Genomic DNA, 72,089 nt, shown 5'->3' with positions numbered 1-72,089 from the left:
GTACCAGTTCTTGAAACCCTGCGGCAACGGATAACCACAGTCGTTGGATCGATCCCTCCAGTGATGTTGGCTAATGTGTGGGCGGAAATTGAATATCGCCTAGATGCGCTACGTGCTACCAAGGGTGCTGATGTGGAAGTTTACTGATGTGTGAAAAAAACTTTGATAGTTTGTAAACAATTAGACACCAGTTTCATATTTGTATCTTACTTCTAGCCTGAGTTATCAATTTATGTAATCAGGGAAAGACTTTTCGGACACCCTGTATATATATACAGGGTGTTTTTTTCCACCGTGTCCACTCGTCCAAACTCTAGGGATTGAGAGGATACGGAACAAAAAAAGGTCAAATGAACTTACGTCTAGAAATGCATGGTTTCCGTATTAGAGACCATTATGGCTACAGGGACTGCGATCTAATACGCGCTGTACCACGCAGCTACAGTTACAGTCGGTGTTGAAACTGGTTTCCACGTGCCTCAACGCATGCGTTTACGCACCGTAGCATGTTCTGTCTTACACGTTCACATCGGCCAGGCCGCATCCGAACCATGTCAAAGGCAGCATGAATACGCTGCTACAGTGTCTCTGCATACACGATACTTCTGAGACGGCCCCATAACCAGAAACCGCCTTGGTAGAGATCCGGTGAACGAGCAGGCCATGCAAGTTGACCCCCTCATCCGATCCATTGACCAGGGAAGACACGATTGAGATGGGCCCGGACGTTAACGCCTAAGCTGGAGCACCATCGTGTAGCAGCCTAGTAACCCTTCGTTTCATTAATGGCACTTTTTCCGCCAGGGAAGGCAAAGTCATTCGCAAGAAACGTCGATAGTTCCGGCCTGTTAGGGACGTGGAAGGAAGATTGGTCCCAAAATACGTTCGGCAGTTATCCTGGCCCACACATTCCGGCTGCACAGATGCTGATGATGCGCTAGGGCTTGACATATCAGGAACAGTATTACCCCCTAGGAGGAAGCCATGCATACTGTAACTGTGGCTGCATTGTACAGCGCGTATTAGACCGCAGTCTCGGTACCAAAGTATGACTGAATAAATGGTCTCTAGCATGAAAACTATGCCTTTCAGGACATCATTTCGTTCGACCTTTTTATTCCATATCCTCTCATTCCGCAACTCCTAGAGATTGCACACGGTGGAAAAAAATCACCCTATATATTTAGAGTGTGTCTCACCTAATTCTGCCACACCCAATATCTCTGGAACAACAATAGATATTCAAAAACGGTTTTCTCCAGCATGAACGTATGGCGGGGACTTAGGAAACCAAATACTATGCGAAATTTTAAAACGTAAACAAATGCTATTTTCAACACACACTCGTGTATTTTTAAATGGACACCCCCTATTTTTCGTATGCAATCAATAGCATGAAAAATCACAAAAATAATGGCGTTGGTTACATCGCAATGCGTCAATTACATCCCGAGAAATTGCGAAGCGAATCTGACATTTGAAATAAATGAAGCGGATAGCTAGCGCACTCAAGCGTGCATCTCGCGCTGCCGGTAATCGTGATGTGATTGGCGTAGTACGTCTGTGAAGTATTAATGTATGATGTGGTATTGTATGGCAATACATCGTTGGCCCATATTTCATTGATGGCACTCCTAAAGGGGGATAGTTTAGCCCCTTCTTGAGCTGTACCTTACTTGAACCGGCCCACCTCTTATAATGTGTCAAATAATGCGGTATCAGAATGATGGATGTCCTGCGCATAGTGTTTACTGTTGCGAAATGACAACTAGAGGTACAATTGGTGGTAACACACTTGGTTTCACGTTTCTAAATCTCGTAAGTTCTGAAATATGTGGCTTGTAAAGGATAGCAACGGCGTATCAGTTTCTGACGTAATGCATCGCATGTAGTACTGTGCTCAGAGCATGGGTTGCCTGCACTGGCGCCTGTATCCTCCCGTAAACTTACCGATATCACCACGGCACGCTCTACCTTCAGTGTACAAGTGTCTCCTAATCTGGCCTGCTGAATTGCTCTCATACTGTAACGTAATTCACGTACGTTGCCACATTAAAACCTGTTTTCTTGTGGCTTGTTACAGTTGCCGTCATCTAGTCGATATGATTCACTGATGAAGAAAAACTAGATATTATTTTAATTTATGGCGAATGCCACAGAAATGCAACCGCAGCTGTGACGCTGTATGTTGGACGCTACCCAGATCAGCGGTGTCCGTCACGTCGAACCACGGGCAATATCTGCAAGACACTCACGGAAACAGAAAGCTGGGCTCCCACAACACCAGCGACTGGCAATGGAAACGAAATTTCTGTTCTGGCTGCTGTAGCGCACAATCCTCAGGTGGGTGCGCAAGAAATTGCACGATGTGTAGGAATAAGCCACAGTAGCGTGTGCAGAGTCTTGCATCGGCATCGGTTTCATCCGTTCCATATCTCACTGCACCGAGAATTGTACGAAAATGAATTTGAATCCCGCATTGCATTGTGTCGTCTTGCACTTCAGCAGTTGCAAGGTAATCCAGTATTCTTCAGCAATACGTTGTTTACGAACGAGGCTTCATTTACAAGTCATGGTAAAGTGCACCTGCGGGACGTGTACCACTCGTCCGTGCATAATCCCCCCTGGATTCGCCAAGTTGCTCATCAACGACAGTGAAGTGCCAGTGTTTGGTGCGGTTCATTGCTAACTGTATTTTGCGTCCCTATTTTTACCGTGGAACATTAAATGGACAGCGATATGCATCATTTCTTCAACACATACTAGCGCTCCTCATGGAGGATCTAAGATTGGAAACTCGTCTATCAATGTGGTTCCAACATGATGGATGTCCTGCACACAATGCAGAAGTTGCCAGAGACGTTCTAGATGCGACATTTCCAAATAGGTGGATGGAGCGGGGAGGTACTGTGTGATGACCAGCACGGTCATCCGACTTGACGTCATTAGACTTCCTTCTCTGGGGCGCAGTGAGAGACAGAGTGTATCAAGAACCCAGAACGACAGTAGAAGATATGCAACATCCTATTACTGCGACAATATCTGTAGAAACTCTACAATTTGTGCAACACTCTCTGGTTACCCGTCTGCATTGTATTGATGCAAACGGAGGGCACTTCGAACATATGTTGACGTGACACAGTTTCATTGGTCAAGATGTGGGTGTATTTTCTATGCTGGATGTAATGCACAACAATACAGTTTCCGTGGGCGACAGGGCACTAGTAAATGTGTTTAGCAAAGTGAATTCAAGTGTGTTATCTCTAATTGTAGCTCTAGTTGACATTTCGCTAGAATAAACATACATTTACAATTTGAAAAACGTAACTTTGCGTTGGACGTGTTACTTTTTTATTTTTGTGGATTGTGCATATCTTCCCATTGTGGGAGCCCCTGACATAGGCAGCGTGAGGTGCACGCTTGAGTCTCAGGACGTGCGCTTGTTCAAAATGGTTCAAATGGCTCTGAGCACTATGGGACGTAACAGCAGTCCCCTAGAACTTAGAACTGCTTAAACCTAACTAACCTAAGGACATCAACACATCCATGCCCGAGGAAGCATTCGAACCTGCGACCGTAGCAGTCTCACGGTTCCGGACTGGAGCGCCTAGAACCGCTCGGCTACCGCTTGCGCTAGCTGTGCCCTTCATTTAATTACAACGTCGCTTCACAATGTCTCGGGAAGTAATTGAAGTATTGCGATGCAACCACGGCCATTATTTTTGTGATTTTTCATGCTATTGATTTCATACGAAATAATAAGGTGAGTCCATTTAAAACTACACAAGTTTGTATTGAAAATAGCATTTGTTTGTTGTTGTCCAGAGACTGGTCTGATGCAGCTCTCCGTGCTACTCTATCCTGTGCAAGCTTGTTCATTTCTCAGTATCTATTGCAACCTACATCCTTCTGAATCTGCTTAGTGCATTCCTCTCTTGGTCTCCTTCTATGATTTTTACCCTTCACGCTGCCCTCCAATACTAAATTGGTGATCCCTTGATGCCTCAGAACATGTCCTACCAACCGATCCCTTCTTCTAGTCAAGTTGTGCCACAAATGTCTCTTCTCCCTAATTCTATTCAATACATCCTCATTAGGTATGTGATCTACCTATCTAATGTCCAGTATTCTTCTGTAGCACCACATTTCGAGCCGGCCGGAGTGGCCGAGCGGTTCTAGACGCTACAGTCCGGAACCGCGCGACCGCTACGGTCGCAGGTTCGAATCCTGCCTCGGGCATGGATGTGTGTGATGTCCTTAGGTTAGTTAGGTTTAAGTAGTTCTAAGTTCTAGGGGACTGATGACCTCAGAAGTTAAGTCCCATAGTGCTCAGAGCCATTTGAACCACTTGAACCACATTTCGAAAGCTTCGATTCGCTACTTGTCCAATCTATTTATCGTCCACGTTTCTCTTCCACACAGGGCCACACTCCATACAAATACTTTCTGAAACGACTTCCTAACACTTAAATCTATACTCGATGTTGACAAATTTCTCTTCTTCAGAAACGCTTTCCTTGCCATTGGCAGTCTACATTTTATATCCTTTCTACTTCAACCATCATCAGTTATTTTGCTCCCCAAAAAGCAAAACTCATTAACTACTTTAAGCGTCGCATTTCCTAATCTAATACCCTCTGCATCACCCGATTTAATTCGACTACATTCCGTTATCCCCGTTTTGCTTTTGTTGATGAGTTTCTCACCTAACTCTGCCACCTCAAATATCTCTGGAACAACAATAGATATTCAAAAACGGTTTTCACCAGCATGAACGTACGGCAGGGGCTTAGGAAACCAAATACTATGCGAAATTTTAAAACGCAAAAAAGGTTTTGTTTACGTTTTAAAATTTCGCGTAGTATTTGGTTTCCTAAGCCCCTACCGTACGTTCATGCTGGTGAAAACCGTTTTTGAATATCTATTGTTGTTCCAGAGATATTTGAAGTGGCAGAGTTAGGTGAGAAACCATCTATATACGATGTTACAAAAATACTTTTCACAAACTTCGGGAACAGGTGCCTTACACCAAAACAAAGAAAAAATTTCATATAAACGTATGTCCGGAGATCCGTCGTTTTTTAGAGTTATTAATGAAAGCTGACGTTCACCGGCTTTCCAGGTAAAATCCAAGCACCTCTCTCATCTATGCACCCATTTGACCCATTGTATCCTAGAGGGCGTTCTGCTGCCAGGGAGAGTGGTTTACATTCATCGTCTGTCTTCAACGTGTCCATCGTGTAAATGTAAAACAGGCAGTGAGTTAATCGAAAGCGCTCCGTTCAAAGAAGGCTTGAGCAGGCAGACATGATTTTTATGTACGGCCTCGGGAATGGTAACGGTCAGGAGGCTGCAGGGATGTATCATATGGTGTTTCCAGACCTAAGACATGCGAGTCATCCAATATTCGGTGCTGTGTATCGTCACTTTACCTAGGCAGCATCCGTAGCACGACAGAATATTGACTGACGAGACGATGAGTTGCTCTACGCCTGACCAAGAAGAGCACGTTCTACGGGCTGTCGAAGAAGTACAAGGTAAGTAGTCCTGGCATGTGGTACATCTCTAAGCTTAGGATGGAGGATACTTCACGAGAAATTCATGTGTCTGTATCACCTTAAACGTGCGCAGGGCCTTACGCCCGCCGATTGCCCACCACGCGAGAAGTTTTGTCGATGGTTTGTTACACAGCTTCCTATCCGTTGTTTCTCTCTTCAGTGTTGTACAACGTTTGGAGGAGATGGAATAATAAATTTCCGCAACCAACACATATGGACCGATCACAATCCTCCTGTACAGGCTAGACATCAGCATCAGTTTAAGATTAAAGTGTGGGCTGGAATTGTAGGTGACTGTCTGATAGAGCCATACGTTCTGCCAGCGCGTCTTACAGGTGCTGTTTACAGGGCCCTTATTCAGAACGTCTTCCAAGACCGCCGGCCGCGGTAGTCTAGCGGTTCTAGGCACGCAGTCCGGAACCGCGCAACTGCTACGGTCGCAGGTTCGAATCCTGCCTCGGGCATGGATGTGTGTGATGTCCTTAGGTTAGTTAGGTTTAAGTAGTTCTAAGTTCTAGGGGACTGATGACCACAGATGTTAAGTCCCATAGTGCTCAGAGCCACTTGAACCATTCTTTTTCTTCCATGACCTACTAGACGATATGACCCTGCAAATATTAAGAGACATGTCGTTTATGTATGATGGAGCGGTAACACAATTCAGTCTCAATGTTCGGAATGGCTGTTATCTATCATAATAGATGGACAAGTAGAACAAGAAGGCATGCACGTTCCCCTGTCCTCAGTCCTTTCGATTATTATCTCTGGGAGCAGCTTAGTCAACCGGTCTGTGCAGTAGACTGCCCACTGCCCAGAGGCAGAAACTCTCCATCAATATGTCATGGAAGCCTGCAAAACCATTCGATACAGTCCGTGATTCGACGAGTGCATGGGTGTTTAGAAGCAAGAGGAGGACAGTTCGATCATTTGTTATGACGTTATGCGTTGATGATCTCCAATCAACTAAACGGTAAACTTTCATAAATAGCTCGAAAACTAAGGATTTTCGGACATATGAACTTTTTTTCTTGTTTTGCTATAAGACATCTAGTCCCAAATGTATTTTTGAAACATACTGCATATGACGGGTATACAGTCTAATGGTCGTTAAGCGCATTTTCTATGGTATTTCGATACATAACTGTATTTTTGTTTTTGCAATATGTACCTGTAGTCAGTCCAGACAAATACTGCTAATCACGTTCTCCATGCGACATACAGTGTCGACGGAAAGCATCGATTTGTTTATCGTTATAAACAAAATGATTTTTAAAAGATTTTACGCAAGTCTTCGATAGAGCGGTTTCAGGTAAGTCTAGGGCGATATTCGTTTTATCGACATGTGTTAAAAGGGATATATATATATATATATATATATATATATATATATATATATACAGGGTTATTACAAATGATTGAAGCGATTTCACAGCTCTACAATAACTTTATTATTTGAGATACTTTCACAATGCTTTGCACACACATACAAAAACTCAAAAAGTTTTTTTAGGCATTCACAAATGTTCGATATGTGCCCCTTTAGTGATTCGGCAGATATCAAGCCGATAATCAAGTTCCTTCCACACTCGGCGCAGCATGTCCCCATCAATGAGTTCGAAAGCATCGTTGATGCGAGCTCGCAGTTCTGGCACGTTTCTTGGTAGAGGAGGTTTAAACACTGAATCTTTCATATAACCCCACAGAAAGAAATCGCATGGGGTTAAGTTGGGAGAGCGTGGAGGCCATGACATGAATTGCTGATCGTGATCTCCACCACGACCGATCCATCGGTTTTCCAATCTCCTGTTTAAGAAATGCCGAACATCGTGATGGAAGTGCGGTGGAGCACATTCCCGTTGAAAGATGAAGTCGGCGCTGTCGGTCTCCAGTTGTGGCATGAGCCAATTTTCCAGCATGTCCAGATACACGTGTCCTGTAACGTTTTTTTCGCAGAAGAAAAAGGGGCCGTAAATTTTAAACCGTGAGTTTGCACAAAACACGTTAACTTTTGGTGAGCTGCGAATTTGCTGCACGAATGCGTGAGGATTCTCTACCGCCCAGATCCGCACATTGTGTCTGTTCGCTTCACCATTAAGAAAAAATGTTGCTTCATAACTGAAAACAAGTTTCGCACTGAACGCATCCTCTTCCATGAGCTGTTGCAACCGCGCCGAAAATTCAAAGCGTTTGACTTTGTCATCGGGTGTCAGGGCTTTTAGCTATTGTAAGCGGTAAAGCTTCTGCTTTAATCTTTTCCGTAAGATTTTCCAAACCGTCCGCTGTGGTACGTTTAGCTCCCTGCTTGCTTTATTCGTCGACTTCCGCGGGCTACGCGTGAAACTTGCCCGCACGCGTTCAACCGTTTCTTCGCTCACTGCAGGCCGACCCGTTGATTTCCCCTTACAGAGGCATCCAGAAGCTTTAAACTGCGCATACCATCGCCGAATGGAGTTAGCAGTTGGTGGATCTTTGTTGAACTTCGTCCTGAAGTGTCGTTGCACTGTTATGACTGACTGATGTGAGTGCATTTCAAGCACGACATACGCTTTCTCGGCTCCTGTCGCCATTTTGTCTCACTGCGCTCTCGAGCGCTCTGGCGGCAGAAACCTGAAGTGCGGCTTCAGCCGAACAAAACTTTATGAATTTTTCTACGTATCTGTAGTGTGTCGTGACCATATGTCAATGAATGGAGCTACAGTGAATTTATGAAATCGCTTCAATCATTTGTCATTTGTAATAGCCCTATATATATATATATATATATATATATATATATATATATATATATATATATATATATGGGCCAGAGAGAAATGAATACATCTAATGAGACTATTCTCTGTTGTTTGTCTATAGGAAAGTCGCAGCTGCAGAGTATTGTAGCGAAATGCAAGGAGACTTGTAGAGGGTCAACGTTTGGTGAAGGGACTGGCAGCGAAGGTTGAACATTAAAACCGTTTAATGGTTTGCGAGTGAATTGGCTAAGAGGTCACGATTTTCTGCGGTTTGCTGACGTGTAGAGAACAGTATCCTTGTGAAATGAGAAAAGTGGCACACTCTTAGTTCAAATGGTTCAAATGGCTCTAAGCACTATGGGACTTAATATCTGAGGTCATCAGTCCCCTAGACTTAGAACTAATTAAACCTAACCTAAGGACATCACACACATCCGTGCCCGAGGCAGGATTCGAACCTGCGACCGTAGCAGTCGCGCTATTCGGACTGACATGCGAAAACCGAATTTTGGCTACCGTTTTCCCTGTCGTGTTTACATGTGAACTCCTCAAGCGTATTTACGAGTGCTGTCAAATACGACATCAAAAAATCAGCTGTTCTAGTTTCTGAGTTAGTCAGCACGATAACTAATTCTCTTCAATTATGTACGAGGGTTGTCCAGAAAGTAAGTTCCGATCTGTCGCGAAATGGAAACCACTGGGAAAATCCGGTAAAGCTTTGCCCAGATGTGCTAGACACTGTCTCTAGTATACCCGTCGATCGTGTCGCGTCACTCTTTTCCGTTTTGAGTGATCAGTGAGCGCGTAAAGATGCGTAGGGAATAGCGTCTCCCGCCAGTTGAGTGCCAGGTTAGAGATTTCGCCTGTGTCATGCAGCCCACATAACACAACTGTCGAGCAGTTCCTTCTCCATGCCAGTTCTCGGCCGCACACTGCAGGGGCAATGAAGACTCTCCTGCAGCGTTTCCGATGAGAAGTGTTTGATCACCCACAATACAGTCCGTAATTGGCTCCCTCTAAGTCTCATCTCTGCTCACAAGAACCGCTGGCTATGAAGACAAAATTTTTCTACAGACAACGAGCTGCAGACCGGTGCAGAAGGGCCGAAAGCACAGGCGGCTGCTTTCTATGACGAAGATATTGGAAAGTTGATACAACACTACGACAAAACTCGAAGCTGGAGCGGCGACTATGTAGAGAAGTAGGTGGAAGGTGTACCTAACTGTTGCAAATAAAACGTTTCTGGTTTTCACTGTGGATTCCATTTCGTGACCGATCGGAACTTACTTCCTGGACAACCCTCGTATTAGAGGTAGAAAGCTTTATGCTCAGTCTAATATATCTTCTTCTTCTTTTTCAGTGCTAAAGAAGTCACTCCGCCCTCATTATCCGATTTTTTTTTTGTTTCGGTATTGGTTGTGCGTTTATATAGAGGCGAAAATCGATTGTGGATGTAGAAAACCGGCAGCCAGAACCGGATTTCCAGAATCGATTTTGGAGCCTTACACAGCCAACTAGAAGCTGTATTGGAAAACGATTTACGAAACCCGGTTTTGGGATCCCTGTGTAAACAAAGTGACTGAGATCCTACGCGTCCGGCAGGCGACTGTGGAGCTAGTGCTGGAGTAATCGTGACCCTCAACTTTGCTGGATAACTACTATCAGGGGCTCCGCCGTCCATTGCATGCCAGCTCATTCTCGAGCGAAAGCGTCTCTTTGTAATGATTGTGAGCTACTTCAGTCAAAAAAAGTGCGAAATATCAAGTTATATACCGAGATCATTAGATGTAAGGCACAATCTCTGGTTATGAAGGAAAGCAAAGAGGCCAACCACACGCCTCAGTACGTCTCCACTGTCTCTTCACACTATTAATTCAGTTACAGGAATCTGTATTTCTCCCAAACAGTTTCATTCTATTATATGTCGATCCACTGGATAATATATAACAGAATAAATTGCAAACAGTAACAGCCCTGTTACACACCCAGGAGTACTCCCAAAATTAATTTCACTCACGTCGATTTAGTCGCGTTAAGAGCGACGTGCTGAGTTCTGTCTGCAAGGAAGTCCTGAACACAATCACAAAACCCATCCTATACTCGATATGCCCGTCCTGGCATTCGTCCTAATCGATTTATTAATACCTTAGAAAACATAAATCTGGTTATCCGGACGTCACTATTTACTTAATTAAAACACTTAATAAAATCTGTACTTCTCCCGCCCAGTTTCACTTTATTTGCAAATGCAAGAAGCAAGTACGTATAAAACGAACGCCTGTAATCGTTAAAGAGGTCACAAGAGATCCGCACATCTTGCTACACAGAACTGTAGCTGCTTTTTTTATCTTTAGACATTTCCTACTGATGTACTTGTGAAAAATTTACCCCGTTCGACTTTACTTAAATTTAGCTGCTAGGCACTCGTGATACGCTGCAAGTGTTATTGCTTTCCGTGTATACGTCTGGCGAAGGAAGGGGTCGGAACCGTAAAGACTTCGGGCGTCTGAAGGTAACACGTCTTCCGAAAAACTAGCCGGACGGAATCGGTATGCTTGCTTCGTTGGACCGTATGTTCAAACCAGGGGAAAGTAACTAACAATCGGTTATGTACAGTGTGTTTATTAGATTTTTCTGCACATTAATAATCGTACGCTCTTGAAGCGCACCAGTCCGTGTAGCCACGGACAAAATAATGAAAATTAGTGTAGTAGATGAATGAAACTGTAGATCAGTGAACATTAATATTCGCTGTTGTCGTCTCATCAGCGCAATGACTAAAAACAGAAATACAGATGTCTTAAGATCTATAGGTATGGTTCACGCAGTACTTGACTATTTTCTGTTGCTCACAATGCCAATTTTGTATGTTAATGATTACTAAGAAAGTTTTACGTGGGTAATAAACGACGTGATGAATATCTGAAGTATTTGTTTACATATAAGAGATAAACAACTAAAAGTAATGCTTTCGTTTCATGTGGTACACGATTCACAATTCTTGTACAGCCGTTGTTTAAGATTCAGGTATCTACAGTATTTTCGAGTAGCTTTATGCACTATTGCGAGGCTAAGCTCCACGTTTGTAAGTTTATGTGGCGTTCCACTTTTTTCAGCAACAAGTAACAGTTTCTCAGCGCGTTGCAGTGTTAATTCAGGAGGTTGCCGCCACAGCCAGGATTTATCGTATACATGACTTCCACACCAAATTAGTGTCCTTTACCATATCAACGTACGGGAGTGGGATTAAAATTCAAGGTGAAAGGATATCAATGATAGTGATGACATGGCTATCCTGAGTAAAAGTGAAGCAGAATTACGTGATCTGCCGAATGGAATGAACAGTCTAATGAGTACAGAATATGGATTGAGAGTAAATCGAGGAAATACGAAAGTAATAACAAGCAAAAGAAATGAAAAGAGCGAGATGGTTACGAAATAGGTGAAGTTAAGGAATTCTTCTACGTGGGCACCAAAATAACCAATGACGAACGGAGCAAGAACGGCATCAAAAGCAGGCAATCACCGGCAAAAAGGACACTTATGGCCAAGAGAAGTGTCCTAGTATCAAATATAGGCCCTAACTTGACGAAGAAATTTTTGAGAATGTAAATTTGGAGCACAGTATTGTATGGTAGTGAAATATGGACTGTGGGAAAACTGGAACAGAAGAGAATCGAAGCATTTGAGATGTGGTGCGTTGAAAATTAGGTGGACTTATAACGTAAGGAATGAGGATGTTCTGTGCGGAATCGGGGAGGAAAGGAATATGCGGAAAACACTGATAAGAAAGACGGACAGCATGCTAACACATCTGTTAAGACATCAGGAAATGACTTCCATGTTACTAGATGGAGCTGCAGAGGGCAAAAAGTGTAGAGGAAGACATAGATTGGAATACATGCAGCAAATAATTGAGGACATAGGTCGCAAGTGCTACTCTGAGATGAAGAGGTTGCCACAGGAGAGGAATTCGTGGCGGGCCGCATCAATCCAGTCAGAAGACTGACGACTGAAAAATAAATGGTATTAGAATCCAGAGACTGTCAGAAAAGACAGAAGTTTTAGGTTCACAGCAATCGGCCATGTACTCTCTAAGACGAAGGTCACCAAACACCCATTCATAGTTCCGAACTCCACGCAACTACTGACGTGTATTCTGTCCTTTTACTACTCTTGCGGCGATATGTCTTCGGAGAAGGCTTTCAACTAAATTCCTATACACTAATTCATGAAATTACTTCCGTTCTCTCAAACGTGGTGAATAAGGTTTTTGAACGAAGTAATCTGTCACGCCGTTGATGTCTGGGCGCATGTCAAAGACATTGTATGAAGCAGTGACCTCTATACTACCTGAATGTGGAACTCTGTTCTGAGAGCATGGAAGTTCGACGAGTCCGTAGATTCTTGTTGTCTGCTTAGTCCGCCATGTTGTAATTAGGAAAAAATTTCAATCGTCCTGTACATAATAAAGCATTCTTTAGTTATTTCTAGCTTTGAACTTTATATCGACTGGCGATGTAACAGGCTGAGGTGGGAGTAATATCGAAAAAAAATTTCATGTTATGTTCTCGTGACATTTCGTGGTAGCCATGTTGTATTTAAGGAGCAAATGAAATACGAGCATCTTTGGCCGGCACACTGACACAGTTTGGAGTTCGATATCCAGAGAGTATAGAGATCATTGCTTCGAAGTGACAAGGTAAACTAAGTAATTTTCTTTGAAATGTGATTCACTGGTGCTTGCTTCGTGGAAAGGGACATTGTCATCCAAATCTGTAAGGTCCTATACCATACTGTTGCTACAATGTGGCGACTATTTTCATAAATATCTGTGGATTTTTTCCGCAGACTACAACTAATATCCGAGACTAAACTAAGACAGTCAGCCCAAGACAAAGGCACCATGTTTGTCATATTTCACTGCAGTTATAATACACTTTCCAGCTCTCTCCACAACATTACGTGCAGCAGTTCTGGTAAAGTTTTCATGTCCTGTTCATAGCATTAAAGGCCTAAAGTACTACAACACATTTTATGTATGGTGCAATGTTTCGCGTGGTGTTTCTTCAAGACTACATAATGCACAAAGCCATCACAATGGAAAACGAATACTAGATACACGTAAGTAGTTATTGTGAACCAACAAAGTCGTGAACCAATGTGTTTATCGCCTTTATTGTGCAGGTGAAAGTACTGTACGATTGCTAACAAAAACGTTACTCATCTGCCGTTAACAAGTGAACTGTCCCAGTGGTTGGGGTACTGAATTCTTTCAGGGGGGCAACAGTATTCAAGTACCAATCCAGCCATCCCGATTTCGTTTTCCCGTAGCTTCCTTAAGTCCCTTAAGGTGAATGGCAGGTAGCTGAATGGTCAGCGTGACAGAATGTCAATCCTCAGGACCCGGGTTCGATTCCCCGCTGGGTCGGAGATTTTTTCCGCTCAGGGACTCGGTGTTGCGTTGTCCTAATCATCATTATTTAATCCCCATCGACGCGCAAGTCGACGAAGTGGCGTCAAATCGAAAGACTTGCACCCGGTGAACGGTTTTGACTGAGACTCATTGGAAGAATCCTAAGGAAATGCAATCCGAAAACTAAGGAAGTGGGTTACAGTACGCTTGTTCGCCCACTGCTTGAATACTGCTCAGCAGTGTGGGATCCGTGCCAGATAGGGTTGCAGTAGCTCTGTACGGGCTTTTGTTGAAGTTTTGAGAACATACCATCACCGAAGAGTCAAGCAGTATATTGCTCCCTCCTACGTACATCTCGCGAAGAGACCATGAGTATAATATCAGAGAGATTAGAGCCCAGACAGAAACATAATGACAATCCTTCTTTCCACGAACGAGACTGGAATAGAAGGGAGAACCGATAGAGGTTCTCAAGGTACCCTCCGCCACACACCGTCAGGTGGCTTGCGGACTATGGATGTAGATGTAGATGTAGATGGTACCTTCAAGTAGTCCATGGCGAATTTTCTCCCCCGTCCTCGTCCATCTGAGCTATTGTGCTGTATCCAGTGACGTCATTGTCGTCGGGACAATGAATTACAACTCCTTTTCGCTATATTAGTATTTTCATGGTCGAAGAACGCGCATTGTCTCAAGACTTGTAACTAAGGAGCAATTTACAATAACGACATCCACACTTTTCGCAGGAAATCACCATACGTGAGCCTTATTCGGCAAGACAACAGGCAAAACCAACGATAGTCGATCACAGTTCGAAACACTTCGAAAATAGTTCTACACCATTCACAGTTTGTTCAACTACACGATCTAAAAATATATAATCTCTCTGTGTGTGTAACTCATTAGAAATACCAATAAGCAGTCTTGAATCGGGTACGCCGCGTTTGAAAACTGTGTGTAATATTCTCCAAAAAGAGAAAACAAACACAACGTTGCGAAATTCAGCAGTTGTAGAGACGTGCGGTATTGTTTTGAGCTGTAAGTCTGAGCTGCAGTTTCCTTCGATCTGGTCACCTGACTCGCGTTTCAAAGTTATGAAACCGTGTCGAAACTTTAAACTAACTTGAACCAACCGTTAAAATCAACCTCCTGAATTTTAGAATTGGTTGCAGTCATCAGAATAAGTTGAAAAGTGTAAAATTTAGATGCAGAGCTTACCAGCATAACACATGGCGTAAAAGTAGATCACACTGCAGAAATGCATTCCTGAGACCTGTACTGACGAGATAAAATCCAGTTTGGCAGCTAAAGTTGGTGTTAAAGCGCCACAAAATATGAGTGAAAAATGTTTTAGTGACCAGTCATAGAATGTTTTCTAGTGATAACAGCCCAGCACGTGTACGTTGACATCTGACTGAAAATCAGATACTTGTTTGTATCCAGTTTTTGACGAGAAGCTGTCCACAGAACCTCCTCCTGAAGTTCAGTGAATTTCGACATCGTCAAATTGGAGCAAGGGATCTATTCGAAATACACTCTTTTATTCATAAAAGTCATGATCGGATTCGGCAGATATTTTACAGTTAACCAGTTTCAATTCTAATGAGTCATCATCAGGAATAAGGAATCTAGAAGAGAAAAAATGCAAAATTACTGTTAAATAGGAGTACATGCGTCGCCTGCCCATGCATCGTACTTTAAAAGAAATATCAAGGAAACAAGAGCCAGCCTGCAAATCGAGAATCCTGGCTCCTAGAATGAATATTTTCCACTTAATTCTACTTTTTCATTCTATGGTCGGTTGTTGGCAAAATTCTATCCTTAACAATTATGTATTTACCGGTACTTGGTTCATTTCCTTTTTTAATGACTGTAGTTTAATAAAATTTTATTTTACGTGTGGTCTTCCTTTCTCCGAGTTCCTTTCAGTACTGTAAATTGTGGCTTATTATATTTTCAAAAACAATAGTGATTATGTTATAGTTGTTTTTAACATATCTTTTCACATTGTATTCTCGCACATGTAAGCCAAGCATTTGCAACGTCCTCTACGAAAGTAACTGTTCCAATCTCAAAGTCTACGCTGGAGCAGGGACCGTAGTTGATTTTAAGTGCTTGAAGACGACTTGATGTGTAATTCCGCAACAAGACACCGGGTTTATTGTCATTTTTCTCTTCAGCTTGCATTTTGCAATATTTTTTACCTGTTTACATTTAACAAAAATTTCGCCTGTGCGGTGGCGCTCGACTCGTAAATTTGAGGGCTGTAATCGTAATGGCGGAAAATAAAATTCACCTGCAGTCCGCATTGTCCCATGAAATGAAGGCATGCGACACTGTAGATGGTGATCTGTCCGTCAGGTGGGAGCGTTAAGCTCTGTAGCCCCTTGGTGTTGTTCGAGACGAATAGCTGTGTGCCGGGACCGGGTTTCACCCTCTCCCTTCTCTCATCATCTCCACCACAATACACACACACACACACACACACACACTTAACGGATGCACTTAACACAGCTCTCACGCTTCGTGAAAGAAAGGTGCCAATGTGCGCGAAGGAGAACGAAAACCCATTTCAATTAGGCGGCTTTTCGAGCCAACCATGCCATAAGGCTTTACTTTTTTCTTTAGTCCGGACGATGTCTCATTCGGTTGGGGGTTTGTATAGACATGATATGCAACCTGTCGCTTTTCGAATTTGATACGATATATTCTGCTATTAAATAGTTTCCGAGCCACTGATGACCATAATCGGGTGGAGATATTATTTAAGCATGTGGTGCTTGATGGTAGGATCGTGGTGCTGTCGAAAATAACAAAAATTTAGGCGGAAATTAACGAAATATGTACGAAATGAAGAGATCGTTATGTTAAGGATGCTACATCCTAGTATCCACAATAAATTTATGTCGGCAATGTGCATTTTAACCACACATACACACAACGTATTTAGATGCATTTTTACAGTAAACAGACACTGAAAATAAACCCACAGCGTATGAGAATGTACGTACTACACTTTGCCACTTAGAGATCTTTGATATGCGGAATAAAGCATTGATAATGAACGCAAGTGAACTTTCCGAGCTGTAGGTGTGTGCATACGTAGGCGATATATGTGTGATACGGATCAAATACGTTACAGGTAACACACAGAATGAAATATTTATTACATAAACAAGAGCGAATGAGTCGGTAGCATATATGACAGACATGTGAATATGGGAACCTGCAGGTGCGCGCATCAACTAGGTTTCGCTTGAAGAAATGTAGCAAAATGAGAAATGTTTTGATTCATCGTATACGTATATTGATAACGTACGGACACAAATACAGCTTGCGATGTTCACTTGCGTTCATTATCTACGCTTGTAAATATTTTATTTTTTTAATTTAATGGAGCTCATGTCAAGGTACCGACGGCTTTCCTACGTTCGATACATCAGCTCTCGCCCGATCACCGACGTTAAGCGAATTCGGGCCGGTTACTAATTGGCTGGTTGTATGTCTTGGAACACGGGATGCCGTTCGGTGAGTGCGATTCTAAGCGCGTCAGTTTGGAACCGCGTGACCCCTACGGTCGCAGGTTCGAATCCCGCCTCGGGCATGGATGTGTGTGATGTCCTTAGGTTAGTTAGGTTTAAGTAGTTCTAAGTTCTAGGGGACTGATGACCTCAGTAGTTAAGTCCCATAGTGCTCAGAGCCATTTGAACCATTTTTTTGATGCCGTTCGGTGAGGGACACGCAAGTCGTCGAAGTGGCGCTCAGTTGAAAGACTTGCACCAGGCCGTGGAGCCTCACGACACCGAACTGTAATATAAGGTGCTCATATCGATCCATTTTTAAGAAGTATTGGATGCATTTACATAATACGTAATTCTAACCAGTCCTGTGCCAAACGAGGGCCTTTTTTTTAAGGATAATTAAGAAGGTATTTCACAATAGAAGAACGTGTGGCAACTGTTAATACGCGATTGCGCTCTTTGTCTTATGTGCAGCTTCAACAGGGGTTCAATTGGAAGTTTCACATGCCAGTACCAACGAGAGAAAACGCCCTGTTACTTCTCAATAAATTCCGAAGAACTGGAAACGTTGCCGATGAATCCTCCTGTACGACAACAGACTGTTCAGTGAACCAGAGGAACAGTCGAAAGAGTAATCGTTTAAGACAGGCGTTATACGTTTTAAAATTAACGATTTTGAAAATTTTACACTTACAGTAAAGAAAAAACCGAACCTTATTCAGGTGATTCACAGATTAGACCTCGAAGATTAGTCCAGCTTCGTGTTACCATTTGAAAGAAGCTGCACCCAACGAACGCCTCAAGGACTACATTTTGTTTATTGATGACGTCAAGTTCTAGAACTGCGGGAAAGTTAACGAACATAACTGCCGGATACGGGGTGAGGAGCCACATCAAGCTACCACTAAATGGGAAAGAGACATCCCAAGAGTGAATGTGTGGTGGCTTCGATTCACAAAGACTACAGTTTATGAACCCTTCATTTTGTAGAAGGGATAAGTACAGGAAACGTTTACCTTGGTTTGCTGGAGAAATTCCTGGATGCACAACTTCAACAGGAAGACATTGCTGTTGTGTTATAACAGGACGCAATATAACCTCGTTTTGCTCTGATAGTAATGAAGCACCTAAATCGTAGAGTCCGCAACAGATGAAGAGGCAGAGGTTCAGCTAGAATGTAGCGATCACGTTCACCTGATTTGATACCAATGGATTCCTTCTTTGGGGGATACATAAAGATAGGCGTGTACAACATAAAAGTAAGGGATCTTCAGGATCTAAGAGCCTGAATCGGGTTCAAATGGTTCAAATGGTTCTGAGCATTATGGGACTCAACTTCTGACGTCATTAGTCCCCTAGAACTTAGAACTAGTTAAACCTAACTAACCTAAGGACATCACACAAATCCATGCCCGAGGCAGGATTCGAACCTGCGACCGTAGCGGTCTCGCAGTTCCAGACTGCAGTGCCAAGAACCGCACGGCCACTTCGGCCGGCCCTGAATCGGGGATGTGGTATCAGCTATTTGACAATACTTGCTTCAGAACGTATTCAGATCTGCTCTTCAACGATAGGATCGATGCTTCGGAATGTACAATAAACAAACATGCGTATTATGTAAATGCATCTATTATACTTTTGAGTTGTATGAAGACTTTCTGACCACCCTGCACCTGCAAGGGCTATTCGGAAAGTAAGGCCCGATGGGGTGCGAAATGGAAAGCACAGTGAAAATCCGATGAAGTTTTGCACAGATGAGCTTGGCAGTGTCTTTAGTATGCCCATCGATCACGTCGAGCTCTCTTCATTTCTGAGTTCACAGAGAGCACGTGCAGATAACTAGAAAATAGTGCCAAGTTCGACGTCGCCGTGAGAGATTTTGCTTGATGTCTTGCAGCCCACACAACACAGCTGCCATGCATTTCTTGCGTCACGACAATTCTCGGCCGCATTCTGAAGATGCTCCTGCAGTGTTTTCGACGGGAAGTGTTTGATTATCCACAGTACAGCCCGCAATCGGCTAATTGGCTCCCTCTGAGTTTCATGTCTGCTCACATGAACCGCTAGCTATAACGACCTTTTGACACAGACAACGAGCTGTAGACTAGCGTAGAGGATTGGACGAAACCACAGGCAGCTGCCTTTCATGACGAGGATATTGGATAGTTGGTACAACACTACGACATGCGTCTAAGTCGGAGGTGCGACTGTGTAGAGACGTAGCTGGAGGATGTAGCTTACTGTTACAAATAAAACATTTTTGATTTTCACAGTGTTTTACATCTCGCGACTTCACTTTCTGAAAAGACCTCGTACATATACACTACTACTCTACAATTCACAATTAAGTGCCTCACAGAGGGTTCTTCGAGCCATCTTCAAGTTATTTCTCTGCCGTTCTCCCACCTCATAGTCTCTGTATTTGCGTTCAGTGTTGGTTTGGTTTGCTGTAAACCCAAGTGCACCTAAATACTGTGTGCATATCTATAGCAACTGGCTAAAACGTACGTTATCGAAATCAATTTACCACTCATACCAAAATGATATACAATGTAGCCATCATAAAGCATTACCATATTTTCATTTCGCACAAATTTCGTAAAGTTATGCCTTTATTTCCGTTATTTTCGCCAGCAACACGACCCTACATTCTATCTGCACATGATCCGGATGGAGCCTGCAGTGGCTCGAAAACTCGTTAAAGCAGCCATCAATCCGAAGATTGTTTTGGACGCCACGGTGCTTTAGCAGGTATGGAGGTGATTTGCCCTTACCTTCCTGTGAGCAGTTGTAGGGGTACGTACAGTTGAACGCGGATTCCGAACCACCGTGAAAGAGGCAGTTTTGTATCGACAAATACTGTCAGACGGGAAAGAAATGATAAGTGAGAGATAACAATCCTAGGACTGACAGGAGACCTCTAGATTTGTAGTCTAACACTTTTTCACTGACAAGGGAAGGCCACGACGTTTGGGACGCGGATTTACTGCAAACTTCGTACACTCGTAGTACTCCACGAGGCAACAAAATGTGTAAGCAGTAGCCCGTACTTCTCAAGCGTTACTGAGAAAATCGCAAAATAATTTCGGTCGTCGAATATATATATATATATATATATATATATGCGTGGTCATTTTTACCGTCAAGTGGCTACATCATGGTCGTGCTGGCACGGTAGCTCAGCGTGTTCGCTCAGCCATTAATTACCCTTTGTATTAAAATAAACTGAGCGAACGATCAACGAAATGACTGACCTGTTGTCAGCGGACGTCCGCCCTGAACAAATTCAACGAACAATATAGAACGAAATGCTTTTTTAAATAAAATAAAATAAAAAAAGAAGTGGTAGGCGTTTAAGTCGCTGGATCGAGTTCCGTTCGTCAGTTTTTTTTTTTTTATTTTCAACACAGACATTTTCTCTACTACTTATATTACAATTGATATAATGGGGAAAATATGTGTAATCGGATGAACTTTTATTAAATTTACAATGTTATTTTTCAGTCTACTAATTTTTATTATCACAAATAATATAATATTCATAACTATCGACTAGTAAACGACCAAATGCATAAAGTGATACTGAAAATGTATGCTTGTCCGTGTCTTCAAAGCTGTTCGTATTTAATAGAAAGAGAACGAGAAATTGCTTCTCGGAAGACGCTGTTAAAATACACTCGATATTGCATAACCAATTATCAGCGCCGATTTTTAAGGAAATACTGCGTTATGCATGTTTTGCTTCCAAACTATCGTCTGAAAGAGAGGTTTTTGAAAATGTTAACAAGGTTTGTTTTTCCACAGAAAACGACAAAAGACCTTGCGTATGCGGTGCCGTTTAACTTTATGTTTTCCATGTTTTTACGAAAAATACCATCCTGCAACTTGTACTCGTAATGTCGAAAGCGACGATTAATTGTACATCTTTCGAAAGCCGTCTGTGCCGGTCAAAACTTGGAGGTAACAAGTCGTTTCGGGCTCCTTCCTGGTATATGGGATTTCTCAAATCACGGACAAGCATACATTTTCAGTATGACTTCATGCATTTGGTCGTTTACTGGTCGATAGTTATGATTATTACATTATTTGTGATAATAAAAATTAGTAGACTGCCAAATAATATTGTAACTTTAATAAAATTTCATCCGATTACACGTATTTTCCCCATTATATCAATTGTGATACAAATAATAAAGAAAATGACTGAGTTGAAAATAAAAATAAAAACTGACGAACGGAACTCGATCCAGAGATCCAGCAGCTTGAATGCTAAACACTTTTTTTTTTAAAAAAAAAAAAAGGTTTGTTCTATATTGTTCGTTGAATTTGTTCAGGGCGGACGTCCGATGACACCCCTTCAGTTTGTTCGATGATCCGTTCGCTCAGTTTTTTTATTATAAAGGGTAACTAACGCTCTGACCGAACACGCTTTCTTTTTTTTGTTTTTTTTCATAGTCTCATTTTGTTTCTTTTCGTTCGTTGCATCTGCTCTGCGAGCGTCGCAAGACACCCGTTTCAGTTCGTCGTTGATCCATCAAGTCAGTTTTTTTTATTACAGAGGGCAGCCAACCCTCTGACCGAACACGCTGAGCTACCGTGCCGGCACCACTCGGCTGCAGCCGCTTCATGGTTAAAATAGCCACGCACAGATATGTATTCGACGACCGAAATTATCTTGCGATTTTCTCAGTAACTTTGATTTTATCCATACTGGATCAGAGGTCGTGGTTGTGAATGTCAGTGTTAAAAAATATATCGGCTCAACCACTTGTTTATAGTGTAAAACACTAAGATTGACGCGTTTCGGAAGTCAAGTTTCCATCATCAGAATAATAAAAAGTAAAAGAACCTGTTAAAACTCGCTAAAATGGAACATGCAACAGGCACAATAAAATTGATAATAAAATTAAAACATCGTGGCTGCTTCCCTTGTTGCAGCCGTGTCTTCCAAGGTGCATCTCCACATAGTCGTCAAAATATAAAAAACTCTAAAATGGTGTCGCCTGTGGTGTTCAACATCTAACCACATGGCTCTCTCCTCTATCGTCGTAAACCGCCCGTGCGTCTTCGTTGACACCACACACCACGTAGCCAAACACGACGATGGAGGAGAGAGCCATGTGGTTAGATGTTGAACGCCATAGGCGACACCATTTTAGAGTTTTTTTATATTTTGACGACTATGTGGAGATGCACCTTGGAAGACACGGCTGCAACAAGGGAAGTAGCCACGATGTTTTAATTTTATCATCAATTTTGTTGGGCCTGGTGCATGCAGTATCACGAGGCTCAAACACAGTTAGTGGCAACCCGTGGACACAGCAAACAGTGGAGAATGGCTAGTTCATCACGTAGGCATCACATGCTGCCGCGTGACTAGCCTACTCAGGGCTCAAAGTTCGGGGTGCTAGAACCTTCTAGAACAAGTGGTGCCGGGTGCACTAACCCCTATAAAAGCGGATAGCCGCTAGATCGAAGGACAGTGATGGAGTGAGGCACTTAGGACGCCGGTCCACGTTAGTCTGCGTCGGGATGCTGCAAGAGTTGCAGGAGAGTATTGAGCACAGCAACAAGTAGGGACTTAGGCTGAGTCGACACAGCTGACACTTAGTCTGGTGCGCTCGCCTCTGCTGTATTAGGACTTAGGTTTGGGAAGTTAGGGATGGCAACTGCATAGCCAGATAGACAATCATTAGAGACTGTATATAGAATCTTATTTAAATCACAAGTGCCAGGGGTACTTCCAGTATAATCGTTCTATACATCGAGTGTTCATATATGAAAGCTTCCCTAAGATCCTATCCGAGTTCCGTACTCTAGCTCACCTTGCAGCCTTCTCTACAACGGAGCAGTGAGGAGTTGGCGGCCCACACCACCGAGACCTCATGCCAAGTAAGTTCTCTGACGCGCACCAACGCAGTCCTTCCACTCCCTCTCAGGACACGTCAGTGGGACACGACACGTTGTCCTCGTGGAGTACTGCGATTGTACGAAGTTTGCAGTAAATCCGCGTTCCAAACGTCGTGGCCTCCCCTTGTGAGGCACGCAGCCACACAGTACCAAATTTTAAAAGCGCCTGGTTTCATATCATAATTATCGTACCTAGATAAACAGCCATTTTACAGCACAGCTGCAGTTTCTCATCGATTATGGATGTAATAAATGAAATGAAATGATCGTATGGCATTGTTGGCCGGGAGGCCCCATGCGGGGAAGTTCGGCCGCCGTATTGTAAGTCCTTTTTATTAGACACCACTTCGGCGACTTGCGAGTCAATGATCATGAAATGATGATGAACACACAACACCCAGTCATCATGAGGTAGAGAAAAATCTCTGACCCCGCCGCAAATCGAACCCGGGTCCCCGAGCGCAGAAAGCGAGAACGCTACCGCAAGACCACGAGCTGCGGACGATGTAATAAATGACTCATATGAATTGAACTTAGTTAACTGTAAAATATCTGCTAAAAGCAATCGAGACATTTGTGAAGAAGAGAGTGTACCACCTGAAGTAGTCACGGCGCCTCCCGTGTTTCGAAAAGAGGCGAGGCGAGGCACGGGGAGTTGCGACAGGCGCGCCGGAAGCAGGTAGTGGGTGTTGCAGAGAGCGCCGAGCACCGGCCGTCTCGGCCGCGCGCCTCGTAGGGTAGCGACTGGCGGCTCCCGGTCGCCGGCGGCGGATCCCCGCGCCAGCGGTCTGCAAATCCGCCGCCCCCACCGCCGCCGAGGCGCAGATTCGGAAGCCTGCGTAAGAGCGAGGGTACGTGTGTGTGTGTGAGTGTCCAGGTGAGGGTGTGTTCACGGTAGGAAACTGGGCCGCGGCGTTGCCGTCTCCGGCAGGAAGAGCCGCCGGGGCGGCGGTGGTGGGGCGGCCGGCCGGGCCGCGAAGGCTGCCGGCGCTGTATATAAGCGGCGCTGACGCCGGCCGGCCGACACCGCAACCGCGTGGCCAGCCCAGCCGCACCCGCATCGCCTGCTGCCGCCGCTTCTGCGACCGCCAACTCGCCGCGGTAAGGCCAACCACGATACCTTCTGTGCTTCTCGTTGCTAGACCGTCCGGCCGTCTTCTCTTCGGGCCGCCAGACCGGATAACTTACTCACTTTCGCTGTCGTCTGCTCGTACTAGGACTTTGCCCTCTCGGGAGAGCGAAATGCAGCAGCTAAAGTGATGGTCAATCCCGATTGTGACTCGACAGAAAACTTGGTGATAGGTATAAGGCAGCACGTCATTTTGCTGCTCATAGCTATGAAAGCAAATACGGGTGTCCCACAAGGAACTGTGCTAGGGCCACTACTGTTCACGGCAACAGAGTGCGACAGCAAAGCTGAACTACTGCAAGTGGCAGAGCTTTCGACATGTAACAGTACAAGAATTGACCACATATTTGATATAAGCCCGACCGACAGTTGCTCCACAACCTCATGTGCTTGCTTTGCTTAGCCACAACGGTGTTTCTTCTGACCGCTAGACAGGAGAAGTCACTTTCTCTACTGTCTGCTCGGACTTGGGGGAGTGAAATGCAGCTGCTAAAGTGACGGTTAGCCACGTTTGTTACTCTGTATAAAACTTGTGATAAGCGTAAGGGAGCACCTTATTTTGGGTGCAGAATTGTCCACAGCCAAGAAAGTAAATGCGGACGTCCCCCAAATGGTTCAAATGGCTCTGAGCACTATGTGACTTAATATCTGAGGTCATTCGTCCCCTAGAACTTAGAACTACTTAAACCTAACTAACGTAAGGACATCACACACATCCATGCCCGAGGCAGGGTTCGAACCTGCGACCGTAGCGGTCGCGCGGTTTCAGACTGAAGCGCCTAGAACCGCTCGGCCACTCAAGCCAGTTGGGACGTCTCCCAGTGAGCTGTTGTAGGACCCCTATTGTTCACAACATACAGAGTGCGATATCCAAGCTGAACCTCTGAAAATATCAAAACTAAAGTTTCTACAAGTTATAGTATAAGAAATGGTCTCATATTTGATATAAGGTCACCTGTGTTTCTTGTTTGCGTAGCAAAGACGGCGACTAGACAGGAGAACTTACTTTCATTGTCGTCTGCTCAGGCTAAGACTTTCCCCTCTTCAGAGAGCAAAATGCAGTAGCTAAAGTGATGGTCAGCCACGTTTCTAACTCGACAGGCATTTCATGATAGTTATGACGCAGAACGTCATATTGGGAGAAGATTCCTCTGTAACTATGAAAGTAAATAAGAGGGTCCCACAAGGAATTGCGCTAGATACAGTACTTTCCGTGACGTACTCAGTGCAGCACCTAAGCACCTCTGTGCTTCTCGTTGCTAGACCGCCTGCCCCTCTTCTCTTCGGGCCGCGAGACCAGATAAGTTACTTACTTTCGCTGTCGTCTGCTCATACTAAGAATTTGCCCTCTCGGGACAGCGAAATGCAGCAGCTAAAGTGATGGTCAATCCAGATTGTGTGTCTACAGAAAAGTTGGTGATAGGTATAAGGCAGCACGTCATTTTGGTTGGACAGTCGTCCATACCTATGAAAGTAAATACGGGTGTCCCACAAGGAACTGTGCTAGGACCACTATTGTTCACGACAACAGAGTGCGACAGCTCAGCTGAACTGCTTCAAGTAGCAGAGCTTTCGACATGTAACAGCATAAGAATTGACCACATACTTGATGTAAGGCCAACTGACAGTTGCTTCACAACCTTCTGTGCTTGCTTTGCTTAGCCACGACGGTGTCTCTTCTGACCGCTAGACAGGAGAAGTCACTTTCTTTACTGTCTGCTCGGACTTAGACTTCCCCCTCTTCGGGGAATGAAATGCAGCTGCTAAAGTGACAGTTAGCCACGTTTGTTATCTGCAGAAAACTTGTGATAAGCGTAAGGGAGCACCTTATTTTGGGTTCAGAGTCGTCCACAGCCAAGAAAGTAAATGCGGACGTCCCCCAGTGAGCTGTGCTAGGACCCCTATTGTTCATGACATACAGAGTGCGAAAATATCAAAACTAAAGTTTCGACAAGTAATAGTACAAGAACTGGTCTCATATTTGATATAATGTCACCTTCTGTGCTTCTCGTTGCGTAGCCACGAGGACGACTAGACAGGAGAACTTACTTTCATTGTCGTCTGCTCAGACTAAGACTTTCTCCTCTTCAGAGAGCAAAATACAGTAGCTAAAGTGATGGTCAGCCACGTTTCTAACTCGACAGACATTTCATGATAGTCATAAGGCAGAACGTCATATTGGGAGAAGATTCCTCTGTACCTATGTAAGTAAATAAGAGGGTTCCACAAGGAATTGTGCTAGATCCAGTACTTTCCGTGACGTACTCAGTGCAGCACCTAAGCTGAACTGCTGCAATTTTCAGAACTAAATTTTCAACAGGTAGTCCTTCAAGAACTGGTCACATATTTGATGTAAGGCTAACTAACAGGTGCTCCATCATCTGTGCTTCTCGTTGTTTATCTACCAGTGTATCTTCTCTCCACGCCACGAGCCAGGAGAACTTACTGGCTTTACCTGTCGCCTGCTGGCATTAAGACTTTCTCCTCACGGGGCAGTGAAATGCAGCAGCTAAAGTGATAGTCAGCCACGTTTTTGACTCTATAGAAAACTTGGTGGTAGGCATATGGCAGCACGTCATTTTGGGTGGTGAGTCGCCCATAGCCTTGGAAGTAAATACAGGGTCAGATACGATCATACGGAGTACACATCAAATTGCCTTGAGGAATATTTTACTATTAGAGACCAGTACCTTTACACTGGACGGGGGGTGGGGGGTCGTCTACAGAAGCGAAAGTAACCGTGACTGCGTCCTAAGGAAATGTATTTGGACCTCCAATGTTATTTATATGCATAAACGATTTATAATATATGACCATCATCAATTTACAGTATCAATTTATAAAATTGTTCACTCACAGTGCCTTTATGTGAAGGGAAGTATCATCATTCGAAGATCCTAAGGAATTGAAGAAAGACTTCAACAAAATTTCCGCTTGATGTAACAAGTAGCAGCGCTCACAGAATGTGGATATATTCAAGATTATATCTATAAGAAAGAGAAATAAGCGGATTCTATCTGACTGAAAGATTAGTGGTGAACATTTTGAGCACGTCATGTCGTATAAGAATTTGGGGACAATAACAAAAAACTGTATAAAGTAGGACGATCGCGTAAAACCAGTATTAGGTAAGGCAAATGGAAGACTTACGGTAGATTTGTTGCAAGCCTTCTGGGGAAGTGCGGTGCATCTGTAAAGGAAATCTCACAGAGATAGGATCGTAACAGGTCGAAAGAGTAACAGAAATGCTCTGAGAAGTGAATGAGTATCCTAGGCAGAAAGACGAGGTAGTTCTTGCCGACAGTGTATATCTCGCCTACATATCATGATAAAGAGAGAGAGGCGCTTAAGAGGCAAATAGACAGTCATTTCAGTAAGCCAATGGAATTGAAGTGTAACTTGATAACTTCGCCAAGCAGTGTACAGTGGCTTGTGGAAGTATTTTAGAACCGCTACTGCACATGTTACACTGTATGTGGAATCAATGCTGAACCGCTGAAATTACCTAAACAGAATATTCCGCAAGTAAAAATTTGAGAATCGACTGCAGTCTTGATGTACGGTCAGTGTTGATAATTTTTTATCTGTCAATACAGTTAACAGCCCATACAGTAAAATACTCACCCTTTGCCCGTTACCCATTGCCGAAATTCTTGAAGTATTTGTGTAATATTGCCGGCCGAAGTGGCCGCGCGGTTCTGGCGCTGCAGTCTGGAGCCGCGAGAACGCTACGGTCGCAGGTTCGAATCCTGCCTCGGGCATGGATGTGTGTGATGTCCTTAGGTTAGTTAGGTTTAACTAGTTCTAAGTTCTAGGGGACTAATGACCTCATCAGTTGAGTCCCATAGTGCTCAGAGCCATTTGAACCATTTTTTTTGTAATATTAAATACATTCATTCCGCATGTTACAAGTGTTCATTCCCGCATGATTTAGCGGTTAATGGAACCTCCAGTCTTTCGTAGAAGGCGCGGTTGTACTTCATCTAGTATTATCCGATTAAACTTGTAGCAAGGGCGGGCCAGATCTTCAAAGATAGTTTGTAGTAAACACTGATAGGCAGCCCTTAATGTAGAAAACTATAGAAGTAAAAGTCTACTAGCTTTAGGCTTCACGATTAATGACTCACAACTGGAATCTCCCATATCACACATAACTTCGGAGTAACTGCTCACGGGGAAACGAAGAGAAGTCTCCCATAGCTTCAGCGAGGTTCGATGCCGCCTCATTAAAGAGATTCCTTATAAAGACCTCTAATTTGTGGGGTCCATTTCGTATTGGATGAACGAGGGATATCGAGCATATATATATAGAGCACAGCCTAGGTTTTGATTGGAAATAGATGGTAACCAGAATACTGACTCCTCTTAACCAGCGGACACTTGAAGAAAGACGCCCAATATCTCTTGAAAATCTGCTTATGACGTTCCAAGAATGATTTAAGGAGCAGAATCTAAGAACATCTATGGTCCACCTACATGTCGCTACTGCAGGAGCTGTGAAGAAGGAATTACACTATTAATATCAAGACAACGGAAAATAAATAATCATTCTTCCCACACTACATTCCTATGTAAAACAGGAAGAAGCCTTAGTATATTGTACTTTGAAAAACGCTCCGTTCCACGTTTTCAGACTATAAATGCAAACGTACATTGATGATCAGTTAAAGCTCTCTGCCTTAATCGTTAACTAGGGACGACAGTACGCCCCCAATCTCACTCTATAGATGTACATATCTGAAAGTCGTTACCGCAAGACAAATTCTTCAGAGTTAACCTAATCAATAAGAGTGTACAACTGGCTAACGGCCCACTCATACGGAGGGTTATGTTGATTCTGAGGGTTGCATGAATAATTAATTCAGACCATAATGTTGTTACCTTCCCGAAATGCAGAAAAACAGTGCAACTAGCACGGAACGCTTATAGACGATGCTTTCATGGCTACTGCCATAGGCTGTAAGTCCTTTCGTCCGTCTCTTTCTTAATTGGTAAGTGGGCTGGCTACAAAAAAATGTCATTCACAGCATTCGCTTCATCGCTATATCATTAATTCCGAAATCTGTAGTTATCATACCACAGACGGACGACGGAAACTAACTGCTTTCTTTGCTTCAAACTTAATCTCTCGGAAAACACATTCCTCACAAATATATAAAGTTGTAATGCAGCTGCCAAAAATGAAAAAAAAGCAAAAAATAAATTATGCATAAAGAGTAGATACACTATGGACAATGGACAAGTTATCATATGACAGGAAGCATTACATTGTGGTTAGTTTGGGAACGGAATAGAATCCTCCTAAAGAAAACGAAGGCTCTTTTTTCTCACACCGTTGCACATTCGACGAAGTGCTACAGCGTGAAGTAACATTATAAAGTTTATAATTTATGCTGAGACAAATGTAAAGTCCTTAAAGAGAATACGTTTCCTGGTGGCAAATACAGAAATAAATTTGATAACATTCAATCTTGGGTCAAAAACGCTAACTTCTATGTAAAGCATTCATCTTTGATCCTATATTGCGATATTAAGATTATCTATGGAATGTATGTTTGCAGTTTTTTTCTTATTAAACTGAAGTACTATTTTAGAAAGTTCTTATTCGTATTTGAATTGATTGTTTAAAATCTTAAAAGATATCCACCTTTAGTGACCACTTTTATAAGACAAACTAACGTTCTTCTAGATTGTTAAGCTTCTCTCGCAATTTCTCTCTAAAGTTTTAAACGTAAACTGCAAATTAAGTTGTACGTACGTCAATAACAAGAAGCCGTTCGCTGAAGAAGTGCAACAATCTATCCTTTAGCAGGGTGCTATTATAACTATTATAACTGATGCATGCTATTATTAAGTTAAGACTGTAATCACGCTGTGTGGCAGAAATCTTGTGCGTGTCAAAGTGAGGTTGCTGTTCTGTACGTGCATTTAAGTCTCCAGTCTACGTTAGTCTCGTTTGAAAACGGCAGTTCAAGAGAAGTGCCACAAGCAGAGTAAACTCTAAATTTAAAACGAACCTTACGTAAAATCCGGTGTTTGTTCTCACCATAGCCAAGTAAACTATAAAATAAGAGCAGAGCCTTTTGCAAAGCACGCCATTCACCCGACGAACACCGTAAAATGGCATACTCGGTAAAGCAATTAGTTCCGCTGATTCCGGCATTCACTACAACAGGAAAACCCGACTGCGCAATGCAGATGTTTGTTTCACCGCTATGATATACTACTGTTTTTTTTTTTTCTTTTTCCGCCCCCCCCCCCCCCCCCCCCACCTCCCTCATCTTCCTCACGAGGCACTCCTGGTTTTTCAGCATTACGACTGAATATCATGAGAGTTTTTCATGAAAAATTATTATGGAAGCGGAGATATACGTGGAATGGTGTTTTTCAGAGAACAGAATATTTGTTTCATCGTCATTATGCCTTAAAGATGACTTAGACAGGGTAGTTAACAGGAAGAATCATAAACAACTGTGCTAAACGTCTGTACTTTTTGTGCGCAGACAGTAAATGAACACTAAAGGAAAAGGAGAAGGAGATAGTTCTTCCCATCTCTTTTGTGTACTGTAACCTACGTTTCTGTTATATGGAGTGTTCCTCGTATGCCTGTTCAGCGCCTTTCACCGGCGAGCTTAATAGCAGGACCGGTCTTCAGAGGAGTTTCTGTCGGGACGTACGGTGACTTGTGCTTCTCGTTCAGATGCTTACGAAGAAAGTGGAACAGCACTAAAACTCTTGCCGACAAACATGTCAGAGCTTTGTCGTTCCTTACACCATCTCGTACCCTGAGCTCTTATTGTCCTCTCTTTTTAGTGGTTAGTGGAATTTATCTCTATATTCTCTTTAAGCGCTCCTGTCTTTATAGGTTTCTTCTCAGACAGGGAAATATGAGTTTCACATGTAACTCCGCATTACAACAGATTAACAGTTCTGTTAGTAATGCCGTAAAAATTAAAAATAATACTCCATTTTGGATGTAAGTGGCATTTTGGTTCTGTCAGAGGAAATCTCAGTGTGAAACCGCTGAGGTACTGTTTTTGCTGGTACAGCAAAAAAAAAAATTTCCATGATACCTTCGTAGGACGGGACAGTCCTCTCATGTTCTGGTTATTCTGCTTATACAGCTGAAACGGTATCTTTTTCTTTCAGTGATGACGGATAGCCTCAACAGTCACATTACGCCTTGTTGGATTTCAAGTCATCATTCCTGCACCAAAAATCGAAGTGAAAAGTCAAGTGAGATGGCGCAGTCGTCAAGGTACTGGACTCACGATCGGAAGGAGTGATGTTCAAATCCCTGTCAGATCATCAACATTTAAGTTCTGCAAACAGTTTACAACGAATGCTCAGATGATTCCTTAAAACCGACGGTCATTTTCCTTCCCCATTCTTGCCTTGTTCGAGGTTGTGCTCCATCCCTAATGAAATCGTTGTTGAAGGAGCTTTCACCCTTATGACCTGAAAAATGCTTGTAATATCCGTGAGATCCATTGTTTGAATTATCAGCAACTTATTCAAACAAAATTACTTAGCGCAGTATTTACAGTTAAATGAGATATTCATTTTCTCTGATACAGTCTAATTCGAAAGCTAGTCAGACTATTTACAAACAGTCCTTGGAAAATAGCCTTTTGAAAACATTGAAATTAATATTAGTAGTCAAATCCGTTATATCCTTCCTCAAAATCACATTCACGGTGGTTGCATGACATTTGTCTGTCAAATAGTGGCAGTACCACACTGATAAGTTTTTTACGCAAAATTAGATAGGACGTTCAACAGTAAAATAAACCTCCGGTCATTGGTCATCTTTTTTTAATACTTCGGTAGTCTTCCTAAATCACTCCACTCGTATGCAGGGATGATTATTTTAAATTGGATGCTGATTGATTGTGAGGTCGTGCCCGTACTCAAGTTTCGAAGCTAAAATGTGGTATTATCCGCACACAGTGCAAAAGCACGAATTTAAGGCGTTTCAAAGGCATGTATGCCCTCGTCACTAGCAATGCCTACACACAAGAATCTTCATTGCGAGCAACAGATTTACGAACTTAAATCCACGCAATGTCCTCATAATAGTGACATTATACAAAAGTAATGATACTACTGTAAGGAAAATTCCATGCAATGAATACTCTTGTGTGTCGATACTTCTGAATATGAAGGCTCGTATCGTCGAAAAGCGTTAAATTAGTGTTTTTGCACTGCGTGACTGTGCTTACATATTAACTTCCAAATGGATGTAGTCTGTTTTCTGCCCCTTCCCTTTCCAAATGAGCTATAGTTCAGTCGCTAACGACTCTGATCTCGGCGGGATGGCAAACCTTAATCTTTGTTACCTGCTCCCCTGTTTGTACAACAGAGACAGTGCTCCTCCCCTAATGAGTTACATGTTGACGCTACATTAAATGGTAACTTTCCTTCACTCCACATCAAGAACGGTGTTCTCGAAAAACAAGACATTAGTAAACTGTCTGTAGTAGTAATGCTTTGTGTGTTAGTTGTTACTTCTACGCTGAAAAACCGATGGAGTAATTCTCGTCGGTACATAATTTCTGTTTGCAAGAAATTTCCATGTGACGGCACGAAATTTATCGGAATGTTTTGTTTCTTGTTGACAGACAATGAAGGTACTTTCCATCCTGGTGATCTGCCTTTCCGTGGCCGTGCTGGCGGCCGATGAGAAGAAGGAGGACGAGAGGCCCAAGATCTTCAAGAGGCTCATCCCCGCTGATGTCCTCAGAGGTGAGAAAGTGCCCGCGCCGCAGGAGATATTGGAGAACACGCGCGCCTGCGCACAGCTGGCTGGCTCCGGGAGAAACCCACGCTAGAGAGCGACTCGCGTTGCAGTCTCACGAGGTGCCTCGTTGTGCTGCTCTGCGTGAGAGTACATCCTGCTGACACAGTCGAGTCCGCGCACATAAACAGGAAAGGAAAAGGGGGAACCGTCGAGAAACAACGTACCGTTTACAGCATGAAATCTCTCACTTTGCGTAGCTAAGCAATAGCGAAAGAGCAGAACTGTGTGAGCTCTTCACAAGCAGCATTTTGCACAGGACCATGATAGTAAACCATGTGTCAGTCCACATCTTCGGCCTGGTAATATCGTCTTCTAGATTTCCAGATTCCAAATTGCTCTACATGATTAGCATATTCGTGATATGTCGGTCAAGCAGTGACCTCTACTTGCTGAGTCCATAAAAGCAGGAGAGAGACAGGATGAAATTACGACCTCACTCTGAGAAACAATTGTTGTTCATCATAATGGTCTGAAAGATTGTTACCTGTTGCAGGGGGTCACCGGCGTAACGCGGTCATCTGTAAACTTCGCAAACAGTACCAGATATCGGAGAACGATTTTCGGAAAAGTGATAGTACGCAAAGGGTCATTTTTTGTTCTGTATTAGCCTAGGTCACATACCAGTTTAGATTAATGAACGAGATAGAGGAGATCCAACGAAGAGTGACGTGTTTCCTCACTGGAAAGTTTAGTAAGCGCGAGAGCGTAAACTTCATAAACAGTACCAGATATCGAAACACGAGTTTAGAAAAAAACATAGTCTGCAAAGGGCTGTCTAATATTTTGTAGTAATGAGGAACACGTACCAGGTTGATTAATAGGAGATATAGAGAACTTCAGTATATTGCTAGGTAAGAAAATCCCAAGAGGAATGGTCTATATTCAGTGATGTGACAGGAAAGATCATTCGAAGCAAAAAGTCTAGTAAACATGGGTTCTAAACTGCGTACTTTAAGAGCTATGACCACTTGTTCAGTAGAAGGGATGCGTCTCACATTAGCGTAGATGAGCAAGTGTTTATAGTTTTTAAGGTATGCATTTTGGAGCCCATGTTCGATAGATTTCTTTGGTTCAAATTATCTTTCCAGTCATATCCCTCAATACTAATGATTTTTCTTGTCTAGCCTGAATGGCATAATACTTCCCCATGAATTAACTATCATTCGCCTATAATGACGTTTCCAGTATTTTTTCTCCAACGATTCTCAACTGACAGCCGAGGCAACGGCCACTGGTGGGTAAAATCTTGAAGCCGATGTACAGAGAACCCTAATTGATAGCAGTAATTAAAAATCGTTGATAATTTACTTTTCTATAATGCTGCTTTGGCAGTGCTGTCACGATAGGCAGGAAAAAGAAAAGTACGCACCGCACTCCTTTTTATGGAACATTTAAGGACGTAGTATCTCTCTAAGTAGTTAATATTGAGAACTATAGCTTAGACACAGTCGGCTCGATGGCTGAGTGGTCAGCGTGACGGATTGCCGTCCTATGGGCCCGGGTTCGATTCCCGGCTGTGTCGGAGATCTTCTCCGCTCGGGGACTGGGTGTTGTGTTGTCTTCATCATCCTTTCATCCCCATCCGGCGCGCAGGTCGCCCAATGTGGCGTCGAATGTCATAAGACCTGCACCATGGCAGACGGACCTGCCCCGCAAGGGGCCTCCCGGCCAATGACGCCAAACACTGATTTCCATTTCCATAGCCTCGACACAGGTATTACAACTAAAAGACAAGAAAAGTAGATCGCCGGAAAGACGTGGGGCTGTAACGTGTTATTGTGGAATCAAACACATTTTGCGCCAGGGGAGCAATTTCTGGGCAAACGTACGTAACCAACGCAAGATGAAGCTGCCTAAAATCTCATTGATTAAATAAGGCTAACCGAGTACATGCATGAGTATTCTTTCGAAATTCGAAATACGTGCGATATCGAAATGCAAAAAGGACTCGCTCAGTTGATTTGTTGACCCAAATCATGCTGCCACAAGGACATGTCTGGTCACAAATTAATGAAATCGTAGCAGACTTGTGGAAGCACGCCGGCCGCGGTGGTCTCGCGGTTCTAGGCGCGCATTCCAGAACCGCGCGACTGCTACGGTCGCAGGCTCGAATCCTGCCTCGGGCATGGATGTGTGTGATGTCGTTAGGTTAGTTAAGTTTAAGTAGTTCTAAGTTCTAGGGGACTGATGACCACAGCTGCTAAGTCCCATAGTGCTCAGAGCCTTTGTGGAAGCACGGAAAACTTTAAACCATAGCTGAAACAGCCCGGAAGTGAGCAGCAGTCTTCTAAAATGCTACTTGTCGCCGAACCATCGCGTGAAAGTGTGCACGTAAGGATGCGGAACGGCGGGTACCGGTTACGAAAGCGGGAAGATATCGCGAACTCGTTGCCCGGAGGCGAAGCGCGCAGTGGCTGCTGGCCATTATGTAGAGTCGGCGGCCGTACAGGAATGGGCACGGTGTTGCGAAAGCGAGACCTGCAGGGCCAGTCCGCGTACTTTCGCCAAGCCAGCCACTGCTGCAGCTGACCCCGCTGTCGCCCTCTGCAGCCGCCAGTCTAGTCGCCGGCCGCCGCGTCATCGCGGCCGCAGGAACGCTACGCCTCTCCGCTGGACTCGGCGGGTTCCTTTCACTTGCACAGTTGCAGGTTTGAAAGACGCATTCAGGTCGTCCGCTCGCCACGAGACGAGGCGTCCCTACTCAGATGCTGCCTCGTAGCAGCCGGGTGCTTATTGTGTGAAAGGCTTACCATTCAAACAAATGTGGGCGGTATGCGTCCCAGGAAGCATCAACACTGGCACACATTTCGCGGATTACCACTACTGTACTGTTGGAGAAACTCAAGCTTATTCTGAATGTCTTGAAAGAATTTCCGTTTCCACTAAAGTTAATACGTGTAGTAGAGACATGTTTGGAGAAAAATTATTGCAGAGTAGAGATGAGTTCAGGAATGCCTGAGCATTTTCAAGTCAGAACTGATCTTAGACTAGCAGATGCACTATCTCCAGCACTTCTTAATTTAATTTTAGAGAAAATAGGCAGAGAACAACATTAAACCCAGCTGGAAGAAGACTGGGTAATAACACATAAAATCGATTTGCATACATGCGAAAGATGTTCTAATAGGTGGTAGCAGACAGGACTTGCACAGCTCATGTCAAGTTCTTACGTATATGTTGTAAGGGAAGCAGAGTTAGAAATTAATAAGGAGAAACCTGTGTGCACGGTCGTGAGCAAGGCACCCAACGATGATACCCCATAGATAGCTGTGAGCAAGGCACCCAACGATGATACCCCATTTATAGCTGATAAAGTCACTTTCAAAAGAGTGGACATACGTAAATATTTTTTAGGAAGAAGCACTACGTCTTCAGGCCACAAGTGGCCCGTGAAGACCATCCGACCGCCGTGTCATCCTCAGTTGAGGATGCGGGTAGGAGGGGCGTGTGGTCAGCACACCGCTCTCCCGGTCGTTGTGATGGTTTTGTTTGACCGGAGCCGCTACTATTCGGTCGAATAGCTCCTCGATTGGCATCATGAGGCTGAGTGCACCCCGAAAAGTGACAATAGCGCATGGCGGACCGGATGGTCACCCATGCAATTGCCGGCCACACCCGACAGCGCTTAACTTCGGTGATCTGACGGGAACCGGTGTATCCACTGCGGCAAGGCCGTTGCCTTTTAGGAAGAAGAACAAAAGGAAATTGAGACTAAGGCAATTACTGCAGCGGCAAATAGAGCATATTTTGACTTACGGGGCATGCTGTGCGGTACAGAAGTTCCGAGAAGTTTTAAAATCAGACTGAACCAGTCTGATTTCTCTCGGTAGTCTTATACTGGTCTGAAAATTCACATTAAGGAAAGCAGACGAAGAAAAGTTGCTTGTCTTCGAGAGTGAAAGATGAAGGAAAATAATTGGCCCCAAGAGGGACATGCAGACAGAGAGATGGAAGATATTTAAAAAACAGAAAGTGGCAGACCTTTACTAAGAAGCTGATATTGGCCGAAGGACGAAGAGAAAAAAGACTGATGTGGGTGAAGCCCTAATTAGAATGGAAAAGGCTACTGCGAGTCGCGTTATCATCGTCGGGGAAATGTAGAGGCGGCAGAGGAAGCGATACAGAGACGATGGCCCGAGAAAAAGAGAATGGACCACGAGAGCCAGGAACAGAAATGATGGGTGGAGCTATGTAAAGAACACATACGGTCACCCAAGTCAAAGCGACAATTAAGAAGATCGACATATGTCTTTTTCAATTCAGAAACTTCCCTCAAAGTGCGACTATTTGATCAGTATCGGTGGGATGTTTCCGTTGACAATGCCAAAACTAATTTCCTTCTTCCCTGTCCCAATGACGTAGTGTCCTGTGAGCAGACTCTAATTGTCTGTTGCTAACAGAGCAGTAAAAGCACTCCGTCTTCAGGCCACGAGGGGCCTACCGGCACCATCCGACCGCCGTGTCATCTTCAGTGGAGGATGCGGATAGGAGGGGCGTGGGGTCAGCACACCGCTCTCCCGGCCGTTATGATGGTATTCTTGACCGAAGCCGCTACTATTCTGTCGAGTAGCTCCTCAATTGGCATCACGAGGCTGAGTGCACCCCGAAAAATGGCAACAGCGCATGGCGGCCTGGATGGTCACCCGTCCAAGTGCCGACCACGCCCGACAGCTCTTAACTTCGGTGATCTCACGGGAACCGGTGGATCCACTGCGGTAAGGCTGTTGCCAACAGAGCAGTAAAGAGCAGTAAAGAGCAGTCTTTATTCCATGCGCAAATATTATGTTTCAATCGTAATCAGTTATCAAGCTGGACAATCAGCTCTGAGTGTAAACTAATCATTAGAACTGCCTCTTGGTCTCACGAATGCGACACCGAGGTAGCAGCATAGCCTGCTCTAACCTATTGAGAACAGCTTTACCTAGGGACTACAGCTCCACTGGTTAATTAATTGGAAATAAAAACAGGTGCTGCTGACGATATAGCCTGGTGACAGTACCTTTTCTGACAATTTTGAGAAGCAAAGTACTGTCTAGCTTTAATTTTTATACATTTCTGTGCACCGTGCTATGCCTTATCTTAATGATCAAAGATTCACTTGCAGAACAGGTTTAAGGCTGCAGTGTCTGGGAAGGGTCTACTATTTTGTGGTGCAACCAGCGGAACAGACAGTTTACTTCGCTTCTTAGCTGTGAAAGATAAGCTGCCGTGACCGCCGCTGTTACGGGAGAACCCCACAGATAATGACGTAGTTAAGTCTGTCGAGCGCAAGGTAACCTTCCAGTGTATGAAAAACACCGGGATTTTCCCTGCAGCAATTCCATGTGGGGAGGCGTGGTAGCTCATGCGATGAGTTCTTGTAGCAGATGTTTTCGAAAGCACTTACATTAATTTAGTCATTAACCTTTTCAACCATTCATCGTTATTACATACCAATTCACTTACGTCACTGAAACTGCTGGTTTTTCTTGTTTTACGACAGTGTGATTCGTTCACAAAGAGAGCTTCATCAACCGGATAGGGCTGAAGCGCAGAGAGAAAATGAGATTTGTGCCCTGAAGGATCCCATTCGAAATCGAGAGTGGTCATTTCGTTTTACGTTTTTCCTGTTCGAACTGAACAATAACATACCAGCACTGGAAACATTTAGCACGGAAGGCCATGGTAAATTCTTTTCTTAATTCATGACAGAACGAAGTAATGCTTATTTCTCTGTTCAATTTACTCTCCACGGGAAGTTAAAAACGAACGCTGCCCCCCTCTATGCTTTTACAGGAAATCTACGTAATTGTTCAGGAGCTATCTATAGTTCACGACGAAATAGAATGCTATATCTTGAGGCATATCGCGGCAGGTTTGAAAATGAAAGCCAAAAGCATTTCATCCTTGTCCTTGAGCACTAAATGCACTTGCCTAAATCCCATGACACAAACCATTAGTCTGTTTGCTAAAATTGGAGAAACCGGGTACTTACAGCACAAAGTAGTTCTTGAGACTTTACTTCGTGCATAAAGACATTGGTCGCTAGTTTTTGTTAGTTTCTAATACACACAGGAAAACAACAGCTGTTATCTCAGAATAATGAAGTTCTTGGTTGACTTCGATATGAAGGGATAATACCTTACACATGGAATGTGTTCGTGCATGTATTGCACACCGTTCCTTGTGATGGAAGAACCTTATGACTTCCCTGAAGTGCCTCATATGAATGCCAAAAAAGCGGTTCTTTCCTTATTTTTAAGCAGTTTGTGCAAATCTGTAACGACTTGGCTGTCGACAACAAATTTTAATGAGATCAGAGTGGTTACTTCGAAGAGGTAATGGCAATTTTCTATCCCTTGCTGAAAGTGAATCTGTAACTACATCACTAGCGAACCACAATCGCAAGTATTTTTTAAAAAAAATCGTGGTGGACAAACTATGACTCAGCCACTTTTGCCTATAATGTACATCTGGCGTGTCGGTGAGTCACCTCTTTTGATTCTTAACACGGTGAAGGGTTTCACAGGAGCGCGAATGTTGGTTAACGGGCGGAAACTGAGAACGACAATAGAGCCATTCTCTGTTGTCCGCGCAGCACGAGAGGAACATAAAAATAATGGGCAAAAAAAAGAGGAATGTGGAGCGGAACGCGTTAGAACAGGCGGCGGTTCTGTCAATAATGTCACCTTGTGGAGAAGGCCACGCCACGGCGGACACCGGAACCTTGCTCCGCAAAGCACGCTGCCGCTGCGAACCACATGTTTCTTCTTGACGTCCATGCAGGTTCATTTCTGTACTTTCGAGTACCATTTTATGACTCTTCTGGGCAACACTGAGGGAGTGGCCTATAAATGTCACATTATAAAAAAAACCATTGGCCGAGCAAGGCACCTCATAATAAAGAGTAAAGTAACCGACTTATTACTGCTTCCATTTTCCCTTTACTTCCTTAGTTGTTTCGTGTAGAATTAATAAAACGAGTTAACTATGTACCAACGATTTTCTGTTTTCCTATTGTTACGTGTAGGTACAAGTGAGCCATATCCACACTCTTTTACCTAATAATTACATCGGTTCTTTCTCTTGGCTTGTATTTCTGAAGAATATTTTGTGCAAGACAACTCTAACACCATCACGGCCTTGTACTAGGAAATAATACCAACTACTCCATGAAGTGTTCTCGTTCTCATATTCCTGTAGTCATTGTCAGGAGCCACAGCAATGGTTGACGTCAGCGTGCACACATTCTCATACAATGGTTTAGGAGGTGGAAACTTCGTTGTGTTTCTATAACCCTCTTCCGCTACTATTTGATCATCGTATGATAGCTTATGAAAAGAGTTCTTAACATTTAAATTTATATACGCGATGTTAACAAATTTCTCTTTTTCACAAACGCTTTTCTTTCTACAGCTAGTCTGCATTTAATATCCTCTCTATGTCGGCCATCATCACGTATTTTGCAGCCCAAATAGCAAAACTCTTTTACGAGTTATAGGGCCTCATTTCCTAATCTAATTCCCTCGCCATCACCTGATTTAATTCGACTACATTCCATTAGCCTTGTTTACTTTTCTTGACGTTCATCTTGTAACTTATTTTCAAGACACTATCCACACCGTTCAACTGATGGCAAATCCATCGCCCTCTCTGACGAAATTACAACGTCATCGGCAAAGAGCAAACTTCTTACTTCTTCTCCCTGAACTTTAATTCCCTTTCAAGATTTCTCCTTGGTTTCCTTTGTAGCTTGGTTATTGTTCAGAGTGAATAACATCGGGGAGAGGCTAAAAATCTCCCACACTCCCTTCTCAGATACCGCTTCCCTTTGATGTCCGTCGTATGTTACAACTACTGTTGTGTTTGTGTCCTGGCTGTGAATAACCACCCGCTCTCTGTATTTTATCCCTGACATCTTCCAAATTTCCAACAGTGCAGACCAGTCAACATGCAGAAAGCTTTCTCTAAATCTATAAATGGTACAAACTTAGGTTTGCCTTTCTTTAACCTATCTTCTAAGACAAGTCGTAGGGTCAGTATTGCTTCAAGTGTTCCTCCGCAACCCAAATTGATGTTTCTCGAGGTCGACCTCCACATTTTTTTTCTATTCTCCTGTAAATAATTCGTATGTTTGCTGTTATTAAGACACAGTACTGACAGAGAATGGAGTTTCCAATTGCAGTACGGCCATTTTCCTCAATCACGTCGTTCGAATGCTGGGATAGTAACTTCGAGTAGGCCGCAGCAGATTTCCTTCCCACCCCGCCGGCAGTTTTCCTATTTCTCCGTCTCTAACGCCGCGACCTCGAAAGAATGTTTCGAAATCGCTTTGACACCACTTGTTTGTAAAATCACTTGCTATATACACTGTTTGCCTTTGAATGGACCTCGTTTCTGGACTTCTTAGCTGAGGAAAACGGCAAGTGGTCACGCAAATCGAACCTATCAGCAGCCAGCATCGGAAACCTCGGAGGCGGACACTTCGAGGGTCATGGTGGGTTGAACTTCAACCGAGCTTGTTACTGTTGCTGTTGCTGCAGATCTGTAGAGACTTTCGGGTTGTGTCGCTGCCCAGTGCAGTCCCAGCAGAAGATGTCGCGCTTGTGAGTCGCTCCCGTACCGGCCTGGCCCGATGCCACCCACGCAATGCTAGCCTTCCGCTTGGCCGGCCGCCCCCGCTTCCGGCAGCTTTCTTCCACGCGGGCCGCCAGTACCGTGCTCTGCGTCAACCGCCTCTCCTTCAGAGACTCCTCGACTTATCTTCTTTAATATACATACAACAGTAGTAACATTACGCTACATACACATATACACACTCAATGGCCCTACACGTTAGTATTTAAATTTGACAACTAGATCGCAATACTAGGTGCCTCATCTATATGACAGCTCTGTAGTTCACACTTAAGTGTTTGGCAGAATCTTCATACAATTGCATTCAGCCTACTTACCGATCGCTCCGCTCGCGAATAGCACATGGGAAAAATTAGCACCTAAATATTTACCTGACAGATCTGATTTCTCTTGTTTATTACGATGCTCGTTCTCCCTATGTTGATGGGAAGTTTTTTTTTTTGCATTTGATTTACTGCGTATCTCAAAAGCTACTGCCTATTTTAAAAAGTAAGTCGTACATTTTACAATTTTTTACCAACAAATGTTGGTGGGACAATCCCCATTCGGAGGAGAAAGTCGATGACTAAAATGTCGTGAAAAGATCTCGTTGCAACGAAAAACGCCTTTGTTTTAATGATTGCCACCCCAGTTCGCGTATCATATCCATGACACCTCCTCCCCTATTAAGCGGTAATACAACACGAGCTGCCCATCTTTGAACTTTTTTCGATATCCTCCGTCAATCCTATCCGATAACGATCCTATACTGTGACCTAGGCTACAGAATAATACCGCCAAGCGTAATGTAGGCAATTTCTTCAGTGATCTGTAGCGTCTTCTAAGCGTTCAGGCAATAAAACACTGTCTTTAGTCAACATTCTCCTCAGCTTCCACATTTTTTATTTGACAGTTCCAATTTAAATTGCTCTTCATTGAAATCCCTTGCCGGCCGATGTGCCCGAGTGGTTCTAGGCGCTTCAGTCTGGAACGGCGCTACCGCTACGGTCGCAGGTTCAATCCTGCCTCGGGCATGGATGTGTGTGATGGTCTTAGGTTACTTAGGTTTAAATATTTCTAAGTTCTAGGGAATTGATGACCTCAGATATAAGTCCCATAGTGCTCAGAGCCATTTGTACCATTTTCGAAATCCCTTGGGGTTTAGTCGAAACGCCAACCTTTAAATTTGTGTAATTTATCGTGTAACCGAAATGTAATGGCTTCCTTTTAGAGCTCATGTAGTGCTCGTCATTTTTTTGATTTTTTAATATCGACTGCTACTTTTTGCACCGTATAGATATGTCTAAATCACTTTGCAATTCGTTTTGATATTCTGATGGCTTTACTATACGAAAAACGACAGCGTCATCTGCAAACAATCTAATGGTGTTGCTCAGATTGTCTCTTAATTCGTTTATGCAGATTAAGAACAACAGAGTAACACTTTCATGGGGAACGACAGATATCCCTCCTGTTTTACTTGATAACGTTCTTTAAAAACCTGGAGTGAGCAGTTCTGCACAATATCTCTAACTGTCTGCTTCCTCACAGCACATTCACATGAGCCACTTCTTCAAGATGTGGTCACGTCTCTCTTGTCCCGTCTTGATGCGTCTCGACCACGTGCTTTGGGGGTAGATCAAATCCTGTAACTTTTGGGATTCGGTTTTCAAAATGGTTCAAATGGCTCTGAGCACTATGGGACTTAACAGCTGTGGTCATCAGGCCCCTAGAACTTAGAACTACTTAAACCTAACTAACCTAAGGACATCACACACAGCCATGCCCGAGGCAGGATTCGAACCTGCGACCGTAGCAGTCGCGCGGTTCCGGACTGCGATTCGGTTTTCAGTTAGGGACGCGTTCTGTGGTGAATGTCCATTTGCAGTGCTCTTTTCACTTCTCGGTGACATCGGTCTGTGTTTTTGTTAATCGTCCCGAGGTAGGTTGCATGTCTTCAAGCGTGTAACTCATCGGTTCTGTAAAGCACTAATTGGAACCCTACTGTTATGAGAGTCGGTCTTCTTCAGCTTTTCTTCTGCGATTCAAAGGAGCAATATCGGATAGAACAGGTAGTCAGAGAATGGGAATCGATATGAGAGTGTAGGTAATGGTCCTCATTCTGGCATGCATCTTAACATTACGTAGCGATCTGCATTTGCTCCACAGTTGTTTCCGGCAATTTTGTTAAGCAGATTTATTCTTGAGTCAAGCTTCTTTGACAAGTTAGTGCAATGCTGCTTAAATGGCAGTCTCTGATATTCAGAGAAGTTACTGGATACTTGGACTCTATCAAATAGCATATGTAACTTTCTACGTGCCTATTATAGATATGGAACGTTGTGAGCTCTGTTTTACTGTGGCATGTCTGAAGCCACTATTTACAAAAATACGCTTTTAGTACGGTGAGGCTACAAGAGAGTATACTCTCACAATTCTTGACAGCTTTGTTCTGACGTATTATTGCCAGATCATTTGCATATTGGATTTTCTTGTAGTTAGTAGCTAAAATGTATGAGATATACAAATTGAGCAGAACTGGAGCCAGGGCTGATCCGTCAGGCCCGGATAGAGTTCAGGGCTTTCCATGTCCTAGCATCTACACAGCAACAGTAATGTGACGCGCACCGACGCCACAGATCAGAACGATTTCAAAAATAAAAGAGCCAAGTTTATGTATGTGGGCTATGTATGGCACTCTTTGAAGCACAGTTGATCACTCCAGGAGCACTCCGTCCGTGCTTCTACGCCCGGACGTGAGACTGCAGGTGGAGGCGACATTTGTAAAGCCTGCGGGCTTCAACGGCCAGGAGAGAGATGCGGGCCGTTGCAAGCGGCTGTTGCAAGCGGCAGTTTCCCTTTACGACCGGCCGGGCTGGCGGGCGCGTGCCGCGATACGAACCGCGGACTGCGAAAGCGGCGGCACAGTTTCCACACGCGCCGTGCGGCACCCAGCCGGTTCTGCGCCCGCCCTCCTCTCACACCCATCATCCGAAAACGTTCTGACGCAGTTGCGTCTTTGCTCTGCTAATCTGTAAAATGTGTGACGTAACACACGTTTCTGTCTAACCCGTTCATCGGACAGAGGGCGGAAAGAGTTTCTGCTTTCACGTCTCTCCCTATGATTTCTATAAGCGCAGTGTTCATGGACTGAAATAACTCCTAGGTTCGTCATTGACAGTCCGCCTCCACAAGCGAATGCTCAGTGCGACTGACTGACATATCGAGGGCACGGGTTCGATTCGCAGTACTGCCAGGATGACACAGTGGTCAGTCGCTACCGATGCATCTGCTGGTGCCTACAGATCGAGTTACGTTTACGTTCCTCACTAACAAAACTATTCGTAAGATAATAGGTATGTTTCGGTAGTATCTCTCTAACGCCCCCAAATGAGCCAAACAAACTGCGAAACACAGTCCCACGAAAATATTTTATCTCACTGAAACCACTCGTCGGATCTGAAAACAATCGACACTCGTACTGGATATTTATCAGCATCGCCCGTTTGTTACAGTTAATAAACATTCTTTTAATAGCGACCGTCTCCGTATCTGTCGCACTGCTATCCGGGGGATCCGTGTTCGATTCATTCTCGGTGCTGTCAGGGATTATTTTCTTGGTGACAGGACTGGTACGGGGTGCATTCAGACTCTTGAGGGCAACTGAGGAGCTACACAACTGATTAGTAGCGGCTCCAAAGTCAAGAAACCCTACAACGACGGAGAGAACGGTGTCTACCACATGCCCCTCCAAACCACATCCCATGACACCATTGGGACAGGATAACATGGCAGTCAGCCCCATTTTTTAATAGCCGCTACAAACCGCAATTCATTGACTGATTACTTAAATTTTATTAATGCATTATAATTCCCCTCCCAGTCTCTTCTTCACCATAAACACACCCTCGTTACTTCCTGTTTCAGAGTGCAGTTATCAATCACATTTCCCAGCACACCTGCACACTAATTCTTCACACATCGATCCAGTGATCAAACAGGCCGTCTTGTGCGCTCACCCTGTCCATCACCTTTTCCTACCCTTACAATACTGGGAACTGACATGCATGGACTTGCCAGGAGCAGCAGCTACATTTGCACCCTAGCCAACAACCACACTATTTCCATATCTGTTTTTCATAAAAAAATAATACCAACACAATCATTTTCCACGGCATTTTATGACCATTATTTTAAACTTTATGCCAACGGCTTTGCCACAGTGGAAACATCTGTTTTCACCAGATCACTGGAGTTAAACGGTTGGTTGATTCGGGGCAAGGGACCAAATAGAGAGCTCATCGGTCCCATCGGATTAGGGAAGGAAATCGACTGTGCCCTTTGAAAGGAACCATCCCGGCATTTGCCCGAAGCGATTTCCGAAAATCACGAAAAACCTAAATCCGGATGGCCAGATGTGGGTTTGAACCGTCGTCCTGCCGAATGCGCGTCCAGTGTGCTAACCACTGCGCCACCTTGCTCGGTGGAGTTAAGCGCTGTCGGGCTGGGCTAGTGATGGGATGGGTGACCCTCTGGGTCTGCGGACCGCTGTTGGCAAGCGGGTTGCTCTCAGTCTTTGTGAGCCCAATTGAGGTGCATCTTGGTCGAGAAATAGCGGCTCCAGTCACGGAAACTGACAACAGCCCGAACAGCGTCGTTCAAGACCTGTTCTGACGAAGTTTGTTTTTTAACTACAGGAGCTATGTTTTTTTTAGCATAATTCGGCGAATACCAGCAATATGGCTGCTGCCAGCATATTGATTCTCCCTCCCCCCACGACACTGGATGATAAAATGACCAATCAAGAAACAAAGCCCCTCCCCCATGACACTGGAGCATAAAATGAACAATAAAGAAACGAAACAAACGTGCAAAAGCACGGCGACGTTTTCGGAAAGGGTACATTCCCGAACGCAGCGATTGGCTTTAGCCTGTTGGGAACGGTAGATCGAAGTCAGCCAAAGCCGCCAGTCCCTGCTAAACAAAGCAGAGAACTGATCATCAGCGGATACCGGAATGGCAACCGTGGTGGGCCGTTACCTCGGTCTCCACGTCGCATTGTGTCGAGACTCAGCGATGCGCAGACGCAATATCGCTCAGGTGCACAGGTGACTAACCCTCCGACCTGTTGTTGGTACGCACGAGGCGTGCCCGCGATGTGTCAGCGCGCACCGAGGTCACAGTTGGGCTTACACGCTACTCTTCCGCACACTGCGTCACTGGCAACAACGCCGCCGAAGCTGGCGTCGGCCTTTGTTGCAGTTAGTATAGCGGGGAAGCCCCGCGAAGCATTTCTTCAGCCACTTGCTGCAGGTCTCAGGGCATTCCGTCCAAAATTAATTCATATTTATACGTCTATTATCACTCAAACTGTAACAAGGAAATGCTTTCCGTCATCGTTGGACTAAACAGTCGGCTACAATGGAGCAATTTGGGTCAGTAAACGGCTGAAAGTGTGTTCAACAATGAAATGATGATCAACATACCTTCAGTTTTCAATTTTTGATTTATTCTTTCAATCGAACCTGCTTTGGTGTTGTGTAATCTTGATCACCGGACATTACCCGGTGAGTCGGGAAAGTTATTAACAGTCTGGACTTGCCTTTGGGAGAAGTGCTGTTCAGACCACCATCTGGATACCCTGATTTACGTCCAGTGTTACTCCCTTGTAAGCGACAAAAGCCTGGAAGGATTTTTCGTCACTTCTGTCTCCAGTCTTTCTGCAAATGAGGTATGGTTCTGCTGCAAATGACTTGATGTTGACAGTACGACAGACGTTAACCGAATTTCTTTTTGTTTCTCCCTTCAAAAATGGTATTTTTTGTTCTGTTCTTGCGAAAATTGCTCGTCAGCCATCTCCGCTTAACACGTTAGAGAACTGCAGATAGATTGCCATGGACGAGGAAAAACCTGCTCAACTATTTACATATTTTGCTGAAAAATCGTTTTCAATCTTTTATTCGATTTTGACTGAGTGAGCATCTGTAATGTATGTTCGAATATCATTATTACTTTCGTAACAACGCGTGAATAATCGGAATCGCAAAGGAGCGAGGCGGCGTTAAAGTTTAAGACTTTGAACTCGTATTAGAAAGCAATATCATTGAAACCCCTCTCCTGCGACACATATTTCCATGGTTTTCATCTATTACTTCAAGCAAGTTCCGAAATTGTTGCTTCAATAAAGTTACGTAGACTTTCTCCCACATACAGCACTTGCCGATTTGCTGTTTCGCTAATAACTTCAACGTCGATGCGACGTTCCACTTCAGCCTTCCTTCTTTCCGCATTAACACTTTCTTCTAATTGATCACTTACGTTATATTTGTTTTCAAGTCTGTATGTTTATAAAAGCCCATCCTCTACTTTGCATTATCAGTGGTTGGTAAAGTTATCTACGTTACACAAACCATCTCCTGTTGCTTGCTCCCCAGATGAAACGAGCGTATTGTTTCGCACTGAGAACGCTACTTTTCATGCGTAGTGGCTATGGCTGAGAATATGGTAAAGTTCCACCCCCCCCCCCCCCCCCTCTCCTCTAGGATTACTCATACGACAAGGTGAACGGCGATTCAACCACATCGTAAGCCACAGCCTCTGTTCACGAAACCACACCTTCGCGCAGCCATGCTTTCGTTTTTTCAGTGTTGCCTTCACAGCGTCCTCACCGCTGTCTGTGGTCTGTAGTATTCGTTTCCAGTCTCCGATGAATCAGGTGGCACAGCCCAGTGATTCTATGCTACATACGCTCTTCCACGTCAATGGTGTTCCTGTTGCAAACTGACTTGTCGAATTATAAGCTAATTACGACACAGCTGGACACGATGCACACCGGATGAGATACAATGAGCCAGTCGCAGGCCCATTAGACAATAAAACTCGTGTCGAATGACATCTTCAATTTTTTTTGGTCCTGTCCTCCTCAGTTGCGCGTAATACTACGGTATGTTGATGATTTTCACTTATGGACCGTCTGACAGCAACTGAATAAAACACAATGTTAGTGCCATACACGTTTCGCCTTTATTTTCTGCAAGGCATCATCAGTGGCAGGTTGCGTAGACAGTTTCTTACATATTACGCTCCTGTTGCATTTTTGGTCTTGTTCTTCTTCCTATGAGCGCCAATTTGCTGTTTTTTCTGCATTCCACAGCACTATGCACTGAACGCTTTTTTTTAATGCAATTGCATTACGCGATTTTCATTTAGAGCTACCTGTTGATATGTCTCAATTTCTTCCTGCTACATGGCACAGTACGTGGCCATGTTGTAGAAACTAGTTCTGTTGTTCAACTCGAGCAGCATTACATGAGGCTGACGATGTTACTTCATATGCTTCCCTAAACGCTACGCTCTCCCATGGCTGCCAGAGGCCAATTTATCGCGGACTTCCGGGCAGCACATTACAGTGGCTGGAGAGGAAATGTCCTTAGTGCACGACTCCACAGCTACACCGTTCATCGACAGAACATTATAACCTGTACTTCATTTCTTCCTCACCTGCCGCACAATAGCAGTGGAATCCACTCTTAGACTGCAAATTTTTTTTTCGTTTTCTCGTGGTGTTTCTCCCTGTGGTAAGCGTACGCTCTTGGTGAGACAGAGCAGCAGATTAGCAATACGCCTTAATTGCTGCGAAACTGCCACTTTGTCCCAAAAGAGAGAACATTCGCCTATGCCATCTGCCTTTAAATCGCCTAGTCATCGTACTGAAACATTACTTTCTAGTTCGGTAAATGTATTACCGTTCAGAGTAATAACAGTTGACGAGCAGACTGAAAGGTAAACGCTCATAAATTACGTCAGTCTGAGATCATTCAACGTCCTGTGTCATTATAAATTACTCTCTTATTAACGATGAGATTCTCTGGCTTTGCGGCAGGTCATATCACTGAACCGTCGTAACGCTTTTTCCTGGAAAAGAGGATCCTGCAGTTGCGTATCTTAATTTACAGTTGCCCTAACACTGTATGACACCGATTTCGTCATTTATCTAGAATAAGAATGGGAAATATAGTGGTAAAATTTAGTAGAATTTCGAAAGCGATTACAAGGCATGAACATATAGGGTGTTAGCGTATAAGTGTAGATACTGTGGTCATTTGTACCTTAGTATGTACTCACTTCAGTGCGTTTGTTGTATTTTCGGTGTGTCTAACAGTCTTCCCACAAACGTGTCACATAATTTACAGCCTGATGTTTTCTGCACGGTCATAACTGCACCACTAAGTGGACTACTCCAGTCAGTATACACTAACCATATAGCGTGCACGTGTCCAAACTTCACATTTGACCTGCTGGCCAGTGAAAAATAAGCATTCGGAGGTCCTAACAAACCTAGAAACATACTACGCCTAACAGCTAGAATTATTAGTCTTAAAATGAAGTAATGAATGTAATGTTGTTTGGAACGCTGTCCTCAGTCACCACTCAAAATATCTGCACTTATACCTCTAACATACTGTATATCAAATACACATATGTTCTACATATATTCTGAGAGAAAAGCTGAGCGTTTCTCAGGTCCAAGTATGGTACGTCCATGTATTATTTAAAATCATAAAAAGCGCCGTTGTATACATCAGAAATGATTTTTGCAAAGAAATGTACGAAATACGAATCATCAATGTTTGATGCTGTTTAATTAAAGAAGATGGCAGACCATTGCAAAATGGGGTTAGATAAATTCCATCGTGACGTTACCCATAGGAAGGTATGCGGCAACATGATTAAATTTGTCGGTAGGAGATGATACAATGCGAAATGTGCAGTTAAATTTAGGCTATGCCCTCAGATCCCAATCTAGTCATTACCTCGGAAATCACGCCATATCCCTAAGAACCGCCAAAACCATGTGACAATGAAAATCGTAACTGTCTTTTGCTGTGCTAATATGAAGTACCACCTCAAACACCATCTCAGAAATCGCTATATATTCCGAGTAAAATCCAATGTCATACATCACTTGGTAACGTCTCCCTGCGTGCCAAAGTTGTTGCATTATTATACGAATGCATGTCCAGAAGAGCAGTCACCATGCATTCATATATACAGGGTGTTTCAAAATGAATATACAGGTTTTAAGGCTTTGTAGCATTTATTACGTTCGCCTTACAAATATAAATAATACATCAAATGAAAGAGCAACTCAGACAGTTTTGTTTGTATACCTGTACGCAAAGGGAAGAGACTGGAATGGCCAAGAGTGGCTGCAGAATGTGCTGAATGAGTAAGATCCTTTCACGCATAGCACCAAGAAATCAGTTCAGATGGCTAGGCATGATTTAGCATTTCCAGTGATGTCTCTGTGGAGACCTTTAAGGAGATGCTTACAACTATGTCCTTATCATCTGCAGTTGTTGCAAGCTGTAAAAATCCTACAGCATACGGTTTATGTGTCAACATTGCAAATGGAATGTTGCTGCATGATGAAGAAGATATTCTGGATCATGTCATCTTCAGTGATGACTTGACATTTCACCTAAGTGAACACTTGTAAGAATAACTATTTCCAGAAAGAGATTTTCACTCTGCAGCGGAGTGTGCGCTGATATGAAACTTCCTGGCAGATTAAAACTGTGTGCCCGACCGAGACTCGAACTCGTGACCTTTGCCTTTCGCGGGCAAGTGCTCTACCAACTGAGCTACCGAAGCACGACTCACGCCCGGTACTCACAGCTTTACTTCTGCCAGTACCTCGTCTCCTACCTTCCAAACTTTACAGAAGCTCTCCTGCGAACCTTGCAGAACTAGCACTCCTGAAAGAAAGGATATTGTGGAGACATGGCTTAGCCACAGCCTGGGGGACGTTTCCAGAATGAGATTTTCACTCTGCAACGGAGTGTGCGCTGATATGAAACTTCCTGGCAGATTAAAACTGTGTGCCCGACCGAGACTCGAACTCGGGAGGTACTGGCAGAGGTAGTGGCAGAAGTAAAGCTGTGAGTACCGGGTATGAGTCGTGCTTCGGTAGCTCAGTTGGTAGAGCACTTGCCCGCGAAAGGCAAAGGTCCCGAGTTCGAGTCTCGGTCGGGCGCACAGTTTTAATCTGCCAGGAAGTTTCAAAAACTATTTCATCTGCGCTTTCATTTGATGTATTATTTATAACTGTAAGCTGAATGTAATAAATGCTACAAAGCCCTAGAACCTGTACATTCATTTTTAAACACCCTGTATAATTAACGCGTCTCGATGGGTTCAAAAAATGGCTCTGAGCACTAAGGGACTCAACTGCTGAGGTCATTAGTCCCCTAGAACTTAGAACTAGTTAAACCTAACTAACCTAAGGACATCACAAACAACCATGCCCGAGGCAGGATTCGAACCTGCGACCGTAGCGGTCTTGCGGTTCCAGACTGCAGCGCCTTTAACCGCACGGCCACTTCGGCCGGCGTCTCGATGGGCTAAGAATTCACAACCACCAGCGCAGCTGCACAATTCTGTTCGACCTCTAGCAGGAATCAAAAATTAGCGAGCACGGAGGACATGGACGAGGATTGCGCTAGGAGGGAATGAGGGTCGCCCGAAGACCCTGCCGAGATAGCCTGCGCATCATGTCCAGTAAACATTGTGTCCCGGTGGCGCAGTGATTAACGCAACTACCTTGTAAGCAGGTGATGCCGCGTTCGAGGCCGATCTGTCACACATTTTCGCTAGCCGCCACTGTTTCCGCTTGAACTTCTCGATGCAATAATTTACCAACAGCCGTATGTATTGTATGAATTTATTTTATTTTATGAACTATGTGCTACCCGATTCGGCATTATATTGATGCCATCTTCAGGCCCCACTCGATGGCATCAATATAATGCCGAAACTGGGAGCACATAGTTCATAAAATAAAATAAATTCATACAATACATACGGCTGTTGGTAAATTATTGCATCAAGAAGTTCATGCCAGCCGTTGTCCCACGATCCATAATGGATCAACGAAGAAGGTTTCCTTTTGAAGTCGTGATACAGCTGATATCATCAGTTCATTCCCTTTGCTTTCCTTTCTCCCCTCTCCATCTTATATAATTTTTTGCATTTCGTTACGAAACAATAATCCCAGCAAATCTCGTCTAGTTCATAGGCTTTCCGCCAGAAGCGCCAGGTACTGGTTTGTACATTACCCGGAAGAGACGCGACCTCAGCCCTTGCTGATCGTGACCAACATCCCTTCTATTCGGACTAATACTGAAGGCAGAGTAGGAATCGAGCGCTCGGATGCAGCCCACGAGCGCTTCGCCGCGCAGGACCCAGTTTGCCCACAAAGGAAACCAGTTAGGTGAGCGGGCCCGCTCCGCACTGGAGCAAGCGCAGCGACAACCAGACGGTGGGCGGCTGCGGCAGCGGCAGCCGCGCCCAAGGTCGCCGCTAACGGTGCTCGGGGCGTGGTCCAGATCCAGCTCCAGCAGCCACACCACACGACGCCCTGTCCGCCCACACAGCCGCCGCGCCCCTTGTTTGTTGCTAGGAGGCGCCTGGTACTCGCCGACGAAAGCGAAAGGCCAACAGAGAAGGTCTAGCCAACGCTCCCAGTCGCTTCGCGCAGAACCCCTTCCCGCCTTAGGAGTAGCTGTACGTTTCTCGGTTGCTCAGTGGTCCCAAATTGTAAAGAATTTACAAAAAAAAGTTTCCAGAATGAGATTTTCACTCTGCAGCGGAGTGTGCGCTGATATGAAATTTCCTGGCAGATTAAAACTATGTGCCGGACCGAGACTCGAACTCGCGACCTTTGCCTTTCGCGGGCAAGTGCTCTACCAACTTCATGCACAAGTGCTAGTTCTGTAAGGTTCGCAGGAGAGCTTCTGTAAAGTTTGGAAGGTAGGAGACGAGATACTGGCAGAAGTAAGGCTGTGAGAACAGGGCGTGAGTCGTGCTTGGGTAGCTCAGATCGTAGAGCACTTGCCCGCGAAAGGCAAAGGTCCCGAGTTCGAGTCTCGGTCCGGCGCACAGTTTTAATCTGCCAGGAAGTTTCATATCAGCGCACACTCCGCTGCAGAGTGAAAATCTCATTCTGGAAACTCCCCCAGGCTGTGGCTAAGCCATGTCTCCGCAATATCCTTTCTTTCAGAAGTGCTAGTTCTGCAAGGTTCGCAGGAGAGCTTCTGTAAAGTTTGGAAGGTAGGAGACGAGATACTGGCAGAAGTAAGCCTGTGAGAACGGGGCGTGAGTCGTGCTTGGGTAGCGCAGATGGTAGAGCACTTGCCCGCGAAAGGCAAAGGTACTTCCTACTGCATCAGTGCAGATAGTTTCCTATCGTCACGGCATAAATCACGCTAAAGACTAGAAGATTTTCAGGTTTTAAGGATCATGTAAACGCTACAGCTAGTCAAAAAAAAAAAAAAAAAGATCTACCAACGAATTTGTGAATTCGTATACGGCTTCTGCAGAGTCGCATGGAGTTCTGTGCTCTGTGTGATAAGCTTCGTTAGGATCGTACCCTAAATAACGTAATACGATCAACAATTTTATTTTCATGAGCGGTGTTCTAAAAAAACGGCCATTTGTACAAAAAGAATCGACCAAGGAAGCACTGACAGCTACACAAGTACAAGGCTGTATTTGGCGTAACTCAGGAGTCAGTTGCAGCTGGGAAAGTGTGCAGCATTCTGCGGGAGGTGTTCTAGAACCGACAGCGACGTGGCGCCTTAGCTCGCCGGCCATTTGCAACAGTGAAACCCCAGACGAGAGGAACCCGTCAAGGACGACTATAGGCTGTGGAGCTACTGGTGGGTTTGTAGAGACACCTCGGCGTATAGCGATTGGCCGCCGGCTCGCGGGAGGGGGAAACGTCTAACTTCTTGCGCTCCAAATGTCTTGCCAGCACTATCGAACTTTCAAATCGATAGCCGTTGACGTTCGGCAATGCAGCTGCTGAAAGTCACTGCTGTGTGTCGCAATTTTTTATCTTGCGGTACCAGCCACGATCGCTGCCTATCAGGGATATTAACGGATTAATACTGCAAAACGACCCTATATCTCAAATTATAGTTGTTCACCGACGTGAAAATAAAGAAGGACTAGAAATTTTTGCAGGCAAAACAAATAATGCTGATACTGAACGATAGAGATTACGTCAATATTAATCACGAAACTATCCCGTAGGAATACTAGTGGCTGATAAACTAAAAGGTACAATTTGCAACAACGAGGACATAAGAGTATAACCAGTGGAGATATAGGCAGTGGGATAATAGTAGAAAATGAAGAATACCTGGTTACATACTGATGTGTGAGATGTATACTGTGTTAGGCCATGAAGAACTGATTCCACCGTCTTGGTCGTGATTTTTCTGCCGTCACTGTCAACCGCATCACTAAAAACAAGAAAAAGGTCTGTATGAATAGTGTCGTGCTGATAAACCTACACGAGTTATCGGCGCTATCGTGTAGAACTACCGACATAACTCTGGAGAACGTAATTGTGCAGAACAGAGGCTACTGATATCACCCAGAATATACACCCTTGTCTCTCATTCTGTGACTAAACCGCCTCAGAAAAATAAGTAGTCTGTCGAAATGAAACTTCCTCAACGTAGACCGTCAGAGGTAAACGATTCAGGTTGAAGCTTCAATCTGGCTGACTGTTATAATCTGTCACGAAATTATGTAACACGGTACATTCCGCTGCAGGCGGAATGATCCATTTGCTAACCTGGAAAAGGACGGGAGCAGAAATATCTTGACCTTTTCAAGCAGACCATCCTGACAGCCTTCGGAAGTGACTGCAGGAAATTGCAGGAAATCTGAATCAGAATGCAAGTTTGGACTTTCGAACCTCGCGTTCGGATGTGGAATAAGCCGCTGGGCCATCTCCTTGCATAATATGAATGGATGCATTGAAAGAGGGATTTCGTACAGTGACGTGATAGAGGTGCAACAGTCACCCCCACCGCTAAACTCAAACAATTTTATATTTTTCTGTTATTAATCCCGACAGCTTTCGAGACCAACTTCAGCGTAAAAAAATGTGGCAAGAAACATTTTTGATTCAATCGGAGAGGGCCCCAGCAGAAGAAACTAGGGGTGTCCTTTGAGCTGTTTCAGCTTCAGCACAGATGATAGGCAGTACTGGAAACAGTTGTTATGGAGAAATGTATTTATGACGAGAGCGTTTAAAGTGTAATGGAAAGAGAGAAGATGAAGTCTGATTCTGATGACCTCCTCGAGAAGCACCAAATATTCACAGTGCCGTAGACACTGGCGAGCAGATTGATGCCGTATTCCTGGACTTCAGGAAGGCATTTGATACGGTTCCGCACTTACGTTTAGTGAAAAAAATACGAGCTTACGGAATATCGGACCAGGTTTGTGATTGGATTCAGGATTTCCTAGAAGAAAGAACACAACATGTCATTCTTAACGGTTCAAAATCTGCAGATGTAGAGGTAATTTCGGGAGTACCGCAGGGAAGCGTGATAGGACCTTTATTGTTTACAATATACATAAATGACTTAGTTGACAACATCGGTAGCTCCGTGAGGCTATTTGCAGATGACACGGTTGTCTACAAGAAAGTAGCAACATCAGAAGACTCGTACGTACTCCAGGAGGACCTGCAGAGGATTAATGCATGGTGCGACAGCTGGCAGCTTTCCCTAAACGTAGATAAATGTAATATAATGCGCATACATAGGGGCAGAAATCCATTCCAGTACGATTATGCCATAGGTGGTAAATCATTGGAAGCGGTAACGACCGTAAAATACTTAGGAGTTACTATCCGGAGCGATCTGAAGTGGAATGATCACATAAAACAAATAGTGGGAAAAGCAGGCGCCAGGTTGAGATTCATAGGAAGAATTCTAAGAAAATGTGACTCATCGACGAAAGAAGTAGCTTACAAAACGCTTGTTCGTCCGATTCTTGAGTATTGCTCATCAGCATGGGACCCTTACCAGGTTGGATTAATAGAAGAGATAGACATGATCCAGCGAAAAGCAGCGCGATTCGTCATGGGGACATTTAGTCAGCGCGAGAGCGTTACGGAGATGCTGAACAAGCTCCAGTGGCGGACACTTCAAGAAAGGCGTTACGCAATACGGAGAGGTTTATTATCGAAATTACGAGAGAGCACATTCCGGGAAGAGATGGGCAACATATTACTACCGCCCACTTATATCTCGCGTAATGATCACAACGAAAAGATCCGAGAAATTAGAGCAAATACGGAGACTTACAAGCAGTCGTTCTTCCCACGAACAATTCGTGAATGGAACAGGGAAGGGGGGATCAGATATTGGTACAATAAGTACCCTCCGCCACACACCGTAAGGTGGCTCGCGGAGTATAGATGTAGATGTAGATGTATCTTTTCAAGTTTAATGCTTCCGCGCCACGAATATTCTACTAATAACCAGAACATAATTTCACTCACTGGATAGTGATCGGATGAGAGCTTTCCGATTTATCTAGACAGTTAGTGTGCAATCTGGCAATTTGAGGATTGTAGACGCTACCATCTTCTTTCACCGGCCGTGAAGTTCTAGCGATGAAGAGAGATTAAACCAGTAGTAGCCGATCTAGCTGCCTCGAACGTTAGCATAACTCCACTACCTACAAATCACGCTTACGAAAGAAGATTCACCATAAAAAAGATGAAGATGTAAGTGAATCACACCACCTCACTGGTCGACCGTAAATGTAATAAGAGAAGGGTCAGATGTGATCGGTATTATATTAAGGCCAAAAGCAGTGTAGTCGTGCAGAATAGCGGGCCCCTTAGCCTCGGCGATGGTGACATTTGTGCATTGTTCGCTGGCCACCTATCAGACGTACCTCGCGCCGCCCGACCACAGAAGCGGATTTTATCCTCTACCATATAAAAAGCGAAAGCGGATACCGCGGAGAAACCGCTCCCAGCGACACGGTCCCCGACTCCTGAAGGGCACCGACCAACCGTGTCATAAGCCGTGAGATTACCGCTCCGCGGGCGACGAAAGGGAGCTCCGCGTTTGCTTCAGGAAAATTCGAGCATGTTGTTCCTTACAGTAGACTCAAGGCAACGCCTTCAAGCGGAATTTTTAGTTTAACCATAACGCTAGTATAGTATTTTTCCCATTCACTGTATGAAACGTCCCCTTTGAACAATTATACAAGACTGTGCTTAAACTGACACACAATATTTTTTTGCGCAACGCAATCTGACTTTCAAAAATCCCTACTAAAGAATGGCCCTGACTAACATTAACCTATACGTTTCACAAATCACTTACCTCACAAAAATCTTGGTTACTCAAACTACTGCAATACAGCGAGCGCCACTACTGCTAGCTAAATAAAAGATTCAAACTACGGAAGGCACTAACTACTAATAGGCATAGTTAGCAAATGAAAGATTTTAATAGAGAACAAACAATGTATTTACCTTAATAGTCATCAAAAGTCATAATATATATATAGCAGTTCATGACAAATTTCAAAACTCCGCCATCTCTTTCCCCACATCCACCACTGCTGGCGGCTCACCTCCAACTGCGCAACGCTACGCGCTGTTAACAGCCCAGCTGCCCAACACTACAATGGCAGACAACAATGCAAACCAGCCACAGATTGCACACAGCACAGCCAGTGATTCTCACACAGAGCGCTACGTGGCGTTACTAATAAGAAAACCTACAGCCTACTTACAACTGCACGTGGGTATCATACTATGTAAACTGTTATGTTCATTGTATACATTAAGTGTCAGGGCGAGAATATCACGGCTGCTTTTTTTTATGGCTGTAACGACGTTATTGTTCTATTATCAGCGGAGATGTCAATGGGACGCTATCACAGGTGTTCCAGCGTCGAGAGATACACGGCTGACGCTCACAATGTTATATGACTGACGGAGGACAGCTCCTCAGATTAAGTAGATCACGACAGTGGAACTGCGTACCAACGTTTAATCGTTAGACGCCCGAGAGAAACTGTCGTGGCGCCTGTACAGTTTATTTATTTTTATTTGACGTTTTTCAGTCCCTCCTGATGAGAGCAGTGTGTATTGTTATACAACTTTGTTCTTTTCAGTCAAGTAGCCCAGAGGCTGGGAGCGGGACAGAGGAATTTCCAATAAGAATTTTTGGGTAGGGATTTCGAGGTCCAGCATTCCCGTGATAACTAAGAGAAACTACCCGAAAACCTTTGTCGTAAACAGGAGATAGGAATTATTTTCACTTATTTATAGCACAAAGGTGTTCATTGTCTCACACAAAAATTAATGTTTCTGTGTGTGCGTGTGTGTGTGTGTGTGTGTGTGTGTGTGTGAGAGAGAGAGAGAGAGAGAGAGAGAGCGCGAGAGAGAGAGAGAGGGGGATGGGGAGAGAGAGAGAGAGAGAGAGAGAGAGAGAGAGAGAGAGAGAGAGAGAGAGAGAGAGAGCATATGTGGGACTTATTTCTACGAACTTGAACAGAAATGTACTCTAATTTGAGCGGATTTATCTTACAGCTCGATGTATCCTATCATTACTACCTGATTCTCGATTAGGGAGAGAGCATATGTGGGACTTATTTCTACGAACTTGAACAGAAATGTACACTAATTTGAGCGGATTTATCTTACAGTTCGATGTATCCCATCATTACTAGCTGATTCTCGATTAAACTAAAGATAGAAATAATTTGATTTGATTGAATCAAAAAACAATCTTTTTAATTTACTGATCAATGCATTTAGCGCTACGGAAAGTACGGGTGTGTTACACTGACGTACATTTTTCACTATACTTTAATTTTGCACTCACATTTTTCCGTTTTAATCTAGTTTCTTGGGATAACAACATTTCAGACAAATACAGAGCACTTACAACAACATGAAAGCAAAAAAACTTGCACCCAGTATTCGGACTCAGACCTGATGGGACGATACAAGCCAATAGAATTTTGCACAACTAACTACACTATACTATACCGAAATAACAATTTTTCTTGCACTATTACAGAATCGAGTAATGTAACACACAAGCGGCTAAAATTATTATACTAGAAGATCGACTAATATTCCTAAACCATTGCAAAATATGTTTTATAACTACAGCCTTTGGGAAAATAGAGATCTTCGTTATGATCGGAATGTTTCACTAAACTCTTCGTGTCAAGTTGCTGGTAGTTTTTTCGGGTGTATGGTCATAGTCCATGAAACTATTGTTCCTGATGTTTCATCCAGAGGTGCATTGAACATCTTCAGAAATGCTTCTGGCAACACTGAGTCTTCACTATACGCTCCCTGTCAATTCATTTAAAATGTGTAAGGATGGATCTTAATTCTCTGTACTCAGTCAACTGCTCTTTAGAAGTCTAGCCTTTTCCGAAGAGTGTTACGGCCAAATACCTTGTCCTCGCCGTATCCGTTACGTAACAGCATGGACAGCTGGTTTCGACCAAAGCCCCTAACGTGATCTTTTTTTCCCCGAAAGAGACAGATTCACACAGTTGTACGCGGTTTAGAACGTCTGGCAGCTTCTTACTATGTGAGAGATCTGACCGTACCTGTTCACATTCAATACGTCCAGCGTATTCGCAACTCGCAAACACCGGCTCGACAACATTCCAAACATGTCTCGGCCCCGGAGAGCGCGCAAGGGAAAGTGTAGCGGTAGCCGGCAGGTATATCGATTGCGACCCAGAAATTTCTTTTTCCTTTACTGGCCGAGGACCAGTCAGTGAAAGTGGAACGCCTAGCCCTCGAGATTGTATATCAAGCCTCTCTCACTCCGTCTCTCCACTTCCCTTCTCTAGCAGACCTGCTTACACACACAAGCACGTATCCGTATGCACGTATTCTCACTCGTACATCGCTAACGTCTAACTTTCATTCTCTGGTGCGCAACAACAGTTTGCCGTTGGCGATACTTATCAACCACTACACGTGAGGCGTGCGTCAGTAATCACCATTTCTCTTTTCCCAGTAGCGATAACACAAGTTGTCACTAAAGTTTCCGGGTAGCTGTCTGTCACGTATCAACCTTATCTTATGAGTCAGTACGTACTTTATCTCACGAATTTGCAGCCCAGGAACAGACCGTGCGGAAACTACTCAGCAAGGCAGGGCAATATCGTTCTTAAATAGCTCCTGCCCAGTATTTTCGTTCATTCCTTCCACTTCCTTTATCAACAAACTGACAATTCCTTGATGCCGCAGCATCTGTCCTATCAACCGATACCTTCTTTTAATAGTTAATTGATTCACCTATCTAATATTCCGCATTCTTCTGCAGCATCACATTTTCAGAAACTTCTATTCTCTTCTTGTCCGGAAAGATTATCGTACGTGTTTCGTTTCCGTAAAAGGCTACTTTACATACAAATACGTCCAGAAAAGACTTCCTAACACTCACATTTATATTCAATGTTAACAGATTTCTCTTACAAAAAAGATTTTCTGACTATTGCGAGCCTACATTTCATATCCGCGCTACTTCGGCCATCGTCAATTATTTAACTGCCTGCTTTTAGGATCTCACTTCCTAATCTAATTCCCGCAGTATCACCTGGTTTAATTGGATTACACTCGATCACCCTCGTTTCAGTTTTGTTGATATTCGCGTTATGACCTCTTTTCAAGAGGCTAACATTCGCTCAATTTCTCTTCCAACTCCATTGCCCTCGCTGAGAAAATTATATTGGCATCGGAAAACCGCATAGTTTTTGTTTATTCTCCCTCAACTTTAATTCCCTTTCTAAATTTCTCATTGGTTCTCTTTACTGCGTGTCGTGTACAAACTGAATAACATCGGGACCTTGCCTCACCCGCTTCTCAACTACCTCTTCCCTCTCATACCCATCGACTCTTTATGACTGTAGTATGGTTTATGTAAAAGTTGTTGATAACTTGCCGCTCGCTGCATTTTACACCTAATACCTTCAGAATTCAAAGAGTGTGTTCGCGTCAGCACTATCAAGATCTCTCTCTAAATCTACAGAACCTATAAACGTATTCTGTCACTCTTTCGCCGAAGGGACGGTACAGTCTCGCGTATTCCTGCATTTATGCAGACATCCCCGAGGTAGGCGTCTTCTAGTTTTTCCATTCTTTTGAAAATAATTAGTATCAGTATTTTGCAACTATTATTTATTAGTCTTGTGGTACGGTAATATTCACATCTGTTAGCGCCTGCTTTCTTTGGAACATGAATTGTTATATTCTTCTCGAAGTGTTGCGGTGTTTCACCTGCCTGATATATCATGCACACCAGATGGAATATTTTTGTCACGGATAGTTCTCCGAGGATCTCAGTAATTCTGGGTGAATGTCACCTACTCCAGCGGACTCGTTTCGACTTAGGCCTTTCAGAGCTCTGTGAGATTCCTCTCACAGTATCATATCTCACATCTCAATTTCGTTTACTTCCGCTTCTCTTTCTATAAAATTGTCTTCAGGATTGGTTACGTTATGTAGATCCCTATGTGTTCCTTTTAGCTTTCGGCCTTCCAGTCCTTGCATACGGGGGGGGGGGGGGGGGGGGGGCGGTACAAACTTCCCCTCGACTTGATTCAAATTGACAGGATGTAGGGGGCACGACTAGGGTCAGCACGAGGCTGAGTGCACCCCGAAAAATGGCAACAGCGCATGGCGGTTGGATGGTCACCCATGCAAGTGCCGGCCACGCCCAACAGCGCTTAACTTCGGTGATCTCACGGGAACCGGTGTATCCATTGCGGCAAGGCCGTTGCCCTTTATGACCTATAGAGATGACGTTATTAAGTACTTGTAATGCTCTTTGGGTCACGGATTTAATGTGCCTTCCGAAGTTCCACCTTTCATCGATGATAATTCCGAAGTAGCGTGTATATATATATATATATATATATATATATATATATATATATATATATATATAGAATTGACATTTAGTGTAACCTCCCAACGGAAAAAATATAATTATTTAAAACATTCACATTCAGCGTAACCTCCCAATAAAAATTCTGTAACCTACCAATACTACAATGTGATCAATCTCTCAATATAATTGTGGCTCATATGTAACCTTTCAATAACTGACTGTGAATTTAAACTGGTAAATTTTGGACGTCAGCAGTGTTGCGTCATGGCCCTGAAAGATCACACTGAATAAATTAAAAATTCTTACCTCAATAAGGTCGCCGGATAACGCATATATATATATATGCTCCTATAAGAAATTTTCTGGCACAGCCCTGTGCAATGCTGGCCGATAGATTTGTCATGCATAAAAAGAAACAACTGATTTTTCATTACAATAATCGGGATGACCATGGATTGGAGAAATTAGTAAGTTCTCTTAAACCGAGGTGAATTATTATCAAAAGTTAATTTTTATAAGAAAGATTATTACTAAGAGATTTTTTTAAATACGTTTACATGGGACTTGATATAACAATAGTACATATGCGTGAGGCTGCTTTTACCTTATACTACAACGCTCAGGCTCTGCCATCGCTACCCACGACCGGCCCAGCCAACTCAATACACGCAACTGCTAGCTACAACTAACTCCTACTGCCACACAGTTCCTACTGCACACAACACTGCTCTCTGGTCTGAGATTCTCTTATAGCTTACATATCGCAGACAGCGCGTGAGCAGTCCACCGAAATTACATCTGCTCGAGTGCGCTAGCAACAAATTCCTTAGTCATGGATCTCTTACAAGGTTAATACTATAATGCCTTCACCACGGTATTTACGTTTAAGTTACTTCTCTTTTCTCCAAAATCTAACTTCTAGAAAGTAGGCACTGAGTGTAATAAGAACTGAGTGTATGTACCCACTGCTGGCGTGACAAAAGTGCTGTTTCACGTTTGAACACAAAAAGGAACAATTATTTGTGTAATAAAAAGCACTCCGTCTTCAGGCCACGAGTGGCCTACCGGGACCATCCGACCGCCGTGTCATCCTCACAAGAGAACCTCCCCATCGCACCCCCCTCAGATTTAGCTATAAGTTGGCAAAGTGGATAGGCCTTGAAAAACTTAACATAGATCAATCAAGAAAGCAGGAAGAAGTTGTGTGGAACTATAAAAAAATAAACAAAATATACAAAGTGAGTAGTCCATGTGGGACATAAGCAACATCAAGGAGAGCACGAGCGTGGGAGCTCCGTGGTCCCGTGGTCAGTGTGAGCAGCTGAGAAACGAGAGCTCCTTGGTTCAATTTTTCCCTCGAGTGAAAAATTTATTTTCTTTATTTTCGCAAAGTTATGATCTGTCCGTTCGTTCATTGACGTCTCTGTTCACTATAATAAGTTTAGTGTCTGTGTTTTGCGACCGCACCGCAAAACGGTGCGATTAGTAGACGAAAGGACGTGTCTCTCCAATGGGAACCGAAAACATTTGATCGCAAGGTCCTAGATCAACCGATTCCTCCACAGGAAAACACGTCTGATATATTGTATACGACACTGGTGACAGATAATAATTGTCTGAAAATAAAAAATTAAAACTCTTCACTCAAGGTAAGACTTGAACCTAGGACCTCTCGATCCACAGCTGCTCACTCTAACTACGGGACCACGGCGTTCCTGATCTCGCGTGCTCCTTGATGTTGCCTATCTTGCACATGGACTACTTACTTTGTATATTTTGCTTATTTTTTTCATAGTTCCACACAACTTCTTCCTGTTTTCTCGATAGATGTGCGTTCAGTTTTTCAAGGCCTGTCCACTGTGCCAACTTATAAGTAAATCTGAAAGGCGTGCGATGGGGAGGTTCCCTTGTCAGTGGAGGATGCGGATAGGAGGGGCCTGGGGTCAGCATTTGTGTAATAGATGTTCTTGAAATCCCACAATACCTTAAAGCAGGGCTTCCCAACCTTTTCAGCTGGCGGACCCCTTCTTCAGTCGAAAATCCATGGCGGACCCCTAGTCAGTCAAGAGCACAGTAACTTTAAATTTCAGAGCGAAACCCATGGGAACTGAAAGCTTCTTAATGCAAGTGCCATGTGCCATGTTCCCAATGCCCCCCCCCCCCCCTCCGAAGTATCAATAGTCTTTGGTTTGGAGATGAATGAAAACAACTTGAAATTAACGATCCAATTTGAATTCCCACTGTATCCAGACAGTTACTAATGGATTTACTCCCTTTGTTCAACACACTACAGCGTGATTAAAATTACTTGGTAATTGAAATTTCACACGTTGGAGCTGTCTTCCTCCAAGAGCAATCAATGTCACGTCCAAACTGTTCGCTGTTGACAAGCTGCCGCTTATGGACTGTTCACTTCCACTATTTGGCTACTGTTGTGTAAGGAGCATGCGTATTTCGTAACATTTGTGTGTGTGTGTGTGTCTTTGGTTTTTTGTGAAATCCGAAGAAAAATGTTCAAATGTCTGTAGTGTCTTCCTTTGGTCGTCCAACATTTAATGATGCCTGGGGCCGCATACGTGCCAGCGAGCGCTGGGATTGGTCGACGAAGCTCGCTCCGCACATGCGTAGAAGGTTTCAGCGTATCTAGCGCCGTGAGCCGGCGCACAAACGACCCCCGTATTGTTGCGAACAGTCGATCAAAGAAGCCGCATTCTCCGGCACTAAACTGTGTGTGCTTTCTCACTTAGGAACCGCAAAGGCTGCTTGGGAATACGACCTGAAGTAAAAGTACACATGTTTTTCACACGAAAAAAAAATAGTGATGAATTTGATTTTCACATTTTTATTCAATAACTTTACTCATTATTTTACACGATTTGGTGGAAGGTGGCCGCGGACCCCCTAGAAAGAGCCGCCGATGGGAAGCCCTGCCTTAAAGCGTTCCTGAGCCGCATGTGAAACTGTGCAGTCGCGAGTCATTTCAAGTGCTGGACTTAACGTGCCGCTCCTGTTGCAGACTTCCCCGGCATGTGCTTCGCGTCGACGCGCTGCGGCTTCGTGGAGCCCAACCAGACCTGGGACCTGACTCCCTTCTGCGGCCGCTCCACGTGCACCCCGGGCGAGGGAGAGAACGCCGGCAGGCTGTTCGAGCTGGTCGAGGACTGCGGCCCTCTGCCCAAGGCCAACCCCAAGTGCAAGCTCAGCGACAAGACCAACAAGACGGCGCCCTTCCCCGGCTGCTGCCCCATCATCGAGTGCGAGCCCGGCGTGAAGCTCGAGTACCCCGAGATCCCCGCCGCCGCCCCCGCGGCCGACAAGGAGAAGAAGGCCTAAGCGGCGCTCGCGCCCGCCACACCGACAGTAGCACCCCCAGCCTCCGCGGCTCGCATCCCTCACCTTCGCCGTAAATCCTCGCGTCGCTGCCCGACGCGTCAAAAATCATCCTTCGCCTACCCTACGTGAACCTCGGATCGGCTTTCTTCGCCCTCAGACGATTGACCTCGCGAGCAGAACCGACGTCTTGCTTCGCCCGGGCAGCACGCGTCGGGCAGCCAGCAATCTACGTGAAACACCGCTTCACTTCTTTCCTACAAAAAAAAAGGACTGTCCTTTCTACTTCTTTCTTGCATCACCTCTCTGTTCCTCCTATCCTGCCGCCTCGCGATTTTTCACCAAATGTGTGTCCGCTACTGTCTCAGAACCATCACAAAGCTTGCCTACTACTATCATATTTGGCCAAACTTAACAGATCGATACAACGCTAAAGTTATTCAAGCGTGAAAAATGTTAAAAAAACAAATATCCCTGAACTATGCAGTATGTCGTGTTTAACATCTCAGAAAGCACGCATTACGGTTATAAAGTAAATAGCGACGATCTATAACCGCTGTAAGTCACTCGACTCGAACCTACAACAACCGTAAATCGACAATACATCTGTAAAAATACCCTCTCTACCGTGACAACGTTCTTACCGTCGCTCGCATAAATATCTACGCTGTTGTAGCAAGTACGCCGTGTCGTCTTCACAGCTGTCTCACATATACGATATAATCCATTCATTCTAGATATTTATACAATAAATTTAATGCTTAGGTACACCTAGAGGCACACCAGTCAGTGCACCTGAAATATGATCTTTAAAAGGTCGTCTGTCGTGTATGTGTTGTGATTATTATTTCGTTTACGGCAGTGAAAATGATGTTTAGTCTTGTCTCGTTTAAGAGTAATCGTTCCTCAGTCATTTTCACTCACGCGTAGTACTTCGTAAAAAAAGAAGACAGCGAGAAAAGTCATTTACGACATCTAATATACCGAATGCTTACCCGGAAGGATTCGTTCGTTACGGTGTGTTACCGAATATCCGACCTTCCCCAAGCGCTGACAAAATGGAAAGATATATATATATATATATATCTACGGAACAGCGCCATATCGATCACATCGTTAATTAAACTACACTGCTAAGTCATGCACAGTAAAAATACTTTTTATTTCAGGAAAGATCATCACTAGCGAACTACATCTCGCTTCCTGATCCATGTTAAAGGAATGCATTTACTTTGTGTTAACTATTACTGGCTGGAGTTTATAATTCTTCCCATAATAGTAGTATCAGAGACTAGAATTGTAATTATTAAATCAATTTACAAGGTAAATTTCAGCGTTATCTTTTAACTTGTAAAATGTGTGTAAAACTTCTTACGTGTGAAGTCGAATGTGAAATTTCAGACTAAATTATTTTTCTACAATTCTTGTAAACATAGTCTCTTTGCTGCATGAGTGATGAATACAACTAAATGTAATAAATTTCCTTACAAAACATGAATTCCATTGTTGTCTTACTCTTTGACAATCCTTTATCTCCAGTCATGACACGGAAATGTACTCCAAACTAGCGTGTGAAATACGCTACAATGTTTACCTCAGAGTTTGTTACGTACCCACAGACCTTGCTTCCCATAAATATTCTTTCAACATCTTCTCGACCTGACACAGGAAAACATGGATATGAGTCTAAAAACGTCTCCGCCAAGAGCACATAAAAAACGTTCATCCCATTATCCACTTAGTGGATGTTTACATGTTAGTAGAATTCTGTTTCACACCTTTCATAGGTTTCTTACAGCCGCCACCTACGTATACTAATATGATGTCTAAACAAAAATCAATTAAAAGAAGAAACAAAAGACGATCGAAGATAACTTCATAATAGCTGATCAGTTGCTCATTAGGAATTCTCATCAGATTCAAACATTTGGCAATATATTACTTATAGTGTACAGGCTGACAAAATACTTCTTGTTACTCAGAAGTACCCTACAACAACGCTTTCGACGGACTAAATCAAGATCCTGTGCGTTCTGGACTCGAAGGGATGTAAGAAGTGAATTTTTTTTTGTTACTGGTCAACAACAAAATAATAGTCATATTTTTTTATCTAAAAGTCACAAATATGAAGAATCAAGAAGACAGTCGCGCCTAACGATTCCACTTTTTTATTCGCACTCCTGCGAACATATATTATTTTTGTTTATTTAAGTCACAGGAGAGGATTCCAACTACATTAGTTTCCCATTAAATATAAATTCTTTCTAATACCACTACACAAAAAAAATCTGTGTTTCTTATCTTAAGCATTAACTCCGAAAGGTGACATGTATGAAGATGCTTCGGAACACTCACTTATCTAACTACATCCATAGTGAATATTTACGAAACTCTGGAAACCGTGGCTTTAGTAATTAAAAGGGTTAGTAAGTAACGGTAGCAACTACCCATTAAAATTTATTTACAGAATTATATTTTCATATTGTTGGTTAGTCAGTATCGGCAAGTATATTTTGCTATTGTAATGAAATGTTTGAATATTATTTGTACGTTTTAATTTCAATGTCATTGGAAAGGCAGGCAGAAAAAATCACAGTTAATAGTGCCCTTTACGATTCGCCTGAGATTTTCGTCATCATCTATAGTTTAGTACCGTCATTTATTCTCGAGCTAGAAACATACAAATATACCTTCCGATAATCAAATCAGGAAGTATATAATTTATACTGGTGAAATACAACACACATAGCGAACTAGTATCTTCACGTACCGTGTACCCAGAACATCGCAACCTCCAAGGCACTTGGATAGCATGTGCGGCATCATTTTCCGAGCAGGAAGTTGGGAGCAGACGGCACTGAAGCAAGGGGCTTGTAGTTTGCTCTTGATCATATCCACAATCCGTGTCATCAGCACTGAAACCTCAGCAGCCACTTAACTGCGTACAAGGGGTGACGCTAGTCCAGCTACGTAACAAAGTTTATTTGTTGGAGTAGGCTTGAGACAACCTGTAATCAGCCTGCATGTTTCATTGACGCTGTATCCAAATATGATATATGATGGTCTGTAGCAGATTGGAAAGGCACATTCAGCAGCAGAACAACACAGACGGACTGTTTAACGGCGAAGCCATATTTCACACTACCAATTAAACGAATGAGATTTTTGTGTGGATACTTTCATTGTTCTTACAATGGTTTTTGAGTATAAGAGTTCTGTCGAGCGTTACTCCCATATACACTCTAAGACATAAATAAATAAATAAAATATAAAATACGGAGGAATTATCGGAATGCGATGGAAATCAGTAGATGTGATGTACATGTACAGACAAACAAAATGATTACAATTTCAGAAAAATTGGATAACTTATTACAGAGAAAGAACTTGGGTTGATCTGGTGGAAGAGACCAAACAGAGAGGTCATTGGTCTCATCGAATTAGGGAAGGATGGGGAAGGAAGTCGGCCGTGTCCTTTCAAAGGAATCGCCCAGGCATTTGCCTGAAGCAATTTAGGGAAATCACGTAAAACCTAAATCAGGATGGCCGGACGTGGGATTGAACCTTCGTCCTCCCGAATGTGAGTCCAGTGCCTTGAAAGACATCATATTTACGCCAGTGAATGTTAAACTTTCTATTTCCTCTAGTGCAATTTCGGCCTTAGGCCATTATCAAGTGCAGATGTTTTGGCTTTAAGCCATGGCCGGCCGGAGTGACCGAGCGGTTCGAATCCTGCCTCGGGCATGGATGTGTGTGATGTCCTTAGCTTAGTTAGGTTTCAGTAGTTCTTAGTTCTAGGGGACTGATGACCTTAGAAGTTAAGTGCCATAGTGCTCAGAGCCATTTGAACCATTTGAACTTTAAGCCATGTGTACTTTATACAAGCTGACACATTTGGCTTAAAGCCAAAACATCTGCACTTGATAATGGCCTAAGGCCGAAATTGCAATAGTGGAAATAAAAAGTTTAACAGTCACTGGTGTAAAAATGATATCTTTCAAGAAATTTCACATGACTGTGAATCCCAGTTATGAAAAGTTGAGTCCAGTGTGCAAACCACTGCGCCACCTCGCTCGGTCCTCAGAGAGACCAACCACGATAAACCTATTTGGTGTTAAAAAAGGAAGTTGTTAGAGATCAGTGATTCATGAAACAATCTGTAATATCAATAAGATCTGTTTAGAATCAGTCACTTCGTACCGACCACAATTTCATGAAACACTGAAAGTGACGTCTTAAAAACAATTAGCGAACAGTTTACTGTCGGCGTACTCATACGGTAAATACAAATCAAGCATACAAGTGAACTGCTCATAGTACACAGATTCATAGAACTGGACATACGCTTTGAGATGAGTTGTGAAATGCTTTCAATTGAGGCGCCTAGAAGCCCTTGGTGTAAGTGCAGTTTCCATGTGCATAACGTTCGTTGCACAGATGAATGGGTATCAAAGTCTACCGAAAGAATGAGCAGGATTTTGTTGCAAGTCAAGCAGGTGCTGAAATGTAGCTGCAGAAATAAGTACTCTTACTAAGAATGATTGCAAATGCATTGCTTGGTGAGCAGTTGAGACAACCATGAACCCCAAAATGTTGTCACTCACAGGCAGTTGGCTTTCATTCGGGAGTGATGAATATGGATGCTGAAATGAATTCTTATTTTGGAAAGGTTTTTGCAGGCAAGATTTTCAGCAGAATTTTTTGGGGGGAAATCACTGAAAACTGAATCACACAATGAAGATTAAGAGTGTGGATGAACTTTATCGTGGTCGCTACGAATAAACTGTTGATTACTGAAGTTCCTGGTAGTACTACGTCTAGGTGCGGAGCACAATGAAATGTTTAGTGACAACTGTGTTGAGCAAAACGAAACCCACCATGTGGCGAAATTAAGACTGCGAGTCTTGAACAGTTTATCAATTGGAACTAATACCCATAAGTACTTGAAGGGAGGACGCTCTTTTAACGAATGTGATCTAGATTTCACGATAATCGATAAAAGTAAACATCAGTGTTAGCGAGATATATATGTCCCAGAACAATGGCTACAGTTAGTTGCTAAAGCTTCCAAAACGTTTGCTATCATTAGGATGTAGAAGACAGACTTCAAAACAGCTGAAATCCTGAACTACAACACAGTGAAAGGTATATGAAGCATACGGTGGAAAATCCAACACACATGAAATACATCACGGACATGGTGCTTCATTCCATCAAGCTACCATTGATTTAACATAAATCTCCCTCACGAAGAGGAGAGTCGAAGCGGTTATCGAAGACGACAGTAGCACCACAAACTAGAATGTAATGGAGATCTGCGCGTACTTTTGCGGCGCAGCCTGAGTCAGAAGCGTAGATACTTCACATGTGAACGATTTTGGTTTTTTGCAGTCATTTTTGTGAGAGTACAGAAGAATCCTGTGTTTACCTGCTTTACATTGTCATATTACAATTTACAGTTCAGGATCCAAATGAAATAAGTGCTATGCTCTATTAATGAATTTCTGAACTTGAACTAATCGATATATATTCAGAGTATTTAAGTCTTTGACGTTAATGTCGGTGTACAGACAAAATGGAAACTGTATTACATACCAGATTACATCCAACCACAGAAAGGGCCATTTGCTCAACTTTGCACTTATTTTCCTTAAATCGTGGTAAAGTATGTTTCATTGTGCTCCACACCTAAAAAAAGGAAGATTAGCGTTTAACGTCCCATCGAAATCGAGGTCATTAGAGATGGATCACAAGCTTGGATTACTTTGGAACGGTAGGGAAGGTAACCGATCATGTCTTTTCAAAGGAACCGTCCTGACACTCGTTTGAATCACGAAAAACATAAATTCGATGGCCGGATGTAGATTTGAAACGTTGTCTTCCCGAATGCGAGTCCAGTATGCTAACCACTGCACAGCCTCGCTCGGTGCACTTTCGCCCCGTGGCTTCTAAGCTCCTCAGTTACTTTTCGTGCGTACAGTACTTGCAGACCTTTTAATCAGACCTTTATAGCCCAGAAGGTTTCGCTGAACACTCCCAGATTTCGTAGTACTACAAAGTTGACGTCACTGACCACCCTGCAGCTCAAGGTCTCTGGATTCCCTAAATCAGTGCCCAGTGCCCGTTGTAAGCAAGACCCCTGTCCACAAGAAACTGCTCTGTAACTAATACTTTTTTCGAGTAGGCTGCAATAAGTTCAGTATTTCACCCATTGCTCTATGATATCTGAAGACTTGTATAGCTTCCTGCTTCCCCCCCCCCCCCCCCCTCCCTCAGAAACCGTAACTTGCTGCAGAAAATTGTTTCTTCACAGCAGTCCAAAAAGCATCCATGAAGGAC

General features: G+C 43.7%; 1 protein-coding gene, 1 non-coding gene and 1 pseudogene across 2 annotated transcripts; 2 read left to right on the top strand and 1 right to left on the bottom strand.

The window, feature by feature from the left end:
- Positions 1–24,093: 24,093 nt before the first annotated feature.
- Positions 24,094–67,248, top strand: LOC126418704 (uncharacterized). The gene is made up of 3 exons (XM_050085602.1): positions 24,094–24,241; positions 32,891–33,014; positions 65,437–67,248. Exons 2-3 carry the CDS (start codon positions 32,894–32,896, stop codon positions 65,751–65,753), a joined length of 438 nt encoding a protein of 145 aa, XP_049941559.1. The 5' UTR covers positions 24,094–24,241; positions 32,891–32,893; the 3' UTR covers positions 65,754–67,248.
- On the bottom strand, positions 37,681–37,798 carry LOC126420267 (5S ribosomal RNA; annotated as a pseudogene).
- Trnas-cga (transfer RNA serine (anticodon CGA)) lies at positions 51,628–51,702 on the top strand. The gene has a single exon. It is a non-coding gene; the product is annotated as a tRNA-Ser (tRNA).
- Positions 67,249–72,089: the final 4,841 nt, after the last annotated feature.

This window comes from Schistocerca serialis, chromosome 9, assembly GCF_023864345.2.
Source record: "Schistocerca serialis cubense isolate TAMUIC-IGC-003099 chromosome 9, iqSchSeri2.2, whole genome shotgun sequence".
In the NCBI taxonomy this organism is placed as follows: domain Eukaryota; kingdom Metazoa; phylum Arthropoda; class Insecta; order Orthoptera; family Acrididae; genus Schistocerca; species Schistocerca serialis.
The sequence above is the reverse complement of the archived record's forward strand: the minus strand, read 5'-3'. Positions and strand labels throughout refer to the sequence as shown.

What these genes read in the sequence shown, in the direction of transcription:
- LOC126418704 (XM_050085602.1), top strand. Translation starts at nt 32,894, where the DNA reads ATGAAGGTACTTTCCATCCTGGTGATCTGCCTTTCCGTGGCCGTGCTG. An exon ending in CCCCGCTGATGTCCTCAGAG is followed by an intron (nt 33,015 to 65,436) that starts GTGAGAAAGTGC and finishes CTCCTGTTGCAG; the next exon opens with ACTTCCCCGGCATGTGCTTC.